This window comes from Jatropha curcas, chromosome 3 (genome assembly GCF_041381405.1).
Source record: "Jatropha curcas cultivar XTBG-Jc1 chromosome 3, XTBG_Jcur_1.0, whole genome shotgun sequence".
Taxonomy (NCBI): Eukaryota; Viridiplantae; Streptophyta; class Magnoliopsida; order Malpighiales; family Euphorbiaceae; genus Jatropha; species Jatropha curcas.
This window is the reverse complement of record NC_143153.1, coordinates 7,562,054-7,632,759: the sequence shown is the minus strand read 5'-3', so window position 1 is coordinate 7,632,759 and position 70,706 is coordinate 7,562,054. Positions and strand designations below refer to the sequence as shown.

The following is a 70,706-nucleotide window of genomic DNA, read 5'->3' as shown; positions in this document are numbered from 1 at the left end:
AAAAAATTCTTCAATTGAATTTATTTTTTGTTTAAAAAAATTTGAACATAATTTGAAAAAAAAAAAACAAAACTGACAGTTGATAATGGCTCGAACCGCCGGTTTGAATCGGTTCGAACCGATGGTTCTAACCGACCGAAGAACCGGCGGTTCCAATCCGGTTCCGACCAATTTTTTAGAACCGCCGGTTTCGGTTCCAAAAATCTAGAACCGGAACCGAACCGAAAATCTTCGGTTCCGATTCTGATTCGAATTGATTCAGATTCCCACCGGTTCTGATTACGGTTCGAGACCGGTTCAAACCGATATTTTCGGATCCCGAGACATAATATGCCACCCTTACTATTAATTCGTTATGACCTACTGATCACGGACAAGAACATGGCATTTATTTACTTTGACATCGGGACTTGCCCCGAAATAGGTCGTCATTAAAACAAACTAGGCTTTGTCATTTCAACATGCTTTTTTTCCTTTATTTGAGAATATTAAAATGCAAATTTTTTTTGACAAAATTTCATCTGTTTCAAATTGAAATACAAAATTAAAATTGAATTGTCAAATTTCAATTCTAGTTAAAAATGAATATCTAATGCAATTGAAATTGTAAGACCAATTAAATTTTATAAAGGGCTAAATCACAACCAGAAAATGATCAACTTTAACATTTTTAATAAATTTAGCCAACATTTTTAATTTTATCAATTATTATTTTAGATTTATTTTTTCTTATTAATTAACGTATTCGTCTAGATCCGTTAATTTATTACTTATTTTGGTCGTTAGTTGATCTCATAACATATCAGCTCATTATTACTTTTAAAATATCTAAGTTGGAAAATTAGATTGTTAAGATAATTTCATTCTTATTTCACTGTAAATTGAAAAAATTTAGTTCGGTTAGATAATTAATATGGACCCTCAACGAACAATCCGCATCGTCATCAACCCCAAGTCCACCGATAAGTATTTTCACTTCCAGAGTTGCATCATTCGACTGCACTTAATCGGATTCTAGATGGAGACTTAATAATAAAAAGTAAGTATAAAGCATTAATGGATAAAATTAAAAGTGTTAGCCAAATTTAAAAAAGAAAAATTCAAAAGTTCATGCTTTTATGATTAAGCCTTTATAAAACTAAAAATTAACAAAAAAATAGGCAAAAATTTAAATTTCTAATTAAAATGTGGATTCTCAATTCAACAATAATTTATATTCAACAATAGTAAACATTATATTAAATAAGATATAACACAAAACTGCAAAAATTATTCATTTTTAAAAAGAGAAATATAACAATAATTTAGTACAAGTAAAATTTAAAAGGGAATCAATTCCACCGAAACAGAGAAGTACTATTTTCCTTTTGAGAAAAAATAATTTTTGCAGTTTCGTATTATATATTTATTTAATGTGTATCTCGACCCAGCAAGTATAGATTCTTGCATATTGCTAACTACATATCTATAATTACCTTAAACCTTGTTTGCAAAATAATTTAACATTAATTATTTAATTTTAATAGAACCACATGGATAATTTAATATTAATGTAATGACTATTTGAAAAAAAGTTAAGCGAAAATTATAATTTAAACATATTATTAATTATATTTTTTTAATATGTATGAAAATTAAAGCACGTGTATTTTTATGGAATGGAGAAGCGGTAATAATATTAATATTTATATATTAATAAAATATATTAATATATTATAACTAAAAAAATCATAGAACTATATTATTTATAAAATGTTAAAATATTATTAGAATAAATTATACTAACATCTAAAAATAATTATTTTATTTCAATAATAATTTTAAAATTAATTATCGATAAATTCGTTTTCACATCAGTTCAAACATGTAACACCTTCGTTCAAGGAAATTTTTTACCTACATCCGGTATATGGATGGTCTCATATACTAAGTCAATTCAAAATATATTTTTTCTCCATGTATAGTTGAAAATATTCTCATTTAAATTAAAATTTTATCTATAATTATTTGTTATATAGGTAATTTGGTAAACCCATACAGCAAGTGTATGCAAGTGTTTCGCTTCCTTCAAAGTGAAACTCAAACATAATGTCATCAAAATAAAAAAAAAAAAAAAATCTATATCTATATATCTATAAAAGAAGGGTGGTTTTATTATATGAAAGTCAAACGTAAGTAGCACAATTTATCATTTGACAGTATTTTGGATTATAAAATGATAAATGTTAGAATTCTAAATTAAGTTGTTGGACTGATTTTTTTTAAAGAAAAAATCACAAAAATAAATTTTTAAAAAACACTTCATTTTTTCTTGGTAATAGAAAACAATCCTTAGTTGATTAGCTTGGTGTATGGAGTAATCTCATATTCAATAAGTTAGGTCGCACGAACACAGAACACGAGATACGAAAATATAGGAGATATGACAATTTTTTAAAAAATAAGACATCCACATACTTAAAATACACTACACTAAATAAGTATAATGTATTAATATTTCAAATAAATAAACAATCAGTTATAATAAATCATAAATATAAAATAAAAAGTAATTAATTTCTTATTTCAATATAATTAGTTAAATTCTCAACTGAACTGATTAATATGCAGTTTAGAGCTAATCTTCTCCTATTTCAATTTATTATCATAGATTTCATTAAAAAATCTCTTTTTATTGGAAATAATTAAGAGTATGACAAAGCCGAATAACTTATTAAGACTATTGAAATATGTTTTTAGTTGTGACGAGAGTTTTGATCATTCACTAATAAAAAAAGACACAAAAATAAATTTTAAAAAAAAATCATTTTTTTTTTTTGTAATAAAAAAAAAACTTTAGTTGATTAGTTCGGTATATGAAGTAGTTTCATATACCAGGAGTTAAATTGTAGGGATACAAGACACGAGATATAAGAATGTATGAGATATCATAATTTTTAAAAAGGTAGGACATCTACATGCTTAGGATACACTATACTAAATAAATATAATACAAAAATATTTCAAATAAATAAATAATCATTTATAATAAATCATAAACATAAAATAAAAACATACATAATTTCTTATTTAAATATAATCCATTAAATTATCAACTAAACGGATCAATAAGCAGCCTAGAGCTAAACTTCTCCTATTTCAATTTATTTACCATAATTTTCATTAAACATTTCTCTTTGATGGGAAATGATTCTAGAGTATGGCAGAGATGAACGACTTACTAAGACTACTGAAATATGTTTTTAGTTGTAACGAGAATATTTTTGATTATTCATTAATAAAAAAGACATAAACAATTTAAAAAAAACACTTCATTTTTTCTTAATAATAAAAAAAATCTTGATCGATTAGCTTGGTATATGGAGTTGTCTCATATATTATGAGCTAAATTTCATTGACACGGGACATGAGATACGGAAATGTATGAGATACGATAATTTTTTTAAAAAATAGGACATCTACATACTTAGAACACGATAACTATAATATATTAATATTTTAAATAAATAAACAATCATTTATAATAAATAATAAACATAAAATAAAAATACTTAATTTTTTATTTTAATATAATTATTTAAATTCTCAAAAATTATTATTACTATTGAAAAATATATTAACAGTGTATGTGATTTTTTAACACAGGTCATATAATACATGACTTTTGTGATTATACATCTCGATGCATGGCTTTGTAGGATATTTAAAAAATTTTGTTATTTTGGTATCTCATTTTAATATATATATATATATATATATATATATATATATATAGTATCATAGTATTATAGTATTTCTCATTGACGACCTCGCTCAAACTAATTTTGATTTCTTCGAGGGACGCGGTGTGGACCGAAGAAAAAGGACATGCTGAGCTAGATACTGCAACTACAGAGTACAGCTCATTACACATTGATTTTCTGCTTACTTAATCTCATCAACAAGGCAACAGATCTGTATCTATAACTCTTCTACCGAACTCCAAGAATCTTTGCAACTATTCTTCTTCTTCTTCCTTCTCTTATGACCGACATTGTCTTTACTCTTTTACACCAAAACAGAGATAAAAAAGAAATTCCCATAGCCTTAAAAACAAAAAAGAAAAAGAAATAAAAGAGTGTTATAGCGAGACTTTACAGAGAGAAAGTGAAAGCCATATAGTTTATTGGATTTTCTTTTTCTTCTTCTTTTTCTTTTTGCAAGATTCTTTCTAATCTTTCTTGCACTTCAGTCCCATTTCTTTTTCAGCAAGTTTGTTTAGATAGCGGGAGCAAGTGTGTCTCTTTGTGTTGTGGAGAGATGGGTAACCATAGAAATGTATGTTCTTTCATGGTAATACTGTTGTTATTGACTTGCGTTAGCGGAGAGGACCCTTACAGGTTTTATTCATGGAATGTCACCTATGGTGATATCTACCCACTTGGAGTAAAGCAACAGGTAATCAATTAAGCTCTTTCCTTTTCTTTTTTGAAGGAATTTGTTTATTGTTGCTTTGTTTCTTACTAGATTTCAATGTCCAATAATATATTTTTTCCATGTATAATGGTGGCAGGGAATATTAATAAATGGGCAATTTCCAGGGCCACAAATTGAGTCAGTGACTAATGAGAATTTGATTATTAATATTTTCAATAGCTTGGATGAACCTTTCCTTCTTTCTTGGTCAGTATACTGTTTTTAGTATAGTTTCCATTTTTTTTTTTTCATATATGTTTGCCAGCTCTTTTTTTAATTATTTTTGAAATTGAATGGTCAGCAAAATAACCTTTTTCTCATATTATATAATGTGGCTTACTATGACACATTATGTGAAAATTTGATATAAGATAGATCTCAGGTTTTATGGCTTCCTCTACCCAATGTTGAAAATTATACATGGTTGCTGATTTGGATTCTTCTGCCAAGTGTTCTGCAAATTATGTGGAAAAGAAATTTTTGATCTTGATTGATAATGAGACATGGGCGTTTAAAGTTTTGGACCACAAATTAAAAAATATATATTGTGTAGTACCTTTTTAATGCAGTTATGTGATTTGACTGGTAGGAAATTTGTTTAAAAATAGTAGGTCCAGATCTGTTTTTATGCCCTAAATTGGCATTAGATATACTAAGAAATTGAATATGAGTTGTCTGTTTCTTACCATATTATAAGTGGACCCAAGTTCTGGAATTTTGATCTTTTATTCACACCAAGAGTTTTGTAAGTCTTGCTCAGATTTAGAGTTGTTGCTACTGACTTCTCTTTCTGAACTAGTAGAAAGATTCCTAAGTTTTGGAAATTAATTAAAACCATAACTCCCTATTAGGTGGAATACTAAGTTGTTACAATTACAAAAATGGGGATACGAATAGCCCTACTCATTTTTTAAACCATGGAATGCAAACCAGCTTCTTTGTAGCAACCTTTAACAGAAATGACTTAGAGCTTTGTTCAAGCTCAATTAATGCATGAAATCATTAAAAACTATTCAAGTTTCTTCTTAAGTATTTGGCTAAATTATACCTTGCTCGCTAACCTTGGGGATTATCTGAAACAAGATTCTGTTTTCTAAAAGTTTCAATGTCAGCCCCAAAATTTTATAAATAATTCCAATTGGAAACCTTGGAAATTTCATTCCTTGAATTGCTTCAGTTTTATATGAAATCTTAAAATTTAGACTGTGAGGGAATGTTTTATGAGTTCAATATTCATGGACAGTGAAAATCTATTCGTGGATTATGATTAAAAATATCCAACTGCATATATAGAATTCCACTCTGAAAGCTATCACAGACTAGTTTAGCTATTTCATATATAAATCGAATGTATTTGTATCTCTGTGTATTTAAGGCTGAAACTAATTTGTCAAACAAAAATTGCTATGAAAGAAATTTTTAAAGAAAATGTGATGGTTATAGAAATTGAAATATATAAAAGTCTATTTTCTATAAGAGGGTGGAGTTGCATTGTTCATCACAAATTTTTTTTGTATTATTATGTTTATTTTAGGGAGTTCTATAAGTGAGTCAAGATGATTAAGTCAGTATAGATGGCAAGTTTAGATAGAGGGCATGGGTTAATATCGCTTAGGACGCATTTGGTTTGCTTTGGGAGTGGAATGAGAATGAAAATGGATGGTTAATATTTCAATTATTTTCACTTGAAGTTAATTATTCGGATGTTCAAATAATAATTTAACTATGCAAAAAGTTTTTCTAAAAAAATTTTCTCAAATAAATCCATGTATCAATGACACAAAAATGGATTCCAATTATAGAAATGGCAAACTATTCCCATTTTCATTGTGAAAAAAAAAAAAAAATTGGCATGAATATTTGATGAAGGATGCAACTTGCTCTAAGTAATTTATTTATTTTTATTTATTAAGTTTTTAAGGAGACTAGAGATTTGGACGTGCATATAATGATATTTATCAACTGCATGTCTGCTAGTCTAGTTGTAACTCGTGTTATTTTGGTACAGGAATGGCGTGCAGCAGAGAAGGAACTCATGGCAGGATGGTGTCTACGGCACCAACTGTCCCATTCCACCAGGGCAGAACTTCACTTATATGCTTCAAGTGAAGGATCAGATTGGTAGTTACTTCTATTTCCCTTCTCTTGGCATGCATAAGGCTGCAGGAGGCATTGGTGGCTTCAAAATTGCGAGCCGTTCTGTCATTCCTGTACCATTCCCTCCTCCAGCTGGTGATTTCACTGTTCTAGCAGGTGATTGGTTCAAGAAGAATCACACCGTGAGTATAATCCAGAAAGAAATTCCATGTTGCACTGATGTTTGTTGACTCACTTTTGTTTGTTTGACGAGTGTATAATTGATTATTTACAGGATCTGAAAGCAATTTTAGATGGTGGAAGTGATCTTCCTTTCCCTGATGGGCTACTTATTAATGGTCGAGCATCAAATGGGTACACATTTACAGTGGATCAAGGTAAGAAGTTAGGTTCATCAGTTTGTCAAGTTTCAAACCTCTATGTATGTGATAGTGCTTATACTTGTTCTGTTGAATGTGTTGGACAGGCAAGACTTACAGGTTCCGGATATCTAATGTGGGGCTTACTACCTCCATAAATTTTAGAATCCAAGGGCACAAGATGTTACTTGTAGAGGTTGAAGGAACACACACGCTCCAGAACACTTATGATTCCCTTGACATCCATCTGGGGCAATCTTATTCTGTACTGGTTACAGCTGATCAACCTGCACAAGATTACTACATTGTCGTCTCGACACGATTTACCTCCCAGGTGCTCACAGCAACCTCTACTCTTCATTACAGTAATTCAGCTGGAAGTGTTTCAGGTCCTCCCCCCGGTGGGCCAACTACTCAGGTTGACTGGTCCCTTGAGCAAGCTCGATCTATCAGGTATTCTCTGAATTTCTATTATTAAGCGCCTCTTATATATGCATTACAATAATTAATTAATGCACAAGAATATATAGAAGATACTATCATTTTATGCTTTTGTCATGATGAATATTAGAGGAGTGTCGTTTACATGATATCTCCTTTTAATTTGTGTTGTGTCATATATTTTATCAGGAAAAATCTCACTGCAAGTGGTCCTAGACCAAACCCCCAAGGTTCATACCATTATGGATTGATTAACACAACCCGTACGATTAGATTACAAAATTCTGCTCCAATCATTAATGGCAAGCAGAGGTATGCTGTCAATAGTGTCTCCTTCATCCCTGCTGATACTCCACTTAAACTCGCGGACCACTTCAACATCCCGGGAGTTTTCTCCCTCGGAAGCATCCCTGACAACCCCACTGGAGGCGGTGCTTACCTCCAGACTTCTGTCATGGCTGCTGATTTCAGAGGTTATGCTGAAATTATTTTTGAGAATACAGAAGACACGGTGCAGTCATGGCATGTTGATGGTCACATCTTGTTTGTTGTAGGGTAAGTTAATTTATTTGGATTTACATTTATAAAAAAATTGATTGCCTTGTGCTATTCGCTATCATTTGGGCCTCTACCTTTAGTTCTTATCTTCTGCATTTCTGTTTCCTCATTCCTCTGATGGGCAGGATGGATGGCGGGCAATGGTCACCTGCGAGCAGATTAAGTTATAATTTGAGAGACACAATTTCTCGGAATACTGTTCAGGTACAGTATAAATTGTTACATATATTTGGTCATTTAAGCTCATGTTAGTCCAAATAGTGTTATAATAGAGGTATAATTTATAGTCTTTTGGCATTTTTTTGGTCTAAACACAGGTCTATCCAAAATCATGGACTGCAGTTTATATGCCTTTGGATAATGTGGGTATGTGGAATATAAGGTCTGAGAACTGGGCTCACCAATATTTAGGACAGCAATTTTATCTTCGTGTTTATTCGCCGGCAAATTCATGGAGAGACGAATATCCCATCCCAACTAATACCATTCTTTGTGGCCGAGCTGCCGGTCGCCAAATTCGGCATGTATAGATGAGCAGGATCTGTAGAATGTCATGAAAGCTTGACATGGGACTACATTTCCAGGAATGCAGAGTTTTAGTAAAAACTTTAAAGGGCTTGGCTCGAGCCAATTTTTTTACTTGGAAGTTATATTTCTTGAAATTTCTGTTTCTTTATCCCATACAATAGTCCCAAGCATTGTTTCTTCATATATCTAATTCTGATTCATAAAAATACACTAGGTTAAGAATTAAAATTTTGATAACATAAAAATACTCAAAGGTGTATATATATATATATATATATATATATATGGAGTGAAAGGCTCAGGCATTTCATCTAAGCAACAAGCTTAAATCATTTGCCACAATTCCTAGGTATATGATGTATAGTCTCTATTCAATGGTCCCGACCCCTAAGCATTAAGCATCAACCATATTTTCTTTTTCTCTTTTTCTCGGTGTCTTCATATTCAGATTTTAAACTCCTCATTTTACAACTACAGTTTACTATGAAATATAGTGCAGTCACTTTCACTTATCCAACTCCTATTAGTAATAAAAATTATTAATAAACTAATTTTAATCAGCTATCAACGGCCATTTATCAATACATTCTTAGTGATAGTCTCAAAAAAACTGAAGGAGATTAGAATAGAGAAGGAAAAGTAAAATAGTGTTGAAAACATGTTTAAGACAACAGTTTAGATTGAGAAGAGACAGTGAAGAGATTAGTTAACCGTTTGAAAATTGGTAGAGATCTTTTAGGGATTTAGAGTTCACAGTTGACTGTACTCATTATTCATATTCATTCAATTTTTATGTCATTACTCAAATTTACTTGTTATTTATACTTGTTTTTATTTTTAAATATTAAATATTGATTATATTTTGTCTTATATTATTGAGATTTTTATAATGTTAAAACAAAATTTTATATGAGATTACTATGAATATAATGATTAGTTAATAAAACAACAGTGTGTATATATACAAATTTCAATTCAATTTATATCACTGTTTATCTAAAATTGATATATGTACAATTCTACAATATCACTTAATAAATACATTTCAATATATATAGATACATAGATATAAAAATAAAAATATTATATATATTTTTAAAATAAAAATTTTCAGCTGTTGGTCATCCCACACGCATGTTCATTTTTATTTAAAAATAAATAAATTTTAAAAAATTTAAAATTTAAAATTTTTTGAAATGTATTTTTATTTGGAAATATATATATATATATATATATATATATATATATATATATATATATTTATTTATTTATTTATTTATTAAAAATTAAATTTAAAAAAAGATAAAACTTAAAATTTTGAAATACTTAATTATCTATATATATTTATTTAAAAATAATTTTAATAAATTATAGATTTTACTATCTTTGCTTTCCTTTGAATTGTTCAAAGAACATTTTTTTGTTTATTATTTTCTCTTTATCGCTAAAAACAGTTTTGATAAAAATCAAATTATATCCCTCATCTGTCTAATTATACGTCATATTTTAATTCATTTCTCACGTTGAAGTTTCAAGATATATTCTTTTTTTTTTAAAAAAAAGATATATTCTATTAATTTGTATGAATATAAATATATAAATAAATGGGTACTCGATATAATATATGAATTAGTTTGAAAAAAGAAAAAAAAATATAAGATAAACAAAAACAAATAAATTATATAATAAAATAAAATGTAATTTATATATTACTATTCTTAATTAAAAAATTATATACAAATTTCAAATTATAATTATATTATAAAAATTGAAACTCATATTTTTCCAGACGTTTTCATGACGATTCTGAAAGTAGTACAATAATTAAATCTAAAAAATAAAATAATAGTAACATACAATCAACTTTTAATATCTAGTGATATATATTACAAAAAAAAATTAAATAAATAGAGAGTCAATTTTTTAATCTTCTCTTCTTTTTTTTTTCCGTGCGTGTATATATATTAGTTCTAAATTTTAAAATAATTTTAATAAATTATATCTAATCAATTAATAAAATATAATTTTATAATTGATTATAGCTAAGGTTAATTTATAATATTTAAATTTCATTGAGGACGTTATCGGAAATCTCATTATCTCCGTCCTTATTCCTATTTATATATAGCATAGATTGAGAGGAAATTATTATATTATCTAAAATTATAAATAACTTAAATATTAATATTATCGTATCAGAAATTTATATTGTAACAAAAGTTAAAATAATAAAACTATATTTAACTGATTTAGCATTAAGAAAATAGAAAAATCTCAAATTATAAATGCACGAGGTTTGCTAAGCTACTATTATTATTATAATAAATAAAATAATTTAGAATTATGGAACAAATTATATAATTAAAAGTCAAATTATTTATGATTTATTACCGCAATAAAATATGTATTAACAGTAATGATGTCCTAAGATCTTTTTCCTTTTGAGGGAAATATAAAATTTATTAAACTTAAAAATATTATGGACATTTTAGTCATATTATATAAAAAATAGCAGAGTTTATTTTATTTATCCATAAAATAAAATTTTTATCACATATTATTTGAACAGCATATTAAGTTGGTTCTCTGTATTCATTAAAAACGGTCAACTTTTGATGAGTTGTATTAGAAATAAAATCATTTAAAAAAGAAAAAAGAAAAGAAATAAATAATATCAAGAACCCAGTGTGCATAAATGCAGTTAGCTACTTAGCTCTGGTCTTGGAGTTGACTGGCAGAAGCATGCGCATGGGCAATTGGGCATAAGCTAATGTACGGCAACTCATAACATAATTATTCTCACCCACTCCAACAATAAGTTTCAGACAAAATAAACCGACTACGAGTTGGTTGGCAGGACTCGGCAAACTATTCGACCAATTTGGTTCAGAACATGAGAAATCGATTTTCGGTTCAATTAATAAATTAAGCTTTATTCGATGACCGGTTTTATTTTGGTTAAAACTAAATCTAATCATGTTAACTAAATTAACTGAATCTAACCGTGTTAATCAAATTAATTAAATTAATCCAACTGTACGTAGGGATGCACAAGACTTATTCTAACCGATCTAACTCAAGCAATTCGACCCACTGCAATTTAATCTAATGAGTTTGAAAATATAATGAGCTACAATTGAATGTGTCATCTTCACAATTCACCACCCAATCTTGTGAATAATAAATATCTATATATAATCATTAATTATTTGAGTTAATTTAATTTGATCTATAATTTTGGATATAATACTACATCATTTACATATTAGTGGGTGTTGCCTTTTAAATTGTTACTTTTTTCTTTAATAAAAACTTAATTTTGAAATGCTTCTATGGGAATATACTAAAGTTTAAAACTTATTATATAATTATATTATTAAATTTATTAGTTGTTTTTCTTATTAGAAAATTTAATTTTCATTCTTGTTGCTTATTATTATTATTATTAGGAAATTACTATTATTAGTATTATTAGGAAAATTATTTTGTTAGTAGAATATATGACTGCTTGTGAAAATTATCTTGTAATTATGTTCGATATATATATATATATATATATATATATAATTTTCTTTTAAATAGTTGTATTTTATTTAACATTATTTATATTATTTATTATTTAATTCTTAAGGTTTATACTAAATTCGTATCCAACTCAACTCATTCATTATCCGCATGTCCACGCAATTGATGAATTGAATCGGATAAAAAAAAATCATTCATTGGCACATACGAGTTTGGTACATTAAATTAACGAAACCGGAGTCAACCCAATCCATGTATGATTCTAACTATATGTATACTTTTATTATGTTCTTCAATTGATGGAATGAATTGTTTCAGTTAAAATCGTGTAGTGAGATATTTCCGCTGAAATTGATCGGTTAATTTGGTTTTCAATTTTATTTATTTTGGTAGTACAAAATTTAAATTGGCCAATTTGACTTAGTTAAATACTCTCACCATGCTTATATGTAAATTGGTGATTTAAAATATTTACAAGGTTTCTAAATTTGTATATTTAAATAATTATTTTTTTTATAAAATAATTTTTATGATTGTGTAATAAAAAAAGGACTTTTGTTAATATCTTAATAAATTAAGGGTAAAATAAGATAAAATAATTTTTATTAATTAAAATTTTAATACGCTTATACGTAAATAAAATGGTACGAAAGGGATATATAATTTTGTTAGATTCAAATTTTAATTAATTTGGTTGGATATAGACAAAATAAATAGAATTGATATACTATACGTATTCAAAGTCAATCTTTGACTTTGCAAAGCTGAATATAAATGTTCCTGCTGCTTGCCCAACGGTTCCAATGCATTGTGCATGGCAATTTATGTGCACCAATTAATGGCTTTTGAGTGGACGAACCCTATATAAGGAATCCTCTTTTCTGCAAAAGAAGACCAACCAAAAACAATTCAAGCTATGGGTGTTTCTTCAACATCACTTTCTTTGCTTTTGCTTTTCATTTGCATTGTTTCTCATTTCAGTGCACTTGCTCTTGGCGATGACAAAGTTGACGAGAAGAGGTTTGGCAATGATGATGATTACTGTCGATGGGGTCGACGTTGTGGCGGCCGCTTTGGCCGTGGACGTGGAGGAGGACTAGGAGGAGGTGGTGGCAGAGGTGGTGCTGGGGGTGGATTTGGTCATGGAGGAGGTTTTGGAGCAGGTGGAGGAGTCGGTGGTGGACCAAGAGGAGGTCTTGGTGGTGGTGGTGGAGGTGGTGGTGGTGGAGGGGGAGGTGGTGGTGGTGGTGGAGGGGGTCTTGGAGGCGGTTCAGGTCATGGTGGAGGGTTTGGAGTCGGAGGTGGTGTAGGTGGTGGTATTGGAGGTGGCGCTGGAGGTGGTGGCGGTGGAGGAGGAGGAGGAGGTGGTGGTGGAGGCGGTCTTGGTGGTGGTTCAGGTCATGGAGGAGGGTTTGGAGCTGGAGGTGGTGTAGGCGGTGGTGGCGCTGCAGGAGGTGGAGGTGGAGGTGGTGGAGGAGGTGGTGGTGGTGGAGGCGGTCTCGGTGGTGGTTCAGGTCATGGAGGAGGGTTTGGAGCTGGAGGTGGTGTCGGAAGTGGTGGCGCTGGAGGAGGAGGAGGTGGTGGTGGTGGTGGTTCAGGCCATGGTGGGGGCTTTGGAGCAGGAGGTGGTGTTGGTGGTGGCGCTGGAGGTGGAGCCAGTGGAGGTGCAGGAGGGGGTCGTGGTGGAGGATTTGGAGTTGGAATTGGCATTGGCATAGGAGTTGGAGTTGGAGCTGGTGCTGGCCACGGGTCAGGTACTGGTTCAGGCAGCGGTGGTGGCGGCAGATAATGAATTTTACTTGAAAATCAATATTTTGCAATTTGAGTGATTCTTAACGCAACTAAAACAGGGTTTTTTAACATTTGAAAGAGTAAAAATATATTTTATTTCCCGGTTTCCTTGTATTTGCAATTGTAATAATGCAATTATTCAATAAATTACATATTCCATGTGTTATTATTTATTATAAAACATATATTAAATGTTTATTTAATTAAATTCTCAAAAAATATATATATATATATTTATTTAATTAGGAATGATATCTCGAGCTGGGTTGCAAGCTGGTTTACTATTTTTCTTGTCAAAATATTCTTTTAAAAGAAAGAATTATTCAATTTCTTCATGCTACTTGTGCAAAGATTTCGAAATTTTTTCTAATCTGTTAGTGTTAGTCCCTCTAATTTTGCCACTTATTTTTTAAGGTTATATTTATGTTTCTAATATCGCATTTAAGCTTCTTTGCTTCGGCAATTTTTCTAAAATGATGATTTCTTTTGGATAGCTCTTTTTTTTGTTTTTTTTTTTTTTTTTACTGGTCTTTTTATAAAATACGTTGCATGTTGATTATATCTCCTATTTAATTTTTATGTAATTTCTCACTTTTACTTATTATTTATCTATTTTTTTAATATTAAATATTTATTATAATTTTTGTCTTATTTATTTAGATTTTTATAATATTAAAATAAAATTATATGAAATTAACGTGAATATAACGGTTAATCAATAAAACAACAGTGTGCATATACTCATACTTCAGTTAATTAATAAAATAACAGTGTGCATATACGCTGTCACGACCCATTTCCATGGGTCGGACCGGCACTAGGGCCCAGGTAAGCTTAAGGCCCCCGAGGCCCGTAGTAAGCCTGAACACTACAGATTTGCTATCTCAATAAAATTTTAAACATACAAATTTCCCTGCTTACAATACACTATAGTTATAATACAGGTTCACAGAATTATTCCATCTACAACAATACACAACTTAAAAGTATACAAGTTCTATAACTGCGGAGTTTACTGACGGATGTATACATATAAGTCTTCGGACATTTATCTATTTAATTGATCAATACTAAAATTAGTGAATTTCTTTTTTAACGGTGAAGAGCAGAGTTATAGCTGGGATTTAGAAAATGCTACTTCCTGAAAGATTTGAACAAAAGAGATGTGAGAGTTTATTAATGAATCATAATTATTGCACAACACACGCATTCACACAATTGTATAAATATATCAACCTAGTCATCCGACTAAGTATATGCTCACACAGTCAGTCACACAAATGGCATATCACCAGCACTCACAATTATTAACATCTTCATATAATCACATCACGTGGAAATTAATCAGTGGAGTCACCGAACCCCCGATGAGCCATCCTCCCACATGGCTCATCCTCTCACATGTGCACCAGGGAGCCGATCCCCCATACTGGCCGACCGGTCTAATCCTCACTTGACCAGCCCTCTCATTATTTTTTCATTCTCTCTTTTCTTTTCCATACCAACAAGAGGCAACCCGGTCGTCTCCATCAAATCTAGATCATCAGGCGCTCACAACAGGAGGTCACCCTGCGGGCTGCGATCAAATCTAGATTATCCGGTGCGCCCAATAAAGAAGCCAACCTGTGGTTAACAGTAACGGTAACGGTAGGTGCACACGGGGGCGCCGATCTCCCATTTACCCGGCTAACAGAAACAGAATCAGGATCCATATAACAGAATCAGAATATAACAGAATCAGAATCAAGATCCGTATAACAGAAACAGTCTCACAAACCCATGGTGACCCACTTCATCCCAATTCCACACAAACAAAGCAAGGCATTGTCACATCACAACTAATCAAGCATTTCAATTAAGTGTAGAAATATTTCAAAGTTAAACATCGAAATGCAATGCACAATTAGAAATTCATACTCAAATGCAATTAAATAAATAATATTAACAATAAACAACAATGATAGAATAAATAATAATAATGGGAATAAACAATAACAATGAAAATAAATAAGTAATTGAATAATTAAGTAAATAGTGATGATAGTAAAATAATTAGAATATTTTATTTACTATGTATTAAGTTATAGAATTATTCTAAATAAACTTATTACTTTATATTGTTAGCTAAAACTAGTCTAAGTTCTATCGAAATTTCGGCAGCACCTCCCCTAAAAATTGAGCTATTTACCTATTCAAATATCACAATAATATACTTAACAATCATCAATCACACAGCCCATCCATCGGGCGATCAACCAATTTAAACACCCGTCCTCCTTAAATAGCAATGTCACACTCAACCATAAATTTACAATTTAAAGTAACTTTTAACCTGGTCCAATAATATTATCAACCATTCTTTACTTAAGATGTCAACAACGTCCTTAAACATTTATTAAATTCTAAACTAGCTATTAAGAACCGATGGTTCAATTAAATTACAATTTAATAAAGGCATCTTCTAAGTAACCCAATTAACAACTTAACTATATATCAATTAAAGCTTCATGAATCTTTCTCCATCTTGACATAAAAATTCCCTTTCTAGATATAACCAATACTAATCATATAAAAACATTGAAAATATATGTACGTCCATTATTACATTAGTTTATATATAAAATGGTATCAATTATCTGCAATAGCTACTGCCCATCAAACACTAGGTTCTCCCTTGCTTAAACTTATATACTATGCTTACCGCACTAAGAATTTAATTCACGACTTCATTTGGTTTATAGTTCAACAATAGCTCAACCAATTAACAATATTGGTTGCTGCCACCCTCACGCCATACTTATTTCTAAACTAAAATCTCCTTATTCATGCTTACCCATTAAATTAGCTATTAATTCAGACTAAATTAAAAAAAAACCAAATTCCCTCAAAGAATGCATAAACAATAAAAGCTAGGGTCTAAATTTTCCGCAATAGCTTAATTTATGCTTCAAATCTTTCATTTTTAAATCAAAATTTCCTCAATGGTCTAGCAAATATAGTATATATATCCTATTTAACTTATCCAAAACTTAGACTGTAGCTCCCATTAATAATATTTATCAACATTTCTTAGTTAATTTGCATAACAGTAGCTAAGAATTTCCATTTCTATATCAACTCTCCTAATCATGATCAAAATTCATGAAATGTATTAAAAAGGGTTGAAATTAATTTACCTGGCTACAAAATGCATCGGAAGTTGAATAATTTCCGGTTTAAGTCATCGGTGGTAACCCAAATACCCAAAATCCAGCTCTGCCGGCGTTAGCTTGATCGGAACTGACGAAAACAGTGGCCGGCGAAGCTGTTAGCGACAATGGAAGGGTCTAATCGGCCGGTCTTTAGTTGGTCTTGCCGGAGAAGCAGAGGTTAGCGCTGAAGGAGTCTGCCAATCGAAGTGAAATCGCAGCTCACTCTTACTGTGCTCGCCGGAAGAGAGGAGAGAAGATGAACGGCGAAGGGACGGAGCAAGGAGCTCAGGTCGGCGTGACTCACACTCAGGTGGCCGGAATCGCAGGTGGAGCTCGATTCGCGATTACACAGCCTCCTGCTTCTCTTTGACTTGCGCTGAAATCGAACGGAAAGAGGGAGAAAGGGAGAGATACCGGAGACGCTGCGGTGAGGAGGCGGCAGCGGCAGGGAGGCGATGGCTGAGGCGGAATCGGCACTGGTCTCAGGCGGTTGGAAAAACGAAAGGAGGAGAAGAGGAGGGTGGGTCGACGCTGCTCTCCCCCGAAGAAGAAAAGAAAAAGAAGAAAAAAAAAAAAGAAAAGAAGGAGAATTCTAAAGCTTCTAGACCATTCCGGTTCGATTCGAACCGGTTTGGTCTAATTCTATGATTTGGCTCAATTTGCTTGATTTTCGAGTTTTTCGCTTGGTTTTCGAAAAATCAAATTGATTTATGGGTCCAGTTTAGCAATAATAAAATACTAGCTGGTATAATCTCATTGGTTGAAATAAAAAAATTAGTTTTTAAATGAAAATTCTACGAAATTAAATTTTCGGGTCGTTTCATGCGCATACTTCAGTTCAATTTATATCGTAATTTATCTCAAATTCAGTATAACTATATATCTATAATTCTATAATTTAGTTCACCTAATAAATACGTTTCAATATATATATATATAAAATTTAAAATTTCAACCGTTGGACATCTCACACACAAATATATTCATTTTATATAAAAATAACTATATGAGTTAAACTTCTCTTTTATTTTATTACTATTTCTTAGTGATTAATTTTATTAAGTTGTTTTGTATATTTCAACATTAGGAAAATAACATTTTAATTAAATAATTAAAAGAGATATGGGAACATTAACGTTCTAATGTGAAACCTAAATATCTATTATTTAATATGCTATTTATTTCAATTATATATATATATATATATATATTTGTATATTTAAAACTAAAAAAAAGATAATATTTAAATTTTGAAACCGTTAATTATTTATATATATTTATTCAAAAAAAATAATTTTTATAAATATATCCAATCAACTAATAAAATATAATTTTCTAATTTGCTATGACTAAGTTTATTTCAGCATATTTTAAATTTTATTAAAGACGACATTGGAAATTCCATTATTTTTCCCTTCCTTCTCCACATTTATATATAGTGTAGATAAGTTAAAAAAATACATTTGATCTTTATATGTCTAAAATTAGAGATTTTGAACTCAATTAAATTTAAACTTTTACATTCAATTGACTTGAATCAAATGCTAAAAATACTTGATTTCGAATTGATTATTATTAAAAATTTAAATTTAAAAATTGATATTAAATAAGTTTGGAAAAAATTTAGATAGTTTTGAATTGAAGCTCAAATTAGTAAATACTCAAGTTGATTATTAAAATTGAGTTGATTATTAAATTGAGTCAAACTTATATATCTCAAACAAATAAAAAACAAAAAATTTAGTTCTCGTATTTTTGATCATTCATTAAAGAAAATGATAGGACAATAATAATTTTTTAAAACATTATTTATGGATTAGCTTGGCACATACAGGTTTTATACATCTAACTGTAGGCAAGTCTTAATCTATACATAAAACTCGGGGTGTGCACGAGACTGTGAAAATTTCGACCCGTTCCTGAAAACCATCCCGAATTTTCCATGCTGAGAAAAATCCGATATTAATTTCATAGTACCCTCTCGAATCTCGTCCCGTAAGTATTTGTGGGACGAGACTTGTTTTTTGATTAAAATCAATCTGTATCGACCCAAGTTCTGTCTCATCATGTCCCAGCCTGAAAATTGGGAATTTCTATCCCATTTTTTCTTTAAAATTCTAGTAATTTTTTTTGAATGAATTTCAAATTATGCCCCTAAAAATCATTTCATCTCTTTTCCTTTAATTTTTTTTTTATGATACCAATTACTACTAAAATAATAATAATAGGAAAAAATAATATGCATTTATTATATATAAAATAAATCAAGTAACAGACATAATTTTCAACATAGATTTTTTCTCGATAATTCCACACTATATGTTCAGTAAATTTTTTTAAATAAACTTTTTTCTATTAAATAGAAAATGAAAAGATTAATCAATATAAGAGAAAATAATAACTTCTATTAATCTGATTGTTGGATTATTGGTTATGCTTAATGCTATCATTATTTATTTTTCAAATAATATTCAAGATTAAATTACATAGTAGGGAACTTAAATTGGCTTAAAAACAACAGTGACAAAAATAATGACGACTTAAAATCATAAAATACATATAAAGTTAAATTGTATATAATTTTTGCATTATTTTATTTTATTACATTTAACACTTTTATTAACTAGAAAATAACTATTTAAAAATCTTCTATTATAACTTTAGTAATTAATCATTTAATTTATTATTATTTTAACTCAAACTTATATAAATGAATTTTGTTTGATTGTAATTGATGAATATAGTAATATTTTTGTCTTTTTTTTTTTATGAAAAATAATTTAGTAAGACTATGGAAAATTCCGATTGATTCTCGATCCGATCCATTCCGTTTTGTCCCATAGAATCGAATTTTCATCATGTTCTGTCCCTAAAAAATAAAACGGAACTACATATCTATTGAGACGGGATTAGAACTCCATTTTTACGTCCCGATATTTTGGGATGGACTAAAAATTATGAATTTCTGTTACCCAACCCATGCACACCCCTATATGAAACTTATTAATTGACCTAATCCTCTACGTTAAAGAAAGTAGAAAGTATTTATCTATTCCCCTAATATGGGTACACCCGTTTATCAAACAAATCAAAAATAATTTCTTGATTGTAATTGACGCATTTCTGACTATTTATCGGAAAAAAATAATACTTTAAAAAACTCTTCATGAATTGATTGTGTATGAGTGGTTTCATATATCAAGTATAAGCAAGTCTTATCCTCGCATTGATACATATGTATATCTTTATAAGGGTGGAGCTATGTTTTGAAGAAAAGGTAATTGCCCCCTTACTTTTGCAAAGATTACAAAATAGTACCATTTTGTATTTTCCCCTTATTCAATTCGCCCCTCTTAAAAAATAAAATAAATATTTGCATACTTTTATCTTCTATCAGAAACTAAGAGATAAAATTGAAAAATGAAAAAAAACTTTGTATTTGTTTTATTTGTTATATAATAAGGAAACATATCCCTAATTAAATTGTATTTTCTAATGTAAAATATATAAATTATTGTGTCCTAACTTATAAACATGCTTATTTTAAGGGTAAAATTAATTAATCGATCTCTATTCAATTTTATGAGTTTCTACTGTTTATCCTTTTTACTTCTTTTTTTTTTTTTTCCGAGTATTGGAAAAAAGAAATTCAAATTTGAATATATTGATATATTGATATATTTGTATATACACCTACTATTAAACTATATCTTAGTGTGCTACTTCTCTTTTTCTCTGCGGTAATATTTGCAATAATATTTTCTCCTCTATTTTATTCACTTTTTCCTTCTAATTTTCTTGAATTGATAATTTTTATTATAATTTAAATGTCTCAAACTTAAGAATTGATGATAAATGATACCTAGATATTTTGCTGGTTTGCATATTATTAATGGTTTTTCTTTTCGTTATGACGGTAATATAAATATCTCAAATGAATAAAGTATCATTTCCTTTAAAATAATATTATTAAGGATTTTTTTTCATCAACAGGGAATCTGGAATTGATCCTGATATTCAGGTGGGATATGTGTGATGTTGATGATTAGTACCAAGAAGAAGAAGGGAGCCATTCGGTTCGCACTAGGTCTGAGAATGGATGCAATGAGTTTGTTGTCAAGTATCAGTTGGCGGAGAATGATGCATGCAAGTTTGCTCAAATGACGTCAAACAAATTCCTATCTCTCTATGACTAGGATTGGTGCATCTCTGTTTGAGCCCTTCCCTTCATGATCTTATAGCTTATTGTATTAAAAACTTTCCTTTTCTATACAGCTATTTTTTTGGAAGTATAAGACAATTTTAATATCTTATATTTAATAGTTTAGAGTACAATTTTTTTTGTTTATGGTTTGACGTACCTTTTATCATCCATGGTATATTTTTTTATTGGGTTTGGTTTTTAAGTATTTAGGATTTTGCATGGTTGATTGTGATGATTCAAAATTATGGATAATATATTTTGCATATAATATGTTAATATTGTGACAATAAACCGGGTATAGGTCCATTAAATTTAGGGCTCAGCCCATTAAGACATAAAACGTTTTTAACCGTCAAATATTTTTTTGGTCCAATATGAATTATACAGAAGCTCAACCCATATTGTATTTATCGTTTCATTTCAATGTGAATCCATAGTTCAGCCCATAATAGCCCATATCTAAAATCCAATAACCACAATTCTTAGTCATGTATATTGGTTGGAGTGTTGCTAATAATTAAATGCATTTGAAGTATAAAGATATGGACGCATGGTTTAACATGCCACAGCAAAGACAAGGGCAGAGAAAATATTTGCTTGTCCAACTTAAGAATTTCTATCCATCTTAAGAATTTCCATAAGCATAACCATAGAAGTTTCAAGAAATTCAAAACAGCAGAGCCTGTGATACTTAGTGTACTCTTGGATCTAAAGCTTATGATCATTGGATTTGTTGCAAAGTCTTCTGATACTGCCCTAGAATTTAAGGTAATTTTCTTGTAATTTTTGATTCAATACAGCTCACTATTATACTTGTTATATGCATGTGCAAAATTCACATGCCCTACTGTATAATATTTTACTAAATAGTTGCAAAGAGATAAATGTTTTATGCGAAGATAATTTTCAATCATGTTGCAAATTCTGACAAATTATTTATTTACTTTCCGATACATGTGTTTTGCAAATGATAACCCTGAGGCCTTGTTTAGGCTTGGTATGGTATATACTCATGTCTAATAAGTTTGTTGCTGTCTATATAAATATATAATTTCTAAGGTATAAAGTTTTATGTTACAACATATTAGGATATGAAATTGATGATATAACATTTTATTTTTTCTTTATAATTAATATTTTTTTTGCATTTTACAAATTAATAAATCTGGTGGATGATTTCATTATAATTAATATTTTTTACATTTAATAAATATTAATTTTTTTATATAAAAAAACTAATGGAGTTATCATAGAGTCATAGTTAATAAAAAATAATTAAATAATGTAGTTACATTAACAAATAAAATTACAATATTAATTTCTATTCACTAGAAATTTATTTTGTTAAAATTAATTATTTTTATACCTCATCTAATTTGAATATATAAGAATTTTAAAGAGAAAAAAAATAATTAATTAACTACATCAGTTGAATTACAATAATTTACTTACAATAATTAATTGTGCAAATTAATATTCCAGTTCATTATTTGAGAATTTCAAAAAAAGCTTATAATCTTATTTTATTTTTAATTAAAAATGAATAAGCAAATTAGTTAAATTAAAGCAATACAAATTTTACAATAATTTTTTTTGAAAATTACATTCAATTTAATTAAAAAAATAGAAAATTATACAATTCGTGCGTTATTATACACTGCACATCGCGCGGGTACATGACTAGTTTATTATATATATCAGGTTTTTTTTTGACAAAATAATATATATTGCTGACTGTAGCTCAACTATTTCATTGGTTGTCTTTTGATTGGATCTAATTAAACGAGCGAGCAGCAATGGGCATTTCGGGCCGATGTATGTTTACGACCTGCTGCTTTGTATGAATGAAGACAAGTTAAAAGCCCAGATTGATGGTGTTAAATTGATTAATAATGTTAAGCAAAATGGCATGTTGGTTGAACGTTGTCGTCAATTTCTGGAGCTTAAATTTGACTTTTTTTTTTATTTTTTAGTTTATCAGAGAATGTGTTGCTTGAAGCATTTGATTTGGATATTTTATACTGGGTATTAGAATCTCCCGAGTTATTCACTTTGCCACTCGACTTGTATGACTCACATTGAACTCGCTTACTTAGTATGTTTTTCCAAATGTTCTGATTGAAATTTAGTACATTTATGCTTTTTTTATTCATAAAAACATGAGAAGTCATTTGTTGTGTTATCTTTTTTTTTTTTCCCCTTTTTTTTATTAATTAAAATTTTATGAGCATTTGTTAATATGGAATGAATAATCTTTTTACTTGCTACTTAACTTGCAATGTCCTTCTAGGCACATGTCAAAGACATTGTAATCCCTTTTTTTTTATGTGTTGTCAAAATTGAAGCGATATCCTTTTACCTGCAAATCGCTTTCAATTTTTAGAACATATCAGTCAATATCAATATAATATATCACTTTACATATATAAAATGCTCCAATTTACAATTTTAGAATCAGCCACCACATGTCAATATAAAAATTTTACTATTTAATCGTCCTAAACTAGAATATATAGAATAATTATTTATACTCTTTTTCAAATTTCACATTCCAAACACTACTCATAGTCAATCTATTCCATGTTCAAGTCCAAATTGAAACCTCTAGACTCTTGTGTAGGAATAATTTTTTGATCCATATTGTATCTATACTCACTTGCATGTTGATTTATCGGACTGTTGTTCAATTCAAATGAACTTCTAATGTTGTCATCCATAGTGATGTTGGGCACATGCCTGTCCTAATTTACTGCCTAGTAGAAAAAAGAAAAAAAAATTAAAATGAAGAAACAACAGTAAATTCATTTAACTGTCTGATGCAATTTATGTATTGTTTGATGAATTTTAAAATCAACCAATTCTTTAGTTTTTTTAATACCTAAGAATTATTTCGTCCATTATGAGTTCCACTCTTCCTCTTCCATGCCCTCTGCTCCATATAATTCCACCACCTATGTTGCCCAGATACCCTTCTCTATAGGAATCAGTATCTATTCATGCGTGGCCTCCCTCTACCCCTAGTCAGGGATGGATCTAACACCATAACTCCACTCTCTTGATCGTTGTTGTTATTATCAAATTGCGCAAATCCTGCAGTTCCAATAAAGACCTCATCATCATCATCATTGTTGGTGCACAACAAATCTTGCTTAATGTCTTCCAAATGGTTTTTCACTAACTCCAACAACCTAGGATTATCAAATGCCAAATCATATATCTCTAAGAATCCCTTCTCAATTTGTTTAAACCTTTTGTACTCATTAGACATTTTTGGATAAGCTCCATCAAAATAAATCTTGCTATGATGTCGGGGTGCATCCTTCCTCTGTAGTGTAAATAGGTACCTTTTGTAAATGTACATAACGTCATAATTCATCAACACTTTAAATATATGGCAGCATATATTCCATTCAGTTTTGAACTTCTTGCAATTGCAGTTGTAATATTAACCATTCTCCCTGTGCTCTACTTCATACAAAAAATCTCTCACAAACCAGCAATTCAATATAAATCTTTCTTTTATTTTATATGTTGCACTATGTTCAGGATGGTTGTGTTGCTTTTCTTTCTTGCCAGGACAAATGATGGTGCAATTGATAGTACAATCAATCTCTACTTGTATTCCGTTGAACATCTCATGAGTTAAGACCTTTTTGAAAATTCTCTCAAATAGGTAAGAAGGACAACACCTAATAACCTTGTATCTCGATTGATGCTCTTCGAAAAAATTCTTTTTCCGCTTTATCTCGAATTGCAATCTCATATTGATCAATAAATTGCTTGAGGTTACTCCTAGAATTGACATCTCCATCAAAGTACACGTTTATGCTCTCACTTCTTTGTATATGGAGCATTCCTATCCAAAACCATCCATTCAGATAAACAGGAACCCGTTTATCTATTCCATGTAAAATTTTGACCGCCATTTATTATTTCTATCTTCCATTTTCTTATAAAATTTACCCAATTGATCTTGAACATCTAAATTGTTAAACTGTCATGATTGACGGCTCTAAATCATCATTTGCTGTATTGTAGTCTTCAAGGTACTTCAACTTTTTAGACACCTTGCAAAGTATGTGCTAAATACAAAACCTATGGACAAATATGTTAAAGTTGATATACTAAAGGAAATTCACAATTTATCGATACAAAATAAAAAAAAAAAGTTCAAATGAATTTGAAACTTCATGCCTCTATTGCTTCACGCCAAGTGCTAAATAACTATTTGAATGTTTCTACATCCTCATGTCATAGTAGTGCATATCCAAATAGAATTGAAAGTCGGTGATGATTTATCTCAATAAAAGTAGTAAATGACATTTTATATGGATTCACAAGATATAGTGTCAAAATGGAGGAGCCTAGATATTTACTAAAATTGAAATGTGAATTTATATATTCCGTCGAAAAGTATATTATAAGCATTGTGGAACATTTACCTATAAAAATCGTTTGGTTTGTATACTTGAATAACGTGCACTGCCTTAACACAAATAATGAATTTTTATCTTGGAAGAAAAAAAAATCAGTTAAAAAATAAAAAAAAATATTAAAAACAGTTTAATTTAATTTATAAAAGATTCATAAACTATAATTACATTTTAATTTCGAGATTTACATTTTTGTAAAATGGTCATAAATCAGACGCTTGCCCTGTCTTCAAGACCGCAAGCAAAAGCAACCAATAGACTACCAGTACTGTGAACTCTATTTTCCCGCCGTTTATAACACTTACTGTAACGCATTCCCGCCGCCATTTGACAACGACCACTTCGCGTGTACCCATTCACTCTTCTCTGACATCAAATCAACCGCTCTTTAGTAAATAAAGCAGTCCTTTCCGACTCCTCTCTTCTCTCTTTCTTTCAATTAACCAAAAGTACATTTTGTATTCCTTTTAGTTCTTCAATTGATAATGGAGCTCCGCTCTCGTAGAAGTCTATCCAAACCCTCACTTGACGGTAATTTCATTACTATTAAATTGGTTTCTATGTTCTTCTTTACTGATACGTATGTATAATGTTCTTAATTTTAGGGAAACAGGAAAGAAAATTTTAATTTCTGATTATTAGGTTTGGAATGAGCGTTCTTTTCAGTTCATTTAGGGTTTGAATGTTTATGGAGGTTGTTATTTTGTTTGTTTACTTTTTTTGGAAACTTGCTCTGTACGTTTTGAAGTATTACTTACTATATTGCTTCTTCTGCAAATGAATATTTGTTTTGTTTTTGTATTTTTTTTTTTTTTTTTTTTTTTACGCTGGAGCAGGGAATGAGAAAAAGAAAAGTGATAGCAGTAGCGAAAGCGGAGATGATAACCTCGATGGCCGTGGCGATGATGATCAATTGTATTTGATATCTTCAGATTCTGATTATAGCAGTAGCTCTAATTATGAAAGTACTTTTCTTTATCCTATCTTTCATTTTTTTCTTTTTGATTTTTTTTCTTTTTTTTGTGGTAGAAGTTTTCTGTATTTATAAAAGACTTGGATGAATGGAGTTTTGATGATGAATTTTAAAGCTTTTGGAACGTCTATATTCTTCTTTTTTTCTTTATTTTTTTTTTAAACTGAAATGAATTAGGCATGTGAAATGAAGGTTAATTAAAGATAGATTCCTTTTTTGTTGCCAAATCTTGGAATGTGAATGTAGGTGAAAGGATTGAAGAGATGGAGATAATGGGAAAAACTCAGAAAGCAAAGGCTAAAATTGGAATCGACATTGATGGTCAAGAAGATAGTTTTCTGGCTTATATGAATGCCAGTGATCTTCCTGTTTCTGAAAATGCAGCGGAGCCCGATAGTGAACAACTGGTTAAGCCACCAAGAGAAATTAATTTTTTTGGAGAGAAAAAGAAGTCGCATAGGCCAAAAAAGAAGAGGGATAGACAGAAGTCAAGGCCATTATTGATGTGGGAAATTTGGGAAGAAGAACATGATAGATGGATTGATGAGCATTTAACTGAAGACATTGATTTGGATAATCAACATGGCATGCTAGCTGAAACAGCTGAGCCACCATCAGAGTTGATTGTGAATTTGTTAAGGTACCAAAAGGAATGGTTAGCCTGGGCTTTGAAACAGGAAGAGTCAGCAACGAAGGGAGGAATTCTTGCTGATGAAATGGGAATGGGAAAGACTATTCAAGCAATTGCTCTTGTCCTTGCCAAACGAGAAATTCTCCGGAAAACCAGTGAAGCAAATGGAGCCACATTTTTACCAGGTCCATCCAAATCAAGCGGAACCAAATCTACCCTTGTAGTCTGTCCTGTAGTTGCAGTGTCACAGTGGGTGAGTGAGATTGGTCGGTTCACTAAAAAAGGAAGCACAAAGGTGCTGGTTTATCATGGGGCCAACAGAGAGAAGAGTTTTAAAAATTTCTATGATTATGATTTTGTTATGACAACATATAGTACTGTTGAGGCTGAATTCAGAAAATACATGATGCCACCGAAGAAAAAGTGTGCTTATTGTGGGAAGTCATTCTACGATAACAAGCTCTCTATTCACCTGAAATATTTCTGTGGTCCTAAAGCGATTAGAACTGCAAAGCAGTCTAAACAAGATAGGAAAAAGCAGAAAACTGCGCCATTAACCTCAATGCAGAAAACAGAACCTTATCATGCATCTCAGGGTGATGCAAGGAAGGGAGCTCAGAAGAAGAAATGGAAACAGCATGATTCAGGGAATGATATTGAAGATATGGAGGATTGGGAAGTTAAACAACCCTTGCTTAGGGAGAAATCAATTTTGCACTCTGTGAAATGGGATCGCATTATTTTAGACGAGGTGACTTGGTGTGAAGTAACTTGTTATGTTGGATCTTTATTTTCTCCTTGGAACTTGCTATTGCCATTGTTTGACCATGCATTGTGAATTTAATCCATGATAATAATCATAATAAAAAAAGAACTAGGTGAGGTTCTACCAGGTTTTTAGGTCTTCTGCTCAGAATCTTCTTTATATTTGTGTATATCTACATCCACATACTGGTGACTTTATGTTGTTTTGGAGTTGACATCTGGAGAAGGGTAGTGAATGGACCACTCACTTCAAGCCTCTTTAGGCGTTTCCAGATTGTTTATGCATTTGAAATGTGTTCTTGAATTTCATTTGAAACTTTGCTTTGGCTCTATAGAATGCAGATATTAATTTCCTATAGCAATTTTAATAACTTGAAAAGTCAAGTTTTACTCTATCAAAACATTGAATTCAAGTCTGACTGTGGGGATTTTACCAGAAAGTAATTTTACAATTTCATTTACACAAATCGGTGGGTGGCTATATAATTTTATGGTAAAATGCTGATTGAAAATTTCTCTCTTCATTCTCCTAATGTTAACATAAGATGTTTATATGTTTTTGACAACTAGATGTACATATATTATAGTCTATCTCTTTCTTTTCCGATGTTCTATTTCTATAAATATGGAAATTTTTACAATCATCAAAAACCTCCCTGTTTTGTTTCTATTGCAATTTCGGAGAAATGGCTGAGTGGTTTATAGCTCCAGTCTTGAGAACTGGTATAGTTCACAACATATTTATTTGTGTATGTGTGAACGTGTGCAAATTCTTATTTCTATCATTTGTATGATTTATTGGTTTATAATAGTATTCACCTTTTATTTTCTTTCCCCCTTGTGTCGAATACAGGCTCATTATGTGAAAGATAGGCGTAGTAATACTGCAAAAGCTATTTTTTCTTTAGAATCTTCATATAAATGGGCTCTAAGTGGTACTCCCCTTCAAAATCGTGTTGGAGAGCTTTATTCTCTTGTGAGTTTACTGTATTTTCTGGAAAAATTATCTTTTGTTTTGTAGACTTTGTTATCCAATTCATGCACTTTATCTTCCACTTACACAGGTACGCTTCCTGCAAATTGTTCCATACTCTTATTACTTGTGTAAGGATTGTGATTGCCGAACCCTTGACTATAGGTATGGTGTGAAATTCAAAGATGTTTATGATCTGATTGATCGCACTTGTGAATCTTATTTATGGCTGATGGTAAACTAGTGTGCTTCTTTCTGCTATGTAAGTTGAAGCAGATTATGGCCATTTCAGTTTTATCCACACTTTCCCAGACAAGCAGTATTATGATAGTTTTGTTTTATGTGAAATAATTGGTATGGTAATAGGGTGTTTTGTTGTTATGAACCTAGGTCATTTTCTCTACCATGAACTTACAACTATTAGATAATAATTAGAGCTGTATTTCACTTTCATGGGACATGTCAACTTCAATTTATATTTTACAAGTTTGCTAAATTTTCTAAAATTGGATATATAACAATTCACCTGAGTTACTTGTGACAATAGATTTAGCAAGGAATGAGAATCTGGACCACACAAAATGCCCTTTTTTTTTCATAATCAATCAGTTGTGCGCTCTTCCATTTTCCCTTTCTCTGTCCCTTAAATTTGGAGGGCTCTTTTCTGTTCTCATCTGCTTATTTCCCCTTTTGTTCTCTTCATCCATTTCTTTGAGTTTCTGTATGTTGAGAACTTAGAGGGTTACTTAATCAAGTCGGGTTTCACATAATGGTTGCTGTCATCTTTTTCTTCTTTTCCTTTGTCTCTTATCTGGATCTTTCTCTGACTGAAAGTTTAATGCACTTGTTTGTTATTCACATTTCTGTTAACCTGATGTCCTCCTATAGATCATCAGCGCAATGTTTGGGCTGCAATCATAGTTTTGTGAGACATTTTTGCTGGTGGAATAAAGTGAGTTCTGTAACTTTTCTAGTTTCCTTATTTGTAAATAACTTGGTGGGTATTTTTATAGAATCTTTGTTTTTCAATTCTAATATATGTTCTCTTCTTTTTCAATTTTAGTACATTTCTAATCCAATTCAATCTTATGGAGCACTTGATATTGGAAAAAGAGCAATGATATTGCTCAAACAAAAAGTTCTAAGGAATATAGTGCTCAGACGCACAAAAAAAAGCAGGGCTTCTGATCTTGCTCTTCCACCTAGGGTGGTAAGTTCTCCTACCAATATAACGACTCTGTGAGCTAGTTCTGGGCTTTTTAACATCAATTTCTGCGCCATTTCTTCTCAAGGTTACGCTGAGGCGTGATTCTCTGGATGTTAGAGAAGAAGATTACTATCATTCATTGTACAATGAAAGCCAGGCACAATTTAATACGTAAGAATCTTTGTTGCTTTCTTTTCAGTGTGGTTAGTACAAATCTTTCCTCGAATGCTCATGCTAATTACCTATGTTGGTCGACCCTTATACCTTAAAATTTAATGTAAAAAGACTTTTATGTTATCTAATGTTAATAAATATTCCCAAACGTAGAATAATTTCATTTATCACAGGCATTATTTGTGCTTATGCTATAAGACTAATTGCCCCATCTTATCTCTACAGATATGTTACAGCTGGAACTGTAATGAATAATTACGCACACATTTTTGACCTTCTCACTCGTTTACGGCAGGTAAATAAATTATTATATTGTTAATGATCTATATGATTGATTCTAGTATCTTTGTTTTCTATGTAAATTGTGGGATTGATTCTAGTATCTTTGTTTTCTATGCAAAAGCACAATTTACTTATAAGTTATATACAAATCATTTCTTTTGTTTATGGAATGGGCTTTTAAATTGATTACTTAGCTGGTCCAAGGTTCTCAGATGGTTGATATTGCATGAATCAATATGCTAAGAAAATGATACTGTTACATCATCGTGTATTGAAAAGTAAAGAGGGAAACTTTTACCTTACAATGTTAGAGTTTATGAAGCAAGAGGAAGTTTTGCCCTCTTCTATTTTTGATTTTCTAATTGGAGAGCTACAGGCTCTGATTTTGTTTGGATTTCTAAAACACTGGCACTTGTTTTTCTAAAGAGTAGATTAAAAATTTTGTACGAAGTACTTTTTTTGACATGCGATATTTTTTCCAAGTTAGAATCTGGCTGATTCTCCCACTATTTTTCTGGTTCATTTGGAAAGGAATTATACATATTTTAGTCACAAGAAGTGGAAAGCTTATGTGTAATATTTCTTTTATTGAGAAAAATCTTGTCATCTGATTATTCTTTTTTATATTTGGACAAATTTGCAGGCAGTTGATCATCCTTACCTCGTTGTATATTCTAAAACTGCAGCACAAAAGGGAGAAAACTTGGTCGAAGCGCATAATGTTGAACAAGTGTGTGGCATTTGCCATGATCCAGCTGAAGATCCTGTTGTGAGTAACCTTTTTCCGTTGTTGTGTTCCTTCTCTTTCGATGTTTGATTTGTCCCTTTCTGCCTGGTCTCCAACTTCCCTTCAACTGTGTTTTTCCCTTGATTTTTTTTGGCTCAAGATCCTTCAATTAACTTTCTTTACTCTTTAGGTGGTATTTTGGTTACTGGAAATATAATAGCAAGATTGGGATGATGGTCCAGTCCCAGTCCCAGTTTCTAATGCTTGATGATCACCATATTGGGTTGAAAATCAAGTAGTAATGGCTTAAAAGAATGTGTTTGTGTGTGTTTATTAAATTTCATACCAAACAATTTCTGGCTGAACCTTCTAAGTTTTCTTAGAGAAAAATCACATTGAAATTTTGTGATGTTTTTAAACGTCTTGGCCAACTTAAATGATCGCTATTTCAAGAAATAAATGAGCATTTATTTGTATTGTCATGGTTCTGATATTTATAATTACTTCTTGCATGCTATTAGTGGCTTATCACAGATAATGTACATTTTTATTACTTCCAGAAATTAAAAATAAGTACACTGATATTTGCATTTAGAGTGTTCTTACAAACCAAAACTTGTTGGAATGAAATTCAAGTTTATAATGGCTCTCGCTGCATTTGGTTTTGCATAAATTTAACGAACACAATCTGTACAAGCTCCTTATTGATTTGTCGTTTATACTTTTATTCTTTCAGGCTACCTCCTGTTCCCATGTCTTTTGCAAGGATTGTCTGCTTGATTTCTCTACTCACATGGGACAAGTCTCATGCCCTACCTGTTCTAGATTACTTACTGTTGATTTGACAACGAAGATGGATAGTGGTCAGACTGCTAAAACAACCATTAAGGGCTTCAAATCCTCTAGTATTCTCAACAGAATTAACCTGGATGATTTTCAGACAAGCACAAAGATAGAGGCTTTGGTATGTAACATGTGAAAGTATTATGTTTATTTCATTGCTTCAAATCAATAGAAAAACCTGCTTTATGTAGAGGATAGCATGTGTTCTCATATGGTTTACCTGTTCACGGTGCTCAACATGGTTATGCCTATTTATAATATTATCTTTGCTTCTTCTGTTGAATGAAAATGTTAAGAGTAGAAGCGTAGGATCGAGTCATAGGGCGGTTTATGGGAAAGTCTATCTGATTCTTCTTGCGACCTATTTTTGCTAATTAATTCAAGCTCTTCAAAGGGAACTTGAAAACCTTGGATCTCGTTAGAGAGAGCTCCAATCTCTTGTTTGAGAATATTGAACTTATTTTATTAATACCAATAATACCTTTTTAAACTGAGGATACAATGACAAACTAGGAAATTATGAAAACAGGAAGTTTAGTCTATTTAGGATTAGACTAACTAGAATCTAGGATCCTATGTTTTATTGAATCCTAAACTAATAATCTAATTAATTCTAGAGATCCTATACTAATTAGGAATCCATGATAATTTAACTAATTCTATACATCCATAATATAACTCCCCTCCAGGAAGACAAGCTTGTCCTCAAGCTGGTTTTGTCTCATGTTCTTGAATGGATGAGTTTGGTTCACTATCAAATTCCAACCAAAACAGCCTGTTACATTGGTGCCCTGGAATGAACAGATCATCACAATTGTAACATAATCCTTTGGCTTGTCTTTCCCCATTTCTGCCTTTGTTAATTTTTTAATAAAGGGAGAGGAGGGGGAGGAGGCGCTGTTGGAGTGTTGGAGTGTGCAGAAATTGCGATGCCCTGAGATGCATTTGGTTTATGAACGAAGTAGTTGGACCTGGTGGCGGAAGAAGAGGTGGTATCATGGAGGTGTGACACTGCAGACAGCTGTAGCTTCTTCTCAAAAGCCCTAGCGAGACTCATAGCCATTGCCAAATCAGTAAATTTATGCATTTGGACATCCAATCGGATTGAATCATCCATCCCGGCCATGAACAATCCCTCGTGCTGATCTATTTTGACGTATGGGCTAGCCTGAGCTAGCTTTTCTTGAAATTGCCTTTGATAGATTTCTAAATTGTCCAACTGTTGCAAACGTACCAAATCTCCCGAAGGATTGCTGCCTTCGGGAGGACCAAATTGAATGGAGCAATAGTTTCGAAACTCGGTCCAGTTTATAGTGCGTTTTTCCAATTTCAATTGATAATACAAGAGTTGTGCTTCCCCCAACATGTGGAAGGCTGCCAGTCCAACCTTGTCTACTTTGTTTGTATGTTGGTTCTCAAAAAATTGTTCACATCGGTGTAACCAAATCAAGGGATCCTCAGAGCCATCAAAAGTTGGGAAATCCAGCTTGGTGTATCTAGGAACAACCGCGTGGGCTGCTGGAATTTATTCCTCCTGTTGGGGATGGTAACATGCCCCTTCCATTGATCTGTCAATTTGATGTCCTGCCAAGAATGAAGGTGCTGCCGCTGCTGTTTTCGCCTTCTCCAGCTGTCAATTTATGCAGCTGAGCCATTATCTATTGTAGCTGGTCCTGAATGGAACTGAATTGTTTGAATTGGCTATCCAAGCGCTTTTCAACTTCAGAAACCCTAGCTTCTACCATGGACTCTGTAAAGGCGCATTCTTCCTGTAATACTGGCCTGATATTGTCGCGCATTGTGATCGGCTCTGATACCAAATTGTTAAGAATACGATCATAGGATCGAGTCACATAATACGATCATAGGATCGAGTCACATGGCGGTTTACGGGAAAGTCTGATTCTTCTTGCGACCTAGTTTTGCTAATTAATTCAAGCTCTTTAAAGGGAACTTGAAAACCTTGAATCTCGTTAGAGCGAGCTCCGATCTAGTGTTTGGGGATATTTTAACTTATTTTATTAATAGCAATAATACCTCTTTTAATAGAGGATACAATGACAAACTAGGAAATTATGAAAGCAGGAAGTTTAGTCTATTTAGGATTAGACTAACTAGAATCTAGGATCCTATACTAATTAGGAACCATTGTTTGGTTGGCTACAAATCTGCTTTTTTTTTATTATTTTTTTAATTGATTTTCTAGTTTACATTTTCTGCTGGATGTGCATACACAATATATATTCTTGTTGTAGTTGAGTAAGTTTTTATATGGCTGCAGAGGGAAGAAATTAGATGTATGGTTGAAAGGGATGGTTCTGCGAAAGGAATTGTTTTCAGCCAGTTCACTTCATTCTTGGATCTCATAAGCTACTCACTTCACAAGGTAAAAATCATTTTTAATAAAATATTTTGACTAGAATTTCATTTAATGGGGTAACCTTCTTGCAGTCCGGTGTAAATTGTGTCCAATTGGTGGGAAGCATGTCTTTGCCTGCAAGGGATGCTGCTATCAAGAAATTTACTGAGGATCCAGATTGCAAGATCTTCTTAATGAGTTTAAAAGCTGGGGGCATTGCTCTCAATCTGACAGTAGCATCACATGTTAGTGCTTCGCTTCTCTTTCTGTGGTCGTTCCATTCTTTGCCGAGTCTCTGTTAATTCATGCAAATAATGAAGCAATTGAAAGACATTACTAATTATTTTTATGTTAAATTAGATTTAAAATTAGATTTGTTTACAAGAGATGCTGAAGTTCGTGATAGTTTTGGCATGTTATCATTACAAAAATCTCGTATTTTATTTTTTATTATTGTTGTTGTACTGTCAAATCTTTTTGTAATTGAACCACGGAAATACCTTCTATTTTTATTTTCCTTCTTTCTTCTGGGGATGATTTCAGGTACCTCTTTTCTTTTCTTTTTTTTCATTTTATTTATTTTAATTTTTATCCCTTTTAACAACTTGCTTCCCTTAATATCTAAACATATGTTCCATTCCTTTTGTTAATTATATAATATATTGCATTCCTCCCTTTTGTTCTTGCCTTTCATTAGGCTGTTCTAAATTTTCTACTTCATGTCTAGGTTTTCTTGATGGATCCTTGGTGGAACCCAGCTGTAGAACGTCAAGCCCAAGATAGAATTCATCGGATAGGCCAATACAAACCAATCAGGTGCCATATTCAGTACGGAGATTTTGCAAAATTGAAGTACAAGTTGAGTAGTTTTACCTTAAAGGTTACATTTTCTTTGCATTTGTAGAATTGTGAGATTTATCATTGAGGACACAGTTGAGGAGAGGATTTTGCAGCTGCAAGAAAAAAAGGAGCTGGTGTTCGAAGGGTTAGTCTTATGTCTTCCAGATTTTGTACGATATCGCAATTCTTGGTCCAAACATTTCGATTTATTATTTTATGCCTTTCTCACAGGACTGTAGGTGGCTCGTCAGAAGCTTTAGGAAAACTGACTGAAGCAGATTTGCGGTTTTTATTCATCACCTGAGAGTGGGATTACAATAAATGCAGGTAGATGTACATAATTTTGTTACTCATAAAAAGTATGACTTTGTCTGCCTAGGAAGTTACAACTTAACTGACATGTGCTTCCTTCATCGTATTATACATATATATATCCTCAAATCATATAATATGTAATGTTTTATAGCATACATTTGTGATATCAAGTGGGTGGTGTATAGGTTTAGATATGACAAGCCTTGTACTACTATCACTTGAAACTTGTTGGACAAAAATAGCTTGCCGTTTAGCTTCCTCTTGCTCTTTCTGAAAGTAAAAACTAAGAAATTATTTCTTTTAGTACGTGGTAATTTAAGACATATAATATTGGTATAATTTTACTTTGAATTAAAAATAGAAATAATGTTCAATTTACCTTTTGAACTTGACTGCGTTTAGACCAATGAGCCTGGTAAAACGTACTCCCTTGGTTCGAGCTCAGCCAAGTTTTAATTTTGGGCACTAATGAGCTGAGCTCAGGCTTAAAAATCTTATACTAGCTTGGTAAAAGAACGGACTGGGCAAGTTCTCGAGCACTATTAGGTCTAATGATAATGTTCAATTTATCTAAAATTGAGACTTGTAAGTAAAATGAAAATTAAGCCTATTTTGACCCTAGATATTATCTGTATCTTAAGGTATTGGCCAACTGAAAAATGGTCAAGTTTTTTTACTTCAAAGCTCCTATTTAAAGGAACTTAATTTTATATGACTAAATATATCATTACTAAATTCGAAGGATAAATTCTTTAAAAATATTCAGATCTTATATTTTATATTCCAATTACTTTGTTGAATTGACGGAAAAAAGTCGTTACTTTAAAACGTGTTTGATTTCTAATTGTTGGTTAAATATCATCCCAATGCGCGTCTGGCGGATTACAGAATTTTCCAAGATTTGCGAGATCATTTTCAAGTGAATCAAACCATTGGCGGCCATTGCCATTGTCAGAAGCCGAGGGCAAACTGACAAAACAAAATGAAAAAAACACATTCCATATATTCCAGTTCATAAACTTCATTCCGTTTCCCCTTCATACAGTCATTTTTAATGGGATTAGGTTACAGAATAAGTTTTAATTGCTTCAGAATTCAATTAACAGATTGACAAAAAAATCTAATAGAATGTGTAATTGCTTCAGAGCTTGGATCGGTTACGACATAAATATTGTTTCTGCTTAGGACATTGACGTAAGATGCATCATTAACTGGTAATATAAAATTTTCTCACATTAGTTGTAGACTGATTTTATTAAAGAAATCCCAATTTGTTTTTTTTGTTCCGTTCTAACTTTTTTTAAATAAATTTTAAGATTTGTTTATTCAATTGTAATTTTTTCAATAATAATTTTAATTATTATTATTATTATTATTATTATTCATTCAAACTACAAATTTAAAAAAGAATTTAAATAAGTTAAAATAAATTATCTAATTTCGATTTTAAACGGAAACAGAACAAAAATTAACTGTTGAGCTTCGATTCCACCTTTCTTATAACTTAATCCATCAGTTTTAAAACTGTGATCATGTCTAATATAAAGAATGGGTCCCTTTACCTTCAGGCAAAAAGATCCAGCAATCTTCCCCGTTGGATAGCGACAATGCAAGAAAACTAATTAGCTCGATATTTGAAAACTACTGGAACATGTCATATATGATAAATTGTATATTTCAAAGGCATACATATTCATTACCCTGAAGAAAAAGTTTTAAAATGTTAATCATGTAAAACCATTTACTCATAATCATCTAACATTTCCTGTTGCAAAAACACTTGCGCCTATATAGTAATTGAAGAACTCACTTGCGGGCAAATCAACAACAGCTCCCTCCATATCTTCTGAGATATTTATTCTCATTCCACAAAATTCAAATCTACTAAGGTCCATGTATACCGAAAACCGTGAAATTTGATGGGATTCCTCATACATCAAGAAGAAGCCTTCGAGTATCCTCTACTACATCTTTGATACGGCGTAAGAAAAACACAGCCTCTCTTCCGTCAATTAGCCGATGATCATATGTTAGTGCTATGTACATCATTGGTCGTGGAACTACATTGCCATCAACAACCATTGGACGGCTGACTATAGAGTGCATACCCAAGATAGCAGACTGCAATAGAGAACAGGAAATAAGAGACTTAGTTCTAAAAAAAATTTTGCATTATTTAGGAATTAAACCAAAAAGAGAAGGTTATACAGAATGGGACCTGAGGAGGATTGATGATCGGTGTACTCAAAAGACTTCCATAAACCCCACCGTTAGATATTGTGAATGTACCTCCTGCCATCTCATCAATTGAGATAGAACCATCATTTGCTTTCTTAGCTAGAGTGTTGATCTCCTTCTCTATATCCGCAAAGTTCATACTTTCAGCATTACGGATAACTGGAACAACAAGTCCCTTTAATAGGAGGAGGAAGGGAAAGAAGGATGAGGAGGAAAGCCGTTAGTTCTTTTGCCATTAACAGGCAGTACTATAATAGCACAATTTATAGTATAAATTGCAAATCATCTTGTTGAATGGTGCAAAACAATAGTATTATAAGGAAAGAATGAGTGTGAGAGCAAGGCTAAAATGATAAATATATTTATTTACCATGAATCAAAGGCTCATTACAGTGCACCCATCTACACAAGAAAGTAAAGGCAATCTGGATCCTATTTCTAATTGCTTAATCTCAGTGGTCTGCTTCCTCCATATAATCGACTTTGATGTTCATGTCAAAATACGTATTAGATAACATCCCATTTGCAAAATGTGTGGATATGATAAAAATGGAAGACATCTTTTAAAATCTTAGGCCCATTTTGTTTATCATTTTAAAATGTAGAGTTCATTTTAAATGAATTTTCAAGTTTGTTATGATCATTAATAGTTGGTATAAATTTAAAGTTCAATTTAATATGTAATAGTTTTCTAAACTAATTTTACAGAAAAATAAAATAAATAAGAAAAAAGAAAATGGAAATTGAGAGAGATAGAGGAAAGGAGTGAGGGAAAGTGAGAATAAGAGAAGGGCAGATAAAAGATGGAAAAAGAGAAGAAAAAATTGAGAGGGAAGAAAGGAGACAACGGCATTTTCATCCAGAATTTTAGTTGTGTAAGTTTGATGGAATTTGGTTTAGTTGTTTTCAATTTCACATGATTGGATTCATGGGTTGAAATGAACATACAAACAGCCAAAATTGGAAATTCAACTGAATTTCACAAAATTTTATGGAATTCATTTATACCAACGGGGGTTTAAAAGGTGAGGCCAGGTGGAAATTATCAGACTGTCCTTTCCACTCTGATTTGCCTCAAGAAGCTTTTAATAATCACGATTAGCACAGTTGGTATCGTGCATTGTCACCAAAATATACATTCTGTAACAGTAATGAATGCATGGAAATTAGACAAGCAATTCCATCTAATGCAAAACGAGAATTTCATCAAAATGGTTATTGAGAGTAATAGTATTGTGTTCTTTGGTTTATTGTTCTTGAGGCAGTTCAGCTGATATTTTAGTTATCCTATTTCCAACATTGTTCGATTTAACAAGTAATCCTTCCATACAAAAACACTCGTGGAAGTGATATCATAGGTAATATTAATATATTCTATGTTCAGTATAAATGAAATAAAATGTGAGAAGCAGATTACTTTTGGACTTAGGTTTAATAATTTATAGTCTTTCTAGTTTAAATTCAGATAAATAGTATCTGGAAAATTGAAAATGGAGTCATTGCATACCTCAGAATGACAAAGCGGACTAGCTTACACAGAGTATCACTATAACTGACACCATTGCCCTAAAACAGGTTATAATGGATAAAACTGAAAGCTGGGGCTAAAATTGTTCAAGCATTAAGTACTTCAATTTTCTCATCATTTGGCTTAATAATTAATTAATAATTAATAAAATGAACTAGTTATGTAAAAGAGTATGGAATTTATACAAAAGAAAGAATATATAATTATTTCTTGTGGTGGTGTAGCTGGGGTAGGGTTTATGAAAAGCTTGATAAATATGACTCTGTTGTTTCATTCCTAAAACAAGGAAATGTTTAGATCCTCAATACAGTGACCACAAGGATAGAACCTTACACTTTAGAAAAGTAGACGAATCCTAAATTCTAAAAATTTGTTCAACTTCAATAGTTGTTCTGTTGCGTGCGACCATTGACAAATCCAATTTCTTATTACAAAAATTACTGAAAAAAATTTAGACATGCCATCTGTGGTGATTCCTTATATTGATAAATGCAACCCAAGCTTTGATAAATAGACACAACAATATTAAATTATGATGTGGGATATTTGCCAATAAAGAATAGTTTGAATCCAGGGAAGATGTAATTAATGTCAGTGTCAATCTGACCTTTAATAGAAGCACCAGTGCATGCCTTTCACATGTAAACAGTAAATTTCATGCAATTTCTTGTCTATTTCATAAATCTTAACCATTCAATAATATTTACCCTCTCCAATTGTATGCCACAAGTTAATGAGCTTGGTGCCAGCCATATTTATCTCCCAAATTCTCAATAAGGGGCCACAAAAACTTGGAAAAGAAAAAATGGTTGGGTAATGAATTAACGATAATGTATACCTTTGGAGTGCCAACAGCAATGCTAATATCAATGTAGTCTCTGTATATGATATCATCTCCATCAATGACAGCATTTACAACAGGCTGGTATTGAAGTGCACTAACTGCAGCCTGTAACAATAATAATGAGATTCAGGTGTTCATGCACATGGCAAAACAATCCAACATCATCATGCATATTATATGATGATTCCTACAACTGGAGTTCAACGTGTTACTTTGACAAATCCAGACATAAATCCCAATTTCACTCCATGTTTTTCGACAAATGCATCCTTATAATCAGAACGGAGCTGCATCAAGTTGGTCCTGTATCATGCAAAATCATTATGATTACAGATATGGATTGAAATTGCATTGCATTTTGCAAGCCATTCACAAAATGAAGAAAGCCTAAGAGAAATTGTAGATTGAATGGCATGCAATCTCATTCATTGAAGTTTTTGAACTTCTAAACTCCATTTATTTCCAAAAAATAACTCACTTTTAGAAAATATTTTCCAAGGAATCCGTTGTTTTGTTGCAATGTTAAAAATTAGTTAAAAGATATTAAAATCTTTAACTCATAGGACCATAAATATATTTATATTTTATAATAATAGAATTTTTGTAATTAAATTTTTTTTTTTTTGTTAAATATGAGAAAAAAAGCAAAAAAATGATAAATTATGAAAGTTAACCGGTTGTGGCTGACGTTGGCCGGTGGCGGTGAGTGACTGAAGGGCTACTGGTGATTAATTACATTAAAAAATATGCATTTATAATGTTATAATAAGTTTGTCAATATCTAGAAAATATTTTCCTCTCTTAAGAATGGTAAGTCATTTTCTTTAAAAATGATTTTGGAAAATATTTTCCGTTGAATTATTTTCCTGAACGCCCCAAACAACGAAAAATTGTGAAAAATATTTTTCTGCAAGTTATTTTACAGAAATAAACAGAGTCTTAGTTTGCCAATTGCAGTGTTTATACCTTGAGATGAAATACATTACAGATACAAATTGAAAATAGTCCAGCCTATCAAAACTGATGATTTAGCAACATTTATTAACAATATATGAAATTGAACTTACATATCAACCTCATTGAATGTGGTCAGCATTGCAAATGTATTTTGAGAATCTTTTAATCGTGTTGCAACCCGTTTCCTTAATCGTGTCATCGGAACCTTAGTAACAGAATTGTACAATAACAGCACCTTGTTGTCAATAAGTAGGGAGTATAATAAACCAAAAGAAAAGTGCATTTTCATGGGAAAAACTATCATATAACTTACTCTTCTTTCTCTGTCCTTTGGTGGAAGTTGGGGTTCTGTGGGTTTGGGAGCTGATGAAGGAGTTTTAACTGGAGGTTGTGGTGCGGATGGTGCTCTTTTACTGTCCTTAATGGGACCACTATCTACTGCAGGGGTTTGTTTTCCCCCACTCTCCTTTTCTGTGGAAGGGGGAGGCTCTGCAGCAGCCTTTTCTGGTGGGGCAGCTTGCTTTGCTGCCTCACCTGATTTTGAAATGACAGCAATCTTGGTACCTGGTTCCACCGTCTCACCTTCCTTTGCTACTAACTACTAGCAATTACACAGAGAGAAGCAGATAGAGAGACAGGAAGACAGAGAGAGAAAGGGGAGATCAAGAATTGCTCTTATCCACTGCCAAAGACGATGAAATCAGTATTTCTACAAATTTAATGTTGCTACAGTGCATCGCTTTACCTTTTGAATAGTGCCAGCTTCAGGACTAGCTACATCAATGGTCACCTAATGGTAAATAAACAATTCAATCATGTTGATGGCACTCAGTCACAGCAATGACCCATTTTGATGCCTCAGAATCACAGAAATTACCCTTCACATAATTACCTTGTCAGTTTCAATCTGAGCAATGGGCTCATCAACTTCAACTCTATCACCAGGTTCTGTTCATAATATGCATCAAAGGAATGTGGAAGGCATTCCAGTTACGTATTTTAATGTGCAAGCATATATAATAAGATTTAATTAGAGAATTAATGTGTAATTTGGCAGAATGTAATCAATGTAATGGAATGCAACCAAATAAAAATCAATAGAAAAATGAACTAAAAATTTATTTCACTTCATTGCATTACATTCAATTACGTCTATCAAATTACACCTAAGTGCTTTATAAGTGAAAGCACCAGATGCCTATTGTTAGAATCACGTACTCTTCAAGAATTTTGCCAAGGTGCCATCAGTAATGGATTCGCCCATGAAAGGGACAACAGCATCAACTAGATCTCCTACAACCCAGGATAAAATAAATAATAAGGACGGCATTCAGAAGCATCAAATGTAAAATCACATGAACATGCATGAATTCTTTAAGTACCACTGTCTGAAGAAAATGATCTACTTTTGAAACCAAATAGATACTCAGATTGAACCAGTGTAGTAATTTCCCTGTGGGCAAAACAAAAAAGAAAAGAGAATTAAAGAAGACAATAAACTTTCAATTCAGTGATGGGAAAGAATAAAATATATCAAAATTCAGTGTATTTTAAAGGCTTGATCAGCTAATATATCCTGAACTTTGCATGCTTTTTCAATTTTATCAAATGAAACACTCAGGTAACTGATTTTGTTTCAATTGTATCCAGTGAATCTCAGATGTGTACCCATGCCAATATAGCACTAAAATTGAAGGCAAATATGAACATATGTAGCTAATTCAGAAAAAGTGATCCCCTTTTAAGCCATAAGAGTAACCAAAGAGTAGTATTTTCCAAAGCATAAATCTCTTTACTGAGCTTCATGAGAAGGAAATAAGGTTCAAGAGGATCCCATCCTTCTAAATCAACAAGTTATGCAAATATTTATTATCGAATTTCCAAGACTTGTATCATTTGATGATGCCATGTGAATTGCTAACACTACATTATGCCCTAAACCAATTGGATACAATTGACATAAAATCAGTACCTTAAGTATATAGTTGATAAAATTTAGAGCATAGGATTAAACTGAAAAGTGCACAAAACTCAGCAAATTGTATACCATCACACCTATTTTAAAACTCATCAACCAATTAGATCAGTACAAGTTGAGAGCTGACTAACCTTCTCTGTTTTACTGCATGATTTCCTAATAAAGCAAGAATTAAAAAATCGGGTTAAACAAAATTTAATGACAATAAAAAATAACAAAATGTTTTTCTTTGAAATTCAGTGTTATGATTACCTAAGAAAGTGGAGTAATTAAAGCATCGGACAAGCTCTAAGCCATTGCCACTGATAATAGCCTGCATAATCCTTAATAAATTAACATCTCCAGCAACCTTCAGTACAAAAAGATTTTGAACTGAAATTTATCCACAATTTTGTGGCAAGATAGTAATGAGTGAACTGATCTTAACAGATAGATAGATAGATCAAAATATAAGCAGGAACCAAAAAAAAATATTTATGATACTTAATTTTATAATACAGCAAAAGAAGAGTGAGAAGCAAAGAAATATAACTTTATAATTTATTTCAAAAGCATATCAAACAAAGCATCCTGCTCTTGTAAAAAAAATTCTCCATGTTTGACAAATCTAATCTGTAACTGAAGCAAGGAACATAAAGAGCTCAAAGGATTTTACATCCACATTCCACTACATGGCTACAACCCCAAAAACATTCAAAAAACAGCATATCAAAAGCAAATACATCTTATACTGCATATTCTTACTGTCTCAATCATGCAACCTAACATGTTTGTCTTATCAAATCATAATCTGCACCAACCATGACCTTTTTATCGCAAGATATGCTAGTAAAATAAGCAAGATAAAATGAGCATCAAGAAAATGGCATTACTCATAGTAAAGCCTGACTACAATCCAACCTTCAAAATACGGGAGTTACTTCAATAATCCAGATTTTTTTTTTTCAGAATTTTGCAATCCCAAATGAACTAAAAATTGAAGATTAATACCTCTTTTCGTGCAAAACATCTCGGCCTAATCGTTGTAGGCCTAATTCTCGATACTGATTGTCCGGTACCCCAAGACTGTCCATAATCAAAAAGAAAATTAGTTTAGATACGATTATAAATTACAAAATAAAACGATAGAAAAGAAAAAAGAAATTCAGAATTTACAGAAGCAACTTTTCGGCGAATAATTCCCCAAATCATCTCTTCCGCACCACAATCGACTCTCACTGCAGAAATTGTAGGAGCTTAATGATTATCATTGTACGTTAAAAATCGACTTAAATTAGCTTAATAACGGCCTGACATTAAGCTAAGATTATAATACATTGTCTTTCGGATTACGAAAAACGAACACCACAATTTTCTTTTATTTTCCTCCATTTTCTCAGCAACCAAACCAAACACGGCCATCCAATGTTGAACTCCAATACTATATCCTAATTAACTGAAGATATTTAGATAACTAGAAACAGATTCAACTGATGATTAGAAGATACTCACATGAATAAGAAAAAATATATTAATGTCAGTATAGAGAGAGAGAGAGAGAGAGAGAGAGAGAGAGAGAGATTTTACCTGATAGATACAAATAGGTAGAAGAAAATGATTCTTCTAGACTCCAAAGAGAAATGAGAAGAAGAGAGTAGAAGAAAAGTATAAAACGGAAGGAGAGAGCTTCTAGCGACTTTCTCGCGGACCATCAGACGTGCGGTTTTTGTTCTCCATTTCTTTATTTTATTTAATTTGGTAATGAAATATAAATTCAAAACACAAACCAAAATCAATGACCACCTAAGGTGGTGCCTAGTGGTAAAGGCAATCATCCGCGTGTTTAATCCGGATTCGATCCTCAGCGACAGTATTTTAGGGTGGACCCCGGGTTTGATCTTCACTAGAGTATTATAGGCCGAGCTCTATCCCAGTGAGTTGAGGACCGCAATCCTAGAATCCTGCATGAAAGTGGCAGCATCTCTCATCAATGCTCTCGGGAATCGAGTCGACGGCATTGTTCATAGAACAGTGAATTGCCGTTTCCTTTTTATTTAATTCCTATTCTACCATTATTTCTTAGCCCACTTCATCTTCTCAAAAATCTTGCCAACTCTTCTTAGCCCATTCTATCTATTCAGGCAATTTCTAATTCTTCCTCTTGCAGTTTCTTCTACTTTTTGTAATTTTTTTTAGAAGAAATCAAACCATGAATTTCATTAATAGAAAACTGTAAATAGATATGGGTTACAAATTAATATAATTCTATATTTTTATATAAAAAGTTTAATAATAAATTGCTTATACAAGGAATAAAAAAACACAATTTCGTTTGAAATATCTGATCGAGTTAACAGAGCATAAGATATGAGATAGACGATTACTTGTTCCACTTGGTGACTATTCATAGCCACTGTTTGAATCTATGGTATTTCTACTAGTCCGATCTGACTGCTTTCAAATTTCTTCCTTTCATTAAAAGGGAGATTTGCACTTCTTTCTGCATAACATCCAAATGATAAAAGACACTAGACAAAATCACCACAATAGTGATAACAATAACTCAGAACTAGATCTGAGAACAAAATTTCAATATACGAGCAATAATAAATACAATATTTGAACAATAATAATTTAGATCTGTATACATATCTGAGGATTATTTGCAAAAAGACAAGCTAAAAAAGGAAAATGGTGACCACTGGTGAGAGCATGGTGACTACTGGTGAGCTCTCACCAGTTGACGCCTGTTGAAGAAGAAAAGAGAGTTTTTAGGTTTAAGTTTTGAGAGAAAGAGAGAGAATCTTTGGCTAAAACTTAAGAGTAAGGAAGTAGTACTCTTTGTAAAATATTTCTCTTATCTTCTATTTAATTCCTAACTTAGGGTTTATTGAGGTTTATTCATACTTCACATGGCTTCATTTTCTTGTTGTGATATTTTTCCTTCAATTTCGATTTTGGTAAGACTTCATCGCATTAATTCTCTTCACTCTCTCTTTTCTTTTTCTTTAGAAACTTCTCTCTTTGTTAATCAGTTTCACAGTTTCAGTTCAGGGAGGAGAAAGGTCAAATTTTTATTCTGAATTTTGATCTTGGCCTCAGCATAGACCTAAATTTATAATGAATCAGGTAATTTTTATATTGTTTATGATAATTTATTTATATACAGAGTTTTAATTCTCAAATTTATTTGTTGTGGGTTTAAATTATGAGCACCTGTTTTGTCTTTTTGTTTGATGATTTGACATTTTTACGGGAATTCTATTTTGCTTGGCTGTTGAGGAATTTTCTTCGGGCGTTTTAGAATTTGAGTTATTTAGATACTTGTTGCATGGCCTTGAGATAATTCATATTAGTTGAAAATTAGTCATCCTATTATTAAATTGTGTTTATCGTTACAACCAAACTATTGCTATGTTTGGTATGTTGGCAGTGCATCGAATTCTTGGGCGTGAAAGAGTCGAGTCTAGTCAAAGAAGAAAAGCATACCATCTGAAGAATTGAGAGTGTTTGAGACTTAATTGAGCTGTATTGTTGAACTAAGAATTTCAATCAAAATTTGTTCAGTATTTGTCAGCTATTCATGAAAATTTGAAAACTGTGAAGTTGTGTTTGAATCGCTACAATTTATGCATACAAGTGAAAATTTAGATGATCAAACACCAACATTACTTTCCTTTTCCTTTTATAGTTTGTGTTTTGCCTACTTTTGAATTTAATTGGCATTTTTAATTTTTTATTTTCTTCAAAACAAAACCCACCAAACCTTATATGGGAGTTTCTAGCTATAAAATGAATTAACTGGGTGTAATTCCTATCCAACAACTTTGCTTGCCATACTCTTTCCTACTTGTTGGTTGTTGTTGTTGTTTTTTTTTTAATATTTTCTTTTATTTTAGCTGTCTGAAATTCTTCTCCCATTAGGGGTGGCCAAAATCCGGTTTTCGGAACCAGAATCATCGGTTCCGAACCGGTGGGAACCGGAATCGGTCTGAACCGAACTGGAACCGGTTCGGTTCTGGTTCCATCAGTTTTGGAACCGTGAACCGTCGGTTCCAACTTTAGTCGGAACCAACGGTTCTAATTCCATCTGAAACCGGCCAAAACCGGTCCGAACCTGGCCGGAGAACCGGCTGAAACCGTCGATTTTGGAACCATTGAGGAACCGAAACCGTTCGGTTCCAAACCGTAACCGAAACCGTTAATTTTCGGTTCGGTTCTGATTCCAAATTTTTTAGAACTGGAACTGGCGGTTCCGGAACCATGGCCACCCCTCCCATTAATACCCACTCATCAACTATCGTTTACCATATTTGTTTGCGTTTAATGTTCATCACTGTTGCTTTTATTCTCATTTTAATATTCTCTAGGTTCTAAGTAGTAAAAAAAATGAAATACATAGACATGAATAAATAGCAGAACTTGAATTTCATAATTATATTTAAAAACACATAAAAGGCATGAATGTAGTTCAACAAAATTTAAAAAAAGAAAAAAAAAAAAAAAAAACTCACCTGTATAGAGAGGTCTGATGATGGAATCCAACTGTGAGAGGAAAAAATGCTGTGCTCCTTTCATTAGTCAGTATTGTGACCATATGCACAGCCTGCAAAAATGAACAAACCAATGTAGATGACTTTGATAACAAGAGCAGCGTATCATTTGAGATTTATTATTACATTACAAGGTGGCTTAATTTAATATAGGCAGAGGCAAGTGCTCTGGCAAATGGAGAAAGTTCATTTAGTCTCTAATCTACCGGTACAAGAGCACGTATTTTGAGCTTTTAATTTCAGTGGTAGATATTCCATTTTCACGTGTTTTGACTGCCGTTTTGGTTTAAGTCTCTTGATTTATGTACAATTTAGAATATTTGTTAGAGGAAACTACTTTGAATGTGATTTACTTTTGAAGTTAAAGCCCAATTTAAAGATTTGTGATCTCTCGAAAACATAATTACTCCTAATTCTGTCACTGAAACAATATGCATTGTCATCAATGCATCCTTTCGCTGCTGGCTCTTTCTTGCTACTTGGAGATTTAGATCTATAAATCAAGGAATAACTGTTAATCTGTCGAAATAATCCCTGTGACTATAAATTAAATGAATCGGCCAAAATTGTTAAAAATGACAAAGTTCAAGTTTTTTAGTCTTTAGGCCAAAGTTAAAACTATTAATTTTATATCAATTCAATTCTTTAAATTTTAAATCAAAATTAGAAAAACTACACAGATATCCTTTTCATGATAAATTCAATATAGTCATGCAAATTATACATTTTATTTAAAGATTTTAAATACTCAAAAATTGAAAATCATAGTCAAACAAATCAAAAGAGAAATTAAAAAAAAAAAAAGCATACTCACCATCTTATCTTCTCGTTTTAAATTGTATGAGAACATTCTCGATCGGTTACTTATCATGAGAAGGAAAATAAAATTTGTACCTAATAATTTACTCAAAAACTAAATCATTGCCAAACAAACCAAAAGAAAAGTATATTTTTGAAATATATGATTTTTTCTAACATTTTTCAATTTATTAAATTTTTAGCAATACTTTTTTTGTTTAAAGTTTAGACTATATAAAAATTAAAAATTTTTATATTTATAAATTATGATGATTTAAAGATTTAGATATTGTTTTATTTTTCTTTCATGACATATTTGATTTCTACCAAAAAAGTAAATACAATGTTTGATTTGAATTTTAAAACTAATTAAAATCTCTATATATATGCAAAGAAATAAAGCTCAATTCCCCCCTGACCTTGGGTGCAATATTTAGTTTGCCTAAAAATCAATTTTTATACAATTTCTAAACCTGCACCAAAAGAACAAAAAGCTCATTTATTACTCAAAAGAGTTTTAATTTAAATCAAAATATAATTAAAAATAACGAAATATTTCATTTAGATAAAATAAAATTATAAAATAATTAAAAAAATAATAAAATTTTTTAAACCAAATATTCATATAATCAAATATTTTCTAATTCTACAATTTTTTTAAATAAAATATTTTGTTTATTACTTTTTAAATAAAAAATAAGATACTATAATTTTTTTAATTATTGTAATGTCTTTAAATAATTTTTCTTTCTTAGTTTTAAAATTTTAAATAATTTTTATTAGTTAAAAATGTTTAAAATATATATTTTTATGAAAAATTAGGTGTTTTGTCATTTGCAAATTTAGGGGGTAAGTTGTAAAAAAAAAAAAATTGATTTTTGAGCAAACTGAATATTACTCCTAAGTTCAGAGGGTAAAATATGTAAATTATGAAAATTTAAAAAATGTAACTAAAATATTTAAATTTTTTATATTGTGTAATTGAATGAATTTAAAACTCATAAAAATGAAAGATTTAATGAAAAGTAAATGATGGGAGATAAAGTAGATAAAAAAAAGAGAAATGCTAAAAATTTTCTTAGAAAAGATAAATCAAATACTAAAATATTAGGAGTCTTACTTTTCAAGAAAGTGTCATGTCATTACATAGAAAAAAAAATATTTCTCATTTATATATACTAGTATTAGACCTCATGCGATGCATGAAGAAATATTAAAAGATAAAATAATATTTTACAACATCACTTAAAAATAGCAAAATTGTATAGTAAAATGATCGTGAAATATATTGCAAAACTGTATCTTATTCAGATATGCTAAAAAAATTACAATACTAAGATATACGATCTTGAGGATTGAAAAGACACATTGATATATGCAGCCAATAAATTACTTGCATGAATTTTTTTTTTTCATTTCCTATTTATACTTCTAATATTTATTATATAAATATACATCTTTATTATATATATATATATATATATATATATATATATATATATATATATATATATATATATATATATATATATGTGTGTGTGTGTGTGTATGTGTATTTTTAATATTTATTTTTTAATATTCATCATGAGGAATGAAAAGATACGTTGATATACGCAACTAATTTATAGGAAATTTTATATTTTTTCATTTCTCATTTATGCTTCTAATATTTGTTATATATATATATATATAATTATTCTATAATTAGAATAGAATAAATTAGAATATATTACTCTATTAATTATAATAACTTTAATATAATTAATAGAGTAATATATTTTAATTTATTCTATTATAATTATAGAATAATTATATTTAGATTAATTATATTCTTATTATAATTAACTGAACTCTTTTAATTTCTTGGGAGGTAACATAGTATTATCCGATTCACGAGATATGAAAAAATCCTTTTAGTATTAAAATTTTTAATAGTAAAAAAAAGGCAATGTCATATTTCATATATATTTAATATTTATTTTTTCATATCCATATTGAGGAATGAAAAGACATATTGCTATACACAACTAACAAATTACTTGCATCAATTTTTTTTTTCATTTTCCATCTATGGTTTTAATATTTGCCATTTTATAATCCAAAATGCTGTAAAGTGGCAAATTTTGCTACTACTTGGCTTTCATATAAGATAAACTACTCTCCTTTTATAAATTATATAGAATATAGATATAGATTGAAGAATGAAAAAACATTTCGATATACACCACTAATAAAATACTTGTATGAAATTTTATCTTTTTTTTTTTCATTTCCATTTATGCTTCTAACATATTGATATATATATATATATATATATTTTAATAGAGAAGTAAAAATACATTTTGATATACACAACTAATAAATTCCTTGCATGAAATTTTATTTTATTTTTATTTTTCATTGATGCTTCTAACATTTGTTATATACATACACATCTTTATTATATATATATATTTATATGTATATGTATAACTATTTTTAGTATCTATTTTAACATCCATCTTGACAAATGAAAAACCACATTGATGTACACAATTAATAAATTACTTGTATAAAATTTTATTTTTTTTTCATTTTTCATTTATGCTTATAACACTTGTCATTCTATAATTTAAAATACTGTTAAGTGGAAAATTATGCTACTTACACTTGGCTTCCATATAAAAAAGATATTATCCTTTTATATGTTAAATAAATATAACTAGTTATTATTTCATGCTTTACACACATGTATTTATAAATCTATACTATATATAAATGTGAGAATATGGAGAATAATGAGATTTCTGATAGCGCTCTTAATGAAATTTGAATATCCTAAATTAGTCAGTCATAACCAATTAAAAAATTACATTATTAATTGATTGGATATAATTTGTCAAAATTATTTTTTTATTTTTTTTAAATATGGACCACTTAATATTACAAAAACCGTGTGTAAGATAAGGACAGCATGTGTGAACATGAATATTCAACATGCAAATATGAATATGCACACAATCAGTAACGATATTTAACATTGAATATGAATATGCACCCAAGCAAAAGTTAAATAGCAACATATTCAAAATGTAATTGTTATATTTGGTATAAATTAATAACAAATACTTTTTTTTTATATGAAATGTTAACTACTATTTATTGACAATTTGAATTTTAAATTTCAGTTTATACATAATGGTTAATATGATATCCTTATCAATAATAAATTTCATATTATTTTTTGTTACCTGTGTATATTTCTAAATTTTTTCATCTCAAAACCTAAGTAAAAGTCTCACTAACAAAAATTTTCATTTAATAGAAGAGATAATAAAAGAAAATATCTTTATGAGTTAGATTTTGTATGATTTGATTGAATTTTTTTTAAAATAAATTTTCAAAAAGAATATATATAATATTTTATTTAGGACAGATAAAAAAAGAGAAAAATTATATTATTTTAATTAATATTTTCTATTTATGTTTGTATGGCTTGACTGGATATATTTTTTTAAAAATAAATTTTCAAATGGAATATACAAAACTAAACCTTTTAACATTTTAAAATTTTTACTTTTCAAAATTTATTTTAAACAAAATGAATATATGTGTGTGATATTGGTGAATAATTTAAAATTTTAATTTTAAAAATATATGTAATATTTTATTAGTATATTTATTATATATCCATATACATTGAAACTCTTTTTTGTTAGGTAACTTCTGAAAAGAGATTTATTCTTAATAATAATTTTTTATTTTTTATTTTCTTTTTCGTTACTGAATAATTTGTTTACTAGTATCATTTTTAAGCATTTTGAAATTTTAATTTTTATATTTTAAAATTTATTTTTAATAAATATAAATGATAAGGAGACATTCACAAATTTTATATTTTATTTTTTTAATATTTGATTCTATTTTAATTATAATTTAAAATATTTTATTTGAGAGAGAAATAAAAAAGAAAAAAGTATATTCTTGTTAACATACAATAATAAAATATATTAAAATAATAATATTACACTCATAAATAAACTCTAACTAACAAGATTCATAAATCTTTATCCTAATACGATTATTCTGGATCCCGTATATATACCCTAAATTTACTTCAAAAAGGGGCGGATTCACAATTTAATCAATTCTCAATTTCTGAGAGTTTAACAATTGGTGCGGTGAGCGTGAAACATACCTTCACACCCTAAAAACCCCACTCTTGAAAGCTATGGCTAACGATTCAGGTGATCATCCTACCATGGAAGGCCAAGGCGGTGGCCATGGCGAAGCAGTTATGCAAATCATATTAGCTTCTCTAATAACAACTGATCATCAGGTGGCGGCAGCCCTAGCTCAAGCTTGCTCCTAGTTCACCACTGTGCTAAAGCACCTCCTAGAGAACCCACATCCCAACGGCGAACTGACATCGCTAGATAAACCAGCAAACCTTCTCCACTGAGAGCACAGTATACCCTCGCCATCACCTGAGTCACAAAGGCATCCAATATTTGAACGATTCTTGGAGTCGGAGGCAGAGGCAAACGCTAGCATAATCGCCCCTTGCAATCAAGAGCAGGGCCATTTCCAGCCAGTCTTGGATAGTTCTAAACTTCGTAACATTGTCAAAGAGCTAGTTAGAGAATCTTGAGAGACAATAGAAGCAGGAGATTACGGTCTTTGACAGGATTCGCCATTGTCAGCCAATATTTTAGGCACAGCCTTTCCTAAAAATTCAAAATTTTGATCTTCCAACCATACGACGAATCTACAGATCCCTAAAGTCACCTAACAACCTTCCGAATCATGATGTATCTCCAAACCAATTCGGAGGATCTCATGTGCAATGTTTTTCGAATCACACTGAAAGGAGCAGCTCAAAAGTGGTACCAGACACTTAGAATAGGTTCTATTCAATCATTCTCATAGCTAGCCATGCCGTTCCGGGCTTGGTTTATAACAAGTGTACCGTCTAGAAAAATATCATTCGACCTAATTGACTTGAAAAGAGAAGAGGGAGAGACTCTGAGGCAGTACGTCTCTAAGTTCCAAAGGATAGTAATGCAGGTGGAAAATTTGAATGATGAGGTAGCTATTAGTGACATGGCCAAGAACTGCAGGTACAACAAGTTATTTGAAAGTCTGATTATAGACCCACTTTTGACTTTTGCCGAACTCATGGCACGAGCCTACAAATACAAAAAATTAGACGAAGCCTATGAAGCTCAGCACCGTAGATCACCTAAAGAGGAGAAGCCTAGACACATATAAGCTTAGGAATTGAAGGAGCCGAGTACCTCAGACATGAAATGTAGATAATCAGAAGAAGGCATATTGAATTTCCACCCAATAAGATGTAAATAACTTTATATTTAAATAATAAAGAGACCTCAAATTTTTTCACTTAATGTATCATGCCTCATAGAGGTAAGAAAGACATGATGCATAAGTTTTTCCTGGATTATCTTACTTAGAAATTTTTCAGCACTTAGTTCGGACATACATAGTTCTCTAATTCAGACCTAAGCGGTCTTTTAACTAAGTCCATCGGTTCGGACATACATAGTTCTCCAATTCAAACCTTAGCGGTCCTTTAACTAAGTCCATCAGTTCGCAAATACATAGTTCTCTAGTTCGGACCTAAGCAGTCCTTTAACTAAGTCCATCAGTACAGAAATGCACAGTTCTCCTAGTCCGGCTCAGAATCAAGCAGTCCTCCAGTTTAGCTTAGAATAAAGCAGTCCTACAGTTCAGCTCAGACTTAAGCAATCCTTCAGTTCGGCTCAGATTCAAGCAGTCCTCCAGTTCGGCCTGGACTTAAGGAGTCCTACAATTCAGCCTGGACTTAAGCAGTCCTCCAATTTGGCTCGGACTTGAGCAGTCCTCCAGTTTGGCTCGGACTCAAGCAGTCCTCCAATTTGGCTTGGACTCAAGCAGTCCTTCAGTTCGGCTCGGACTCAAGCAGCCTTCCAGTTCGGCCTGGACTTAAGTAGCCCTACAGTTTGGCATGGACTTAAGCAGTGCTCTAGTTCGGCTCTGACTCAAGGAGTCCTCTAGTTCGGCCTAGATTTAAGCAGCCCTATAGTTCGACCTGGACTTAACCAATCGTCTAGTTCGGCTCTGACTCAAGCAGTCCTACAGTTTGATTCGGACTAAAGTAGTCCTTCAGTTGAACTCGGACTTAAGCAGTCCTCCAGTTAAAACGCTCATCTTAACCCATAAAATTTCAAGTTAAAGCAACTTAAATAGGTTCACACTTAGGGATGATAAGAAGAACCTTGCTTTGACAATTTACATACACTACTCTGGCCTCAGGAAAACACTTTATCAGAAACACTTAAAAATTGAAATTACACCAACATTCAAAATCATACAAAAAGGATAAATAAAAGAGTTCTTGATTAAATAAACTGAAAGAAAGTGACTCTTGAGGTTCTCCTTAGGCAGACGAACCATCACCCCATTTCTCCCAAGCAGAACCACCGCTGAACTGATAAGAACAGAAAAGGAACTCCATGCTCAAAAAGTATTATAATAATTAGTAATCACAGTATAAAAAAATAAAGTATACACATATAATATAACAAATGAAAATATCTGTTGGACATAAATGATCAAATAACTAAAAGAGGACTACTCTTAACATACAATAACAAAATATATTAAAATAATAATGCTAGATTCCTAAATAAACTCTAACTAACAGATAATACAAGATATGTGAATCCATATCCTGATACAATTATCCTGAATCCAGTATATATACTCCAAATTTACTCCAAAGAGGGCGGATTCGCAATTCAATCAATCCTCAATTTCTAAGAGTTTAACCATTCTTTTTATTAATATTTTTTTATATTTGTATGATTTGATTGAACACATTTTTTAAAAATAAATTTTCAAATAAAAAATATATAATATTTTATTTAAGAGAGAGTTAAAAAAAGTATATTATTTATATTAATATACTTTCTTTATGTTTTTATGATTTGATTAGATATATTTTTTAAAAAATAAATTTTCAAAATTTATTTTAAATAAATTTTCAAAATTTATTTTAAATAAAATGAACATGTGTGTGCAATACGCGAAGAGTTTAAAATTTTAATTTTTAAATTTATTAATATATTTATATATCTCCATACATTGAAACTTTTTTTGTTAGGTGAGTTCAGAAAAAAGTTTTATTCTTAATAATAATTTTTATTTTTTATTTTCTTTTTTGTTACTGAATAATTTGAAACTATTATCATTTTAATTTAGTAAGAGATGTATATTTCCATTGCAATAAATAGTGGTCTCTTAATGATTAAGCATTTTTAATTTTCTTGATATTTTTTCACTTATATCCTAAATCTGTTTGACTTGAAAAAAAATAGTGTTTAAGAAACTAGAAAACAACTAGAACTATATATTTTTATTTTGGATCACTTTTTGGGTCTCAAGAATTTCTGTGTATATGCAAATATTTCATTCTTTTTTTTTTTTTTTTTTTTGTTAAGAAAAAGAGGGTAGATAAGGCTAGCTAGCAACACAATGAATAGAAGCCACGAAGTGGGCATTAAAATTAAGAAGAGGCAGTAAACTCAAAGGAGGGTCATCCAATAGCTGAACTCCACAAGGCAAGTGATGAGCTTCTTTGGGCAGATGATCAACACATCTGTTGGCCTCCCAAAAAATATGAGATAGCTACTAAATAACGCTCAACTGCAAAAAGTACTTTATGCGGGTAATTAAGGATCGAAAGGCAACTGGAGCCTCAAGAACTCCTCTAATAATTTGGACTGCAGTAAGGTTGTCACATTCCACAATAACATGAGATAGGCCTTGCATGTGAGCTAATTAGATGCCAATGAAGAGAGCCCATAACTCCGCTCCCAGCACCGAAGTAACACCTACATTGGCCAAGAAACCCTTCTGCCAACGACCTAAGCTATTATTAAAATATCACCGATTAATTAGTTACCACCAAAATGAGCTGCTATAATAAGCCAAGACTTGGGAAGCCTTAAGCCCAAAGTTGGACGTCCAACCCTACATTCTAGAATACTCCACATTACTCCACCCAAAAGATATTTTGTATAATGTCAACATAGTTCTAGAATTCTCCATGTAATCTAAACCGTCCATTTTTGTAGACAAATCTTAGCCGTACATTGAGGAGGTGGAAATGCCTATAAATACCACCCCTCCTCTCATTTGTAACCAACCAAGAAAATACCAAGCAAAAACCAAGTAAGTAATCCTCTCCTTAAGCTTTGTGAATGTTTCCTTCTTATTAATACAAATATATTTGGTGTTTTGTGTTAGTATTATTTTGGTTGCCTTTCCCGTTGTTATTCTTGGTGTTATAAATTATTAATCAATCTTGGAGTTTATCACTACACTTATATCCAACAAGTGGTATCAGAGCATTAATCTCGACAAGTGGTATCAGAGCCTGATTGTGGTGGTAGTTGTTGTAGCCGTGGTATTTGTGGTGTTCATTTATAAGTGTAGAGTATCGTTACTCTGCTGGAAATAACAGTCAGGGACTATTGTTGAAGCAAGATTCACAAGCAAGGATTGTGATCTTGATTGGTCAAGGACCGTTGTGCATTGGTTAGTGTCAGGAACACCAGTACCTTATGGCTGATTTTTCTGGAGTTGCTAATAGTATCGAGAAGCTAAATAGCAACAATTACGGGAACTGGAGTACCCGTATGAGATATTATCTCATAGGTCAAGACTTATGGGATATTGTCAGAGGAGATAATACTACACCACTAGTTGGGGATGCGAAAGCTCTGAAAGAGTGGGAGACAAAATGCGGGAAGGCGATGTATGTGCTGACAATTGTAGTAGAAGATGAGCAGATGCAACGGATCAAGTCGGCTAAAACACCAAAGGAAGCATGGGACATTCTCAAGTCTGCTTTCGCTAGAAGAACGAAGCAAAATTGCAACTGCTCGAAAACGAGTTGTTCTCCATCTCGCAACAGAACCTCACTATAAGTCAAAAATTTCTAAAGTAAAATCTTTATGTGAGGAGATTTCAAAATTAGATTAAGATAATGAGATCAACGAGACAAAGATGAGGAGGATCATCATCCATGGTCTAAGACCTGAATTTAAGGGTCTTGTGACAGCTACTCGTGGTTGGGCTACACAACCAACCTTAGACGAGCTAGAGAATATCTTGTCCAATGAAGAGACTTTAGACGAAAAAATGTCTAAAGTAGCCTTGAAGGATGATGAGAAAGCTCTCTTTGCTAAAAAGAGGGGATTTCGAAACGTTACGAGAGTAGATGATGGAAAAGAAAGGAGCAATCAACAAGGATGGAGAAACCAAAAGTGGAGACCATCACAGCAAGGGAGAGCAAGGCCAGGACAAAGGAAAGACGACTGGCGAGAAAGTGATCATTGCTATAAGTGTAACAAAAGAGGACATTTCGCCCGAGAATGTCGAAGCAAACGAGTAGAAGGAAACACAGCATCAACCCAGAATGAGCAACAAAGTGAAGAGGAATGGGATATTCACAATTTCTTTATTCAGGAGGAAGAATATTCGCCACAGAAGCCAGTAGAGATGATGATGAAAGGACCCGAGCAGGAGTCATCATTAATATCTGTAAGTGATAGAATCAACTATAATGATGATTGGATAGTTGATTCCGGAAGTTCTAATCACATGATAGGAAACAAGGAGAAATTATCGGATGTATCCGATTATGATGGAGGTCATGTTGTAGTCATAGCAAATAACACAAGAATGCCAATAGCTCACATTGGAAAGACAACCATTGTTTCTCCCTCCAGTAAGGAGAAAATGGAGTTACAGATGGTTTACCATGTGCCAAGGATGAAGAAAAACTTGCTCTCTATATCACAAATAGCAAGTGCAGGTAATTATGTGGTGTTCGGTCCTGATAATGTGAAGGTTTATCGTAACCTTAAATTAATCGGAGATCCAGTAATGGAAGGACGGCAAGTAGAATCAATCTACGTCATGTCAGCACAAGAAGCCTATGTTGATAGAACAAGGAAGAGTGAGACAACTGACTTGTGGCACGCTCGTCTAGGACATGTTAGTTATCACAAGCTTAAGGTGATGATGAAGAAGTCCATGCTTAAAGGTCTTCCTCAGTTGGAATGCCGAGAAGACACTATATGTGCTGGATGCCAGTATGGAAAAGCTCACCAACTCCCCTTTGAAGAGTCAAAACATAGAGCCAAGGTGCCATTGGAGTTAATACATCCAGATATTCTTGGACGGATCAAGCAACCTACAAACAGTAATATGAGATACATGATTACTTTCATCGATGACTACTCGAGATATGTTTGGGTAGATTTCATGGTAGAGAAGTTAGAAGCTTTTGAAAAATTCAAAGCTTTCAAGAAGAAAGTTGAAAAAGAAGTCAGGAATAAAATTAGATGCCTTCGCACCGACAATGGTGGAGAGTACACATCTAACGAATTCACTAAATATTGCCAAGAGCAAGGCATTCAAAGGTAATTCACATGTCCAAGAACACCGCAGCAGAATGGAGTTGCTGAGAGAAAGAATCGACACCTAGTGGAGATCTGCAGGAGTTTGCTCCATGCGAAGAATGTGCCAGCTAGATTTTGGGCAGAGTGCATGAAGACAGTTGTGTATGTCACCAACAGACTACTTCAAGCAAGACTGGAGTTTACATCCCCATTCCAGAAATTGTGAAACATTAAACCAACTGTAAGTCATTTTCGCGTTTTTGGATGCGTGTGTTATGTGTTCGTTCCGGATGAACTTCGAAGCAAGTTTGACAAAAAGGCACTTCGCTGCATATTCGTTGGTTATGATGAGCAAAGAAAAGGCTGGAGATGTTGTGATCCTACAACTAACAAGTGCCATATTTCACGAAACGTGGTCTTTGATGAGACATTATCTTGGTGGTCATCTGAAGCAACTCTGCTACCAGACTCAAAAGAAATTCAAGAAAAAGTTGAAAAGAAGATAGGAGAGGGAGAGTTCATCCCAGAGAAAGGTCAAGGAGATCCATCCAGAGTTCAACAGAAATCAAAGAGCCCATGGAAGATAGTGCATACGAACAACAATAGCCAAGTCAAGAAGAACAAGATCCAGATTATCCTCTACTTCGGCGATCAAGTCGAGAAAGAAGGCCTAATCCAAAATATGTAAATGCTGCTATAGCAGAGATAAAGGAGCTAACAACTTATGAAGAAGCATCAAAGAAGATGGAGTGGACTACTGCGATGGAAGAAGAAATTGCTGCTTTGGAGGAAAATCAAACATGGGAATTAGTGCCAAAACCAAGAGATGTGAAACCCATCTCTTGTAAATGGGTCTACAAAATCAAAACTCGCCCAAATGGATCAATTGAGCGATACAAAGCAAGATTGGTTGCTCATGGATTGTCTCAGCAATATGGCTTGGACTATGATGAGACATTTAGTCCAGTTGCCAAGATCACTACTATGCGTGTATTACTAGCTTTGGCAGCTAGTAAGTCATGGCCTTTGTGGCAGATGGATGTGAAGAACGCATTCTTACATGGTGAAGTTGATCGTGAAATCTACATGGAGCAACCACCAGGGTTCAGAAGTCATAAAAATCCTAACTATGTGTGCAAGATAAGGAAAGCTCTCTATGGTCTAAAACAAGCACCGAGGGCCTGGTATGGCAAGATTGCAGAATTCCTTATCAAGAATAGATATGTTATGACACTAGCAGACTCCAATTTATTTATGAAAGATCGGGAAGGAAGACTAGCTATAGTGCTAGTACATGTTGATGATTTAATAGTCACTGGCGACAACATCGAAGAGATTCAACTCATCCGAGAGAATTTGGCTACTCGTTTCAAGATGAAAGAGCTAGGTAAGCTCAAGCATTTCCTTGGATTGGAGATAGAAGAAGCCAAGGAAGGTTTGTACCTCAGACAACAGAAGTATACAAGAGATCTACTGAAGAGGTTTGGAATGATGGAATGCAAGCCAATATCCACTCCAATGGATGCTAATGTCAAGCTGTGTGCTCATGAAGGGAATGATCTCGAAGATGCTACTATGTATAGACAACTAGTGGGAAGCCTAATCTATCTCACTATGACACGACCGGACATTTCCTTTGCAGTTGGAGTACTCAGCCGATTTATGCAGAAGCCTAAGAAACCTCACTTGGAAGCAGTTCGGAGAATATTGAGATATGTCAAAAGTACAATCGATTATGGGATCTTTTATAAGAGAGGTGAAATTATCAAGTTGGAAGGATATTGCGATGTTGATTATGCAGGAGATCACGACACTCGGCGCTCGACGACAGGCTATGCATTTAGTCTTGGTTTAGGAGTAATCTCTTGGTGCAGTAAGACACAACCTATAGTGTCACTTTCCACAACAGAAGCTGAGTATCGGGTAGCAGCAACAACAGCTCAGGAAAGTGTTTGGCTGTCACAGCTTATGAACGATCTGCATCAACCCATCGACTATCCAATTTCGTTAAATTGTGCTAATCGTTCGGCTACACAAATGGCTGAGAATCCGGTGTTTCATGCGAGAACAAAACACGTGGAGGTTCACTATCACTTTATCAGAGAGAAGGTTTGTGACATCCTACCGAGTCGAGTCTTAGCATAGAGTCGAGTAGTCGAGTTGAGTCGAGTAGAACCAAACCCGGTTGGGGTAGAATGGGATTATAAGTGGACTTACTTGAGTGAGAGAAAAAGATCAAAGCATATGGGTGAGGATTTATTTGCATTAAAAGATCAAGCTTGGGTATTAAGTGATAGCCTTTTGCTAATTGAGGTACTATTTAGTAAGTTTTACATAAAATTCATTGATATTTTGGGAACCTACCCGTGAGCTCCATGTCACTTTCCCATTTTCATCTTTATCTTCATCTTCTTCATCTCCTTCCTTTCTCCATCCATTTTCATGGTAGTTAAGTCTTAACTTCAACTTCTCTTCTATCCAAGTAAGTAAACCTTCTTGAAGTTCATAATTGAATCATTTGGTGCTATTTTTAGAATAGTCATAAGAATTCTTATTTATAGGTGAAGGGAGTTCAAAGAGTGTAGAAAAAGGAAGTTAAAGGAAGAGCTCAAGCTTTTTGGAGTAAATGTTTGATATCTCTTTTCATTTACCATTTTCTTTGCATGAGAATTTGTGTGGTGTGTTGCTAATGAGACAATATTGCTTCATGTTGAGTGGGAGGACTGGTAATGGTGAGAAAACAGGGGAGGAATTGAATAAATGAAGTAAATAGTGAGTTTATGCTGAAACAGGGCTTGCTGGAAATTTTACCAGTAACTTCATCTTGATTTTGACCCCATTTAATGATGGAATTAGGAAGTGTCATAGAAGAGTTATTTGTTCCTCTATGTGTTAGCTTTACATGGGTTTTTGAATCATCCAAATTGGAGTTGTATATTGAGAGATATGACCAAAAGAGTACAGACTGTGCAGGCTGGAAAACGCGACGCGCGCGCGCGAATTGCATGACGAGCTCGCGTTGCCTTCTCGCGCTCGCGACTTTCACCTGAAACTCTCTGACTCTTATTTGGCACATCTCGTGCTCGCGACTTTTCACTGGGCGCTCGCGACTTGTGCTCGCAACCTCACTGCCTCTCATTTGGCACTTCTCGCGCTCGCGACATTGCACTGCGCGCTCGCGACTTGTGCCCGATAACTCACTGTCTCTCATTTTGCACTTTACGCGCTCGCGACTTTGCACTGCGCGCTCACGACTTGTGCCTGATAACACACTGACCTTCATGTGTGCATCTCGCGCTCGCGACCTTGCAAGGCGCGCTCGCGACTTGTAAGGCGCGCTCGCGACTTGTGTTTTCCTGCACTTTTGGACTTCATTTTCAATGCAATTGTATTCCTTTGCTTCACTTATATGCCTCCAATCATTTTAACACCAAAATACAACATGAGAACATGTATCAAAACAACATTCAAGCATGCAAATGATGTGAAATCAAATAAACATTATGAATTATGAAGTTATGAACTATGAATATGATATTGTGTTATATTATTGACATACCAACATTAGGCTCCATTGAGGTTAGGTAGAAACCACTGAGATAAGGCTATGTCGCGACATAGGATAGCAGATCTGCACCCCATACAGTTGATACGCCGGCTACAGGCCGTGGAGTGGATATGATTATATATAGGCCATAGCAGCCAAGCATACAGTATTCATCCAGTTTCATACAGTTTTTCTTATCACTTCGGTTTCACTATAACCTTATGGAGCCATACAGATATCTTGACATAACATTTCATGAATCATACAGTATTATAAACAGTACAAAAGATAATCAAGGTATACGGAAAGGATCATGCTATATGTGCTTATATGTTTAATTATCCATATGCATTTACATGCTTTATTTCTATCTATGTATGTGCTTAATTGTTTCTTTATATGTTGAGATATCCACTGAGCTTTATTTGCTCAGCGAGTTACCTGTTTAACTCGCAGGTTTTGAGATTGGACCGTAGAGAGTCGGCTTACAACTGCTGCAGTTCATCTGTAGAAGACTCAGTCTTCAGGGTAGCTACTCATTTGGATGTGTATTTTTTTTTCTACCCTTTTTATGGCATGTATAGGGCACACAGTTGGGCCCATTCCATTTTGAAACTAGTATCATGTTTTGTAAATATTAAGTACATTATTAATCTAAACAGCATCAGCATGATATAAGAGTCTGTATCCATTATTATATCAGCATGACAGGTCATTAAGTCAACCAGTTTGTAGCGTCTCGGTTCGGTTTATTCGGGTTTACGGGTGGACCGGGAAGGGATGTTACAAATTGTGGTATCAGAGCCCTAGGTTTGGTTTCCTTGGGCTTGCATGCATAAATCAGTATAGTGTACATGCCATGTCTACCCTGATGAACTAAGCAGTTGTTATTCTTTTAGGAGGATGTCACAGGAAGGTGAGAGCGAGTCACACGCCTCCAGAGCAGTGGAGGGTGAGGCTCCAGTAGCACCAGGTCAAGCCAGAGCAGTGGAGGTTGAGGCTCCAATAGCACCAGGTCAAGAGGTGTTGTTAAAGCAACTTGCAGATACTTTTAGACAGATTGCAGGGGTGATACCTCAAGCACCAATAGTAGTAGAATGAGAAAGAAAGCCCCCACTAGAGAAGCTTCGGAAATATGGGGCGAAAGAATTCAGTGCTAACAAGGATGATAGTCCAGAAATAGCTGAGTATTGGTTAGATGGGACATCGAGAGTTCTGGAACAATTACAATGTACACCAGAGGACAAGTTGGTTTGTGCCACATCATTGCTCATAGATGAGGCATATACATGGTGGACTACTGTTCAGCAGCGAGTATCAGCAGAGCAGCGTACATGGCAATTCTTCTTGGATGAATTTAAGAAAAAGTTCATCACAGAGGCTTACCTAGATGCGAGAAGGAAAGAATTCTTATACCTGAGGCAGAACAGAATGTCAGTTGCCGAATATGAAAGAGAATTCACCAGGCTCAGCAGGTATGGTAAGGGGATAGTGGCTACAGAAGCCGAGAGGTGTAAAAAGTTTCAGGAAGGCCTGAATGATGAGATTCAGATGGGAGTGGTAGCTTCAAGATTCAGAGAGTTCTCAGCTTTGGTAGAGGCAGCTCAGGAGATAGAGCGAATTCAGGCCAGTCAGTGTACCAGACGCCAGCGGTCTCAGCAGAGGAGAGACCAGACTCAGAGTGCACCCAGTACCTATTAGTCAGAAAGCAAGAGATTCAGAGGTGCTAGTAGTTCAGCTAGTTCTAGACCTTCCTTGAGCCAAGGCACAGCTAGGGGTGCTAACATGCCAGCGGTATCAGTTGTGGCTAGTTCTACCGGTGGTAGTCGAGGTTCAGGCAGAGGAATTGGTAGAGGCACCGGTAGAGGTGCAGAGTCAGCCGGTTATACTTTTCCACCTTGTGAGCATTGTGGCAGACGGCATGGTGGAGATTGTTGGTTGGTGACTGGTAAATGTTGGATATGCGGAGCATCAGACCATCAGAAGAAGGATTGTCCGAAGAGGGCAAAAGGTCCTACACAGTTCATAACAGGCAGAGGTAGAGGTGAGAGCTCAGGAGGGCAGAGACAGCAATCAGAGACTGTGGATAGACCCGATACTAGAGGTCCAGCCAGGGTTTATGCTATGCGAGCCAGAGAAGATGAGGAAGCTCCAGATGTAATAGTTGGTGAGTTTTCCTTATGTGATCATACAGTTTATGCTTTAATTGATCCTGGCTCATCTCATTCATACATTAGCGTACCTAAACCTTGGGTTAAAGGGTTAGAAGTTGCATATGTGAGTCAGGGTATGTTAGTTACTAATCCATTAGGAGACGTAGTACAAACTCATACAGTGGTCGAAGGATGTCCAATTGTTATTCATGGAAAAGAGTTTCCAGGAGATCTTATGGAGTTGCCATTTAGAGAATTTGATGTGATTCTGGGTATGGATTGGCTATCCAGACATCAGGCTATAGTTGATTGTGCAAAGAAAAGGGTGACACTATATACAACAGCAGGGGAAGAGATTACAGTAGTCGGGAAGCGGCGAGAGTTTCTAGGTAATGTGATATCAGCCATGGCAGCAAAGAGATTAATTCAGAAAGGTTGTGAAGCATACTTGATATGTGCATTACAAACAGAGAAAGAACAGTTAAAAGTGCAAGATATACCAACAGTGTGTGATTATCCAGATGTATTTCCAGAAGAGTTACCAGGGTTACCACCAAGGAGGGAAGTGGAGTTTACCATAGATGTCTATCCTGGAGCAGCACCAGTATCAATTGCACCTTACAGAATGGCACCAGCAGAGCTAAAAGAGTTAAAGATTCAGCTACAGGAGTTATTGGATAAAGGCTTTATCAGACCCAGTGTATCACCTTGGGGAGCACCGGTGTTATTTGTAAAGAAGAAAGATGGATCATTCAGATTGTGCATTGACTACAGACAACTGAACAAACTGACAATCAAGAATAAGTATCCATTGCCTCGAATCGATGATTTGTTTGATCAGCTAAAAGGTGCAGGTATGTTTTCTAAGATCGACCTTAGGTCGGGATACCATCAGTTGTGGATAAAGGAAGAAGATATCGCTAAGACTGCATTCAGGACCCGATATGGTCATTGTGAATTTTTAGTCATGCCATTCGGTCTCACAAATGCACCAGCGGTTTTCATGGATCTCATGAACCGCGTGTTTCATTCATATCTGGATCAGTTTGTGGTGGTGTTTATAGATGACATTTTGGTCTACTCCAAAGATAAGGTCGAATATGATAAACATTTGCGGATTGTACTTCAGACACTGAGGGATAAACAGTTGTATGCCAAGCTCAGTAAGTGTGAGTTTTGGCTGGAAGAAGTTTCTTTCTTAGGACATGTGGTGTCATCGGAGGGTATCATAGTGGATCCTCATAAGATTGAAGCTATTGTGGATTGGAGACCACCCAGAAATGTCACAGAAGTTTGAAGTTTTCTGGGTTTAGCCGGCTATTACAGAAGGTTCGTAAAGGGATTCTCCATCATTGCATCACCTTTAACAAGATTATTGAAGAAAGCAGTTGTATTCCAATGGGATAATAGATGTCAGCAGAGTTTTGACACTTTAAAGAAAAAGTTGACTGAAGCACCAGTGTTGACTCAGCCAGTGTCAGGTAAAGACTTTGAGATTTACAGTGATGCCTCTCATATTGGGTTGGGATGTGTACTCATGCAAGACAGGAAAGTGGTAGCTTATGTCTCCAGACAATTGAAGCCACATGAATTGAGTTATCCAACCCATGATTTAGAATTGGCAGCCATTGTTCTAGCATTCAAAGTATGGCGGCATTATCTGTATGGTGAAAAGTGTCATATTTACACAGATCATCAGAGTTTAAAGTATTTACCGACACAGAAAGATTTGAATTCAAGACAACGGAAGTCGATGCAGATTCTGGCTAATTATGATTATGTCATTAATTACCATCCGGGCAAAGCTAACGTGGTAGTTGATGCCCTTAGCCAGAAATCATTGTTTGCTTTGAGAGCAATAAGAATTAGCATGGAGTTGCAACAGCAGGGAGTTATTCTAGCACAGATGCAAGTACAGCCATCTTGGGTTCAGGAAGTTGCAGAGGCACAGAAGAAAGATGCACAAACAGCACTATGGGTGAAACAAGTACAGGAAGATCATGGTGGGAAATTCAGATTGGATAACAGTGGAGTCTTATTCTATGAGGACAGAGTTGTTGTACCACAGATAGGGGAGCTTAGACAAAAGATTCTGCATGAAGCTCATAACAGTCCATATACAACGCATCCAGGTAGTACCAAGATGTATCAAGATTTGAAGAAAGGTTATTGGTGGCCGGGTATGAAGAAAGATATCGGAAATGTTGTAACAAGATGTTTAATATGTCAACAAGTAAAAGCAGAACATCAACTGTCAGCTGGGTTACTTCATCCAATAACAGTGCCAACATGGAAGTGGGATCAGATCACGATGGATTTTGTTACTGGATTACCTCAGACGCAGCGGAAGCATGATGTAGTATGGGTGATCGTGGACAGATTAACTAAGTCCGCACACTTTCTACCAGTTCGGATGGACTATTCTCTGGACAAGTTAGCAGACATTTATGTTAGCGAAATAGTTCGACTACATGGAGTTCCATCATCCATTATATCTGATCGTGATCCAAGGTTTACATCGAAATTTTGGGGTAAACTGCAGGAAGCATTAGGAACGAAATTGCATTTCAGCACTGCATTTCATCCTCAGACAGATGGCCAATCAGAGAGAGTAATTCAGATCCTGGAAGACATGATGAGATCATGTGTTATAGAATTTGAAGGCAGTTGGGACAGATATGTACCTCTCATGGAGTTTGCCTACAACAACAGCTACCAATCAAGCATTAAGATGGCACCATATGAAGCATTGTATGGTAGACCATGTAGGACACCTGTGTGTTGGACAGAACTTAGTGAGAAGAAGATTTTGGGTCCAGATTTGGTTAGAGAAACGGAAGAGAAAGTGGAAATCATCAGAAAACGGCTGAAAGAAGCGAGTGATCGACAGAAGTCTTATGCTGATTTAAAGAGAAAGGATATTGAGTACTCGGTTGGTGATAAGGTATTTCTGAAAGTTTCACCATGGAAAAAGATCCTAAGGTTTGGACGAAAGGGTAAGCTTAGCCCTAGGTTCATTGGTCCATACGAGATTGTTGAACGCGTAGGACCATTAGCCTATCGCCTAGCGTTACCTTCAACCTTAGATCGAATTCATAATGTCTTTCACGTATCAATGTTAAGGAGGTATCGATCAGACCCATCACACGTGTTATCAGCAGAAGAGATTGAAATTCAGCCGGATCTCACCTATGAAGAAGAACCAGTTCAGATCTTAGCCAGAGAAATCAAAGAATTACGGAACAAGAAAATAGCATTGGTAAAAGTTCTTTGGAGGAATCATAAGACAGAAGAAGCAACTTGGGAATCTGAAGACACCATGCGACAACAGTATCCGCAATTGTTCACAACAGGTAAACTTCGGGACGAAGTTTTTATTTAGGAGGGGAGAATTGTGACATCCTACCGAGTCGAGTCTTAGCATAGAGTCAAGTAGTTGAGTTGAGTCGAGTAGAACCAAACCCGGTTGGGGTAGAATGGGATTATAAGTGGACTTACTTGAGTGAGAGAAAAAGATCAAAGCATATGGGTGAGGATTTATTTGCATTAAAAGATCAAGCTTGGGTATTAAGTGATAGCCTTTTGCTAATTGAGGTACTATTTAGTAAGTTTTACATAAAATTCATTGATATTTTGGGAACCTACCCGTGAGCTCCATGTCACTTTCCCATTTTCATCTTTATCTTCATCTTCTTCATCTCCTTCCTTTCTCCATCCATTTTCATGGTAGTTAAGTCTTAACTTCAACTTCTCTTCTATCCAAGTAAGTAAACCTTCTTGAAGTTCATAATTGAATCATTTGGTGCTATTTTTAGAATAGTCATAAGAATTCTTATTTATAGGTGAAGGGAGTTCAAAGAGTGTAGAAAAAGGAAGTTAAAGGAAGAGCTCAAGCTTTTTGGAGTAAAGGTTTGATATCTCTTTTCATTTACCATTTTCTTTGCATGAGAATTTGTGTGGTGTGTTGCTAATGAGACAATATTGCTTCATGTTGAGTGGGAGGACTGGTAATGGTGAGAAAACAGGGGAGGAATTGAATAAATGAAGTAAATAGTGAGTTTATGCTGAAACAGGGCTTGCTGGAAATTTTACCAGTAACTTCATCTTGATTTTGACCCCATTTAATGATGGAATTAGGAAGTGTCATAGAAGAGTTATTTGTTCCTCTATGTGTTATCTTTACATGGGTTTTTGAATCATCCAAATTGGAGTTGTATATTGAGAGATATGACCAAAAGAGTACAGACTGTGCAGGCTGGAAAACGCGACGCGCGCGCGCGAATTGCATGACGAGCTCGCGTTGCCTTCTCGCGCTCGCGACTTTCACCTGAAACTCTCTGACTCTTATTTGGCACATCTCGCGCTCACGACTTTTCACTGCGCGCTCGCGACTTGTGCTCGCAACCTCACTGCCTCTCATTTGGCACTTCTCGCGCTCGCGACATTGCACTGTGCGCTCGCGACTTGTGCCCGATAACTCACTGTCTCTCATTTTGCACTTTACGCGCTCGCGACTTTGCACTGCGCGCTCGCGACTTGTGCCTGATAACACACTGACCTTCATGTGTGCATCTCGCGCTCGTGACCTTGCAAGGCGCGCTCGCGACTTGTGTTTTCCTGCACTTTTGGACTTCATTTTCAATGCAATTATATTCCTTTGCTTCACTTATATGCCTCCAATCATTTTAACACCAAAATACAACATGAGAACATGTATCAAAACAACATTCAAGCATGCAAATGATGTGAAATCAAATAAACATTATGAATTATGAAGTTATGAACTATGAATATGATATTGTGTTATATTATTGACATACCAACATTAGGCTCCATTGAGGTTAGGTAGAAACCACTGAGATAAGGCTATGTCGCGACATAGGATAGCAGATCTGCACCCCATACAGTTGATACTCCGGCTACAGGCCGTGGAGTGGATATGATTATATATAGGCCATAGCAGCCAAGCATACAGTATTCATCCAGTTTCATACAGTTTTTCTTATCACTTCGGTTTCACTATAACCTTATGGAGCCATACAGATATCTTGACATAACATTTCATGAATCATACAGTATTATAAACAGTACAAAAGATAATCAAGGTATACGGAAAGGATCATGCTATATGTGCTTATATGTTTAATTATCCATATGCATTTACATGCTTTATTTCTATCTATGTATGTGCTTAATTGTTTCTTTATATGTTGAGATATCCACTGAGCTTTATTTGCTCAGCGAGTTACCTGTTTAACTTACAGGTTTTGAGATTGGACCGTAGAGAGTCGGCTTACAACTGCTGCAGTTCATCTGTAGAAGACTCAGTCTTCAGGGTAGCTACTCATTTGGATGTGTATTTTTTTTCTACCCTTTTTATGGCATGTACAGGGCACACAGTTGGGCCCATTCCATTTTGAAACTAGTATCATGTTTTGTAAATATTAAGTACATTATTAATCTAAACAGCATCAGCATGATATAAGAGTCTGTATCCATTATTATATCAGCATGACAGGTCATTAAGTCAACCAGTTTGTAGCGTCTCGGTTCGGTTTATTCGGGTTTACGGGTGGACCGGGAAGGGATGTTACAAGGTTCTACAAGGAGAGATTAAAATGAAATATATCAAGACAGAGGATCAACCAGCTGATATTTTTACAAAGAGTTTAAACACAAATAAATATGAAGATTTTCGCCAACAATTGGGAATGATGAAGAAAGAGAAATTAATCGTTGAGGGAAAGTATTAAAATATCACCGATTAATTTAGTTACCACCAAAATGGGCTGCTATAATAAGTCAAGACTTGGGAAGCCTTAAGCCCAAAGTTGGAGGTCCAAACCCACATTCTAGAATACTCCACATTACTCCACCCAAAAGATATTTTGTCTAATGTCAACATAGTTCTAGAATTCTCCATGTAATCTAAACCGTCCATTTTTGTAGACAAATCTTAGCAGTACATTGAGGAGGTGGAAATGCCTATAAATACCACCCCTCCTCTCA

At 33.0% G+C, this 70,706-nt stretch overlaps 4 protein-coding genes and 1 long non-coding RNA gene across 7 annotated transcripts; 3 read left to right on the top strand and 2 right to left on the bottom strand.

Moving 5' to 3' along the window:
• The first annotated feature begins 3,829 nt into the window (after nucleotides 1–3,829).
• On the top strand, nucleotides 3,830–8,621 carry LOC149497458 (L-ascorbate oxidase homolog). The gene is made up of 8 exons (XM_089719376.1): nucleotides 3,830–4,437; nucleotides 4,553–4,662; nucleotides 6,464–6,734; nucleotides 6,827–6,929; nucleotides 7,019–7,364; nucleotides 7,542–7,907; nucleotides 8,036–8,114; nucleotides 8,228–8,621. Exons 1-8 carry the CDS (start codon nucleotides 4,300–4,302, stop codon nucleotides 8,438–8,440), a joined length of 1,626 nt encoding a protein of 541 aa, XP_089575502.1. The 5' UTR covers nucleotides 3,830–4,299; the 3' UTR covers nucleotides 8,441–8,621.
• A 4,155-nt stretch (nucleotides 8,622–12,776) lies between these two features.
• Nucleotides 12,777–13,920, top strand: LOC149497457 (uncharacterized). Its single transcript, XM_089719708.1, has one exon. It carries the CDS (start codon nucleotides 12,880–12,882, stop codon nucleotides 13,750–13,752), a length of 873 nt encoding a protein of 290 aa, XP_089575834.1. The 5' UTR covers nucleotides 12,777–12,879; the 3' UTR covers nucleotides 13,753–13,920.
• Nucleotides 13,921–14,629: 709 nt separating this feature from the next.
• On the bottom strand, nucleotides 14,630–17,488 carry LOC119370333 (uncharacterized). The gene is made up of 2 exons (XR_005177866.2): nucleotides 16,931–17,488; nucleotides 14,630–14,895 (listed from the first exon to the last, which is right to left on the bottom strand). It is a non-coding gene; the product is annotated as an uncharacterized LOC119370333 (long non-coding RNA).
• Nucleotides 17,489–25,825: 8,337 nt separating this feature from the next.
• LOC149497456 (Helicase protein with RING/U-box domain-containing protein) lies at nucleotides 25,826–35,929 on the top strand. The gene is made up of 16 exons (XM_089719412.1): nucleotides 25,826–26,113; nucleotides 26,419–26,547; nucleotides 26,802–27,937; nucleotides 28,805–28,927; nucleotides 29,016–29,089; nucleotides 29,813–29,876; nucleotides 29,988–30,134; nucleotides 30,217–30,302; nucleotides 30,531–30,600; nucleotides 31,231–31,356; nucleotides 32,051–32,278; nucleotides 34,439–34,543; nucleotides 34,609–34,761; nucleotides 35,244–35,332; nucleotides 35,421–35,501; nucleotides 35,588–35,929. The coding sequence occupies exons 1-16, from the start codon at nucleotides 26,068–26,070 to the stop codon at nucleotides 35,658–35,660; spliced, it is 2,730 nt and encodes a 909-aa protein (XP_089575538.1). The 5' UTR covers nucleotides 25,826–26,067; the 3' UTR covers nucleotides 35,661–35,929.
• A 1,375-nt stretch (nucleotides 35,930–37,304) lies between these two features.
• LOC149497455 (dihydrolipoyllysine-residue succinyltransferase component of 2-oxoglutarate dehydrogenase complex 2, mitochondrial-like) lies at nucleotides 37,305–44,961 on the bottom strand. 3 transcript variants are annotated; one of them, XM_089719158.1, is made up of 15 exons: nucleotides 44,783–44,961; nucleotides 44,372–44,433; nucleotides 44,207–44,281; nucleotides 43,469–43,565; nucleotides 43,348–43,372; nucleotides 42,621–42,691; nucleotides 42,457–42,531; nucleotides 42,131–42,186; nucleotides 41,984–42,028; nucleotides 41,552–41,836; nucleotides 41,349–41,443; nucleotides 40,494–40,584; nucleotides 40,276–40,386; nucleotides 37,890–38,084; nucleotides 37,305–37,792 (listed from the first exon to the last, which is right to left on the bottom strand). In XM_089719158.1, exons 2-15 carry the CDS (start codon nucleotides 44,405–44,407, stop codon nucleotides 37,601–37,603), a joined length of 1,449 nt encoding a protein of 482 aa, XP_089575284.1. In that variant the 5' UTR covers nucleotides 44,408–44,433; nucleotides 44,783–44,961; the 3' UTR covers nucleotides 37,305–37,600. The 3 variants fall into 3 exon arrangements, with proteins under 3 accessions (XP_089575284.1, XP_089575286.1, XP_089575285.1); XM_089719160.1 differs by having other exon boundaries at nucleotides 43,469–43,529; nucleotides 44,783–44,957; XM_089719159.1 differs by lacking the exon at nucleotides 44,783–44,961 and adding an exon at nucleotides 44,708–44,730.
• Between the last annotated feature and the right edge of the window lie 25,745 nt (nucleotides 44,962–70,706).

Bases quoted from the DNA above. Each gene is read 5' to 3' on its own strand.
- LOC149497458 (XM_089719376.1), top strand. From the start codon at position 4,300: ATGGGTAACCATAGAAATGTATGTTCTTTCATGGTAATACTGTTGTTA. The intron at 4,438-4,552 runs GTAATCAATTAA...TAATGGTGGCAG, and splicing joins CACTTGGAGTAAAGCAACAG to GGAATATTAATAAATGGGCA. The intron at 7,365-7,541 runs GTATTCTCTGAA...ATATTTTATCAG, and splicing joins GAGCAAGCTCGATCTATCAG to GAAAAATCTCACTGCAAGTG.
- LOC149497457 (XM_089719708.1), top strand. From the start codon at position 12,880: ATGGGTGTTTCTTCAACATCACTTTCTTTGCTTTTGCTTTTCATTTGC.
- LOC149497456 (XM_089719412.1), top strand. From the start codon at position 26,068: ATGGAGCTCCGCTCTCGTAGAAGTCTATCCAAACCCTCACTTGACG. The intron at 30,303-30,530 runs GTAAGAATCTTT...TTATCTCTACAG, and splicing joins AGCCAGGCACAATTTAATAC to ATATGTTACAGCTGGAACTG. The intron at 35,502-35,587 runs GTTAGTCTTATG...CCTTTCTCACAG, and splicing joins AAGGAGCTGGTGTTCGAAGG to GACTGTAGGTGGCTCGTCAG.
- LOC149497455 (XM_089719158.1), bottom strand. From the start codon at position 44,407: ATGATTTGGGGAATTATTCGCCGAAAAGTTGCTTCT. The intron at 44,282-44,371 runs GTAAATTCTGAA...GATTATGGACAG, and splicing joins TTCGCCGAAAAGTTGCTTCT to TCTTGGGGTACCGGACAATC. The intron at 43,373-43,468 runs GTAATCATAACA...TTGCTTTATTAG, and splicing joins TAATTACTCCACTTTCTTAG to GAAATCATGCAGTAAAACAG.